Raw genomic sequence first — 72,089 nt, 5'->3', positions numbered from 1 at the left:
TGAGCCCTCCATCAGTGATCAATAACTCTTTGCATATGCATTTATAGGTGTCTCATCAGTGTCAGTTTTGCATCCCACTAGGCATGCCATAACACTGAATGGAGGAGCTAGTCTTTGTTCCCTTCTTGGCTTTGCTGGATCAGGTCATACAACAATGTAATTGAGTCATGCTTGTTCTTATTTTTTGTCTTGAGATCCCATGGTCTTAGGTCTAGGGTTTTGAGTCAAAATCATTTCAAGGTAATGAGTCATGGTCAGTAAGTGCCCAGCAAGCCGGAAGGAATTTTGTACATATGTTTCATTATCATTTTCTTCAGCTACAACTCACTTTATGCCTTGGATTTAAAAAACCCTGTTTTTAAGTCCAAGGCCATGAGGAATTTGTAAAAATAAAGAAATTTTCAAAAATTTGTAAAAGTGCCGGCAACAACCCTGGTTCCTTCACTACAGTCCATCAGGCGGTCAACCTGCAAAAAGAACGGAGTCAAACGCATCAAAAGAGCTCATTTCAGGACAAAAAGACTCTAAACAGTGTTAAAAAGAAAAGCAAGTTGAAAACATTAGAAAGTGGGTTCTAAAATTAATTTTTTTTTAAAATGACCCTATAAAGACTAATTCCCTCTCTAAAGAGCCTCATTGTGCATTTGATAGCAAGCAAACACAAGTGAGAGAGGCAGCAATACGAATTTGGTAAGTTCAGGCAATTTTCGGGCTTTTTCAAGCTGCGCGACCATTTCACAGGGTGCGCGACCATTCCAGCGCCATTTCCATTTATAATTTTGGTCAGGCGACCACCTGGGAGGTGCGCGACCATTTGAAGAAGGTGCGCGACCATTTGTCCAGCAAGCTCAGAAACTTGTTAAACTTCAAATTTCTCTCAAATTTGCTTCTGGTTTCTGCAAGGTATGCCTCCCAAACGACTTTTATGATGGTGCCATGGATTCAAGGGTTGTTTTGTGCTCATTTTATCATGAAAAGATTAATGAAAAATAGGTTAAGTGATTGATGTTTTTGCAAGCTTATGCTTTGATGGTTTGTTTGCTTTTCAAGGTAATTTTTCCTTAGTTCCTTCCATTTATTTTCCCAATATAAAATCACAGGTGTTAGGATGTCATTTTCATTAATCTCATTTGCAAAGAAAATACTCAAACCCTACCCCAAATTCCATGAAACCCTAACCCCTCCTAAACCCTATTTCAAACCCTAGTTTTCTACCATGCATCATGCTCAAACCCTACACTATTACACACAGCAAATTATATATGTAAATTGCACAGCAAAAGAATGAAAGCAAACATTGTAAAAAAACAAAAAGAAAGTGATGACAAGGCATGCACACAAGAATTGTAAAAACAGTGAAAATGCCATTTGCATAGCCTTATAAAAAATAAAGAAAAATGTCATCTTGCTGTGTATATGTCAAAGGTTGCAAGCTATGTTAAAGTCATGACAAAAATCCATTAAATGTACAGCTGCATAGCTATCAAAAAAGATCAGTTTTGCTGTGATTAGGGTTTTGCATTAACATGGTATTCTTCCCCATCCTTAAGACTCTGTTTTTCCCTATATATTCCCCATATGAAAACCTAATTCAAATTGCATTTCCCTTCATACAAAGCTCCTTATGCAATTGAATTTCCATCCCCAATGTCAAAGCATACAGTGAAACCCTAATTCCCAATGACAAATGCAAAAATGAAACTACCCCTGTTTAAATGAACTGCTGTTATGAAAATTGATTGGCAGTGATTATTAAAAAGGTTTCATTGTTTCCCTAACCCCAATTCCCTATATCCCCTCATCTCCCTAACTCACAAGACATCATACCCCATTTCCATTGCAAGTCTATCACAGCAAACCTTCCCTTCCTCTTGCAATCAAATACCCTAAATCCCTGTTTCCCAAAGCATCAAATGGCCATTCTAAAGTCATGAAAAAACAGAGTATTCTCTTAAATAACATTCAAAGCAAAATGAAATGAGCAGCCTGTTACTTGTACCTAGTTGATGCTACCCTATTCCCCTATACCCATGACATCATTCCCTCCATGATGAAGATTTTCATTGTCCTTTCCCTTGGTGCTTAAAAAACACAGTTTCCCTAAATAAAGTATTGATTTGCAAATGGTGAGAGATGGAATGACATGTTTAGCATTATGTGATGTTTTCCTTCAAAATTCCCTGCTTATATATATTTTTCCCTTTCCTATATGTAAATTCCCTCCCCTAACACGTCCCTCATGATGTTTCCCCTTGAAAATAGCATACTTCACAGCATTTTGCAGGCAGGGCAGCGGTCATTTTGACTTGTTTATTCCACCTTGCTCAATAACACCATGTCAACCACTGAGACTAATGAGCAAGGTGATGACCGATCTTCTTCCACGGAGGTTGAGACACAGCAGAGGCTTTTAGAGAAGGCAAACCATGACAAAGAGCTGCTCCGAAACATGAGGACACATTACTGGGCCAGATTACATGTTTGCAAAGCAAGAATGAAAATTCTCCAACGAAAGCTGTCAGAGGCCCGGAAGAAGAAGAAAAGGACAAATCCACTCCGCATCTTGGCTGAGGCATCCCTCACTCATCATGGTACTGATCAGCCTTGATCTAGCATCAAAATCTGAAAATTTTGAGAATTTTGGAGCATTTTGCAAATTTTTGGTAAAATTACAGGTTTTTCCCGTGGAATGGTCTCACCCCGGGTGAGACCATTTTGGAGGACTGCTCGGAATTTTGAAAACTTGGCATTTTTGGAAAGGGAATGCAAAGAGAAAAATTATCAATACTTGGGAGAAGCCTGATTTTGAGATTTGAGCCTCCAAAAGCTCAAAATACATCAAAAAAATGACTTTCTGCCCACTTTTTGAGTTGCAGAAAGTGACCTTGGGAGAAATGGTTTTTGAGGGGGAAAAACAACTCCAAATTCAGAAATTCCACTTGGGATGGAAAGTAGACAGACCAAGCTTTCCAATGAGCCATCTTGCACCTGATTTGGACCAGTGGAACCCACTCAAAAGTTGCTGTAAAGGGGCGCGACCATTTGAACAGGGGGCGCGACCATTCGAGCCAGCTTTGCCAGAATTGACCTTTTTTGTCAAAAAACACTGTTTTGACTATGGTTGACCATTTTTACTTGTAGATGATGGATAAATGTAATATTTTCATGGCACTTTGATAGATTTTATCTCTCTTTACCCTTCTAGAAGCTTCCTTGATGTAAAAAGTGAATAATTAATGCATGAATCAGTTAGCTAAGTAATAGAGGCAAGTTGTTGGACTGCCTATTATCTAGTGCTTAATTTAGAATTAGTTCAAACTGCCCCTAGGAAGCTGAGCTCGACCCCTAGAGGTGGGGAAAGGAGTTAGATGGTCTAGATGGTCTATATTATGCTCTCTCCTTCTCATTTTCATGGTTGGACTCTTGTGGAAGGAAGCTTCATTGTATATTGTGCATCTATTTCTGCAATTTAAAGCCAGGAAAGCCAGGGTTTTACAGACATCTTTGAGGATTCTTGTGGATTGATGTGCTGATGGTGTGTTCTTTACATGTTCTTGTAAGTTTGTTTATGTGTTTCACATCTTTCTTATGCTTCTAAATTGGACAGATGAAGTGGTAAAGTTTGAACTCATGTTTTAGCATGCTCAGATTTTTAGTTTGTTCAATTTTAATGTTTTCTACTGTCTAGAGAGGATTCGAATTGTGTGTTTGCCCTCTTTAGCTTCTCCTCTATCATCTCTTATCATCCATCATCAGATTAAGGCATCAGCACTCACTCCTACCTTGCCCCTTAGATCCCCCTGTGAAAACTGTGCTCAATCCCCGCACCCTGAATTGCACTTCCACCAATTGCCACCAAAACCCCTAAAAAATCATCAAATCAAACCCCCTCATCAGTTTAATAGCCTAATATCTTTATCCCTAATTGGTCAGCTTATCATATTGAAAGATCTACCGAATCTGACCCGAGAGAGCCTTCTCATACCTCGTAGGGCTAGCTACGAGGTGAAATGGTTTGATGTAGCCTTGAGAGTTTGTCTATCTCAGCCTAGGTGAATTCCAAGCGCTAACACAAAGCATGGTACCTTTTGAGTTGGTGACCTGTTCCATCCATCTGCAGTATGAATAACTTGCGACGATGGGAAAACAGCCTATTATCAACATGGCAATTGAATTCTTTCCACGAAGAACCATGAGTTAATGATTCACAATCTTTGAAAGCAGTCTCTACTGGATGTTGTTTAATACCATCAACATGTATAACAATCTATTTTGTGGAATGAGAGAGACAATCAAAGATACTTTTGACATCAAACCAGCTACTTGAATTAACATACTTTCCTGATTCTTGTTTACTAAGTGAACTTGTTGCACTGAACCTATCCAACTGTAAGGTGAAATTTGTTGCAACTTAGTTTGATTCTGAAAGTATTTATTTAGTTGTTGATTTGTTTGAATCGCTTTTCCTTCATTTATTACATGATGTTTCCATTGATTAGCACTTTCCCCTGATGCATAAGTTTCCCTTAGCTGTATTGGATACTTTGATAATGCTTTAGAAAAGGATTTGATATGAAAACAAATAGGTTTCCTCTCCACTTGAAAAGAGGTTTCCAAATTGTTCGAGACATGACATGGCGACACAATACAAGAGAAGTTGAACATTGACTTTCCCTAATACTGACCTATATCCCTGCAATTGTTAAGTTCCAAACTTAAACTGAATTGATTCATTCTGACATTAGGAAGAGGAGCTTTAGGCACAAACTATAATTCATGTTGTAATCCCTGCTTATGAATAAGATGTTTGGTTTTACATAGAACTAGAATTGTTTCTATCTCTTTAAAAAAGTCATCTTTAAGTTGAGTTGCATAACTTAAACAAGAATCATGTTGATTGTTATGTTGATCCTTTACACACATGATCACAAACCTCTTGTTTGAACTTATTAATCACTTCATATGATTAACATTAACTGAATTGAAGTGATTTTTGTTTTGATGTGCCCTGACAATAAATTCAACCCCATATTTGTTAAGGTGATATTTATGTTCTCTCCTGTAAAATATTGCTTCACGATCATAAAGATAAGGACTCCCTAAGACAACTCCACATATGTCTACTGGAACCACATCTAATTCCACTTCGTCAATGTAATTAGCTATTATGGCAAATCTTAATCGGCACTGTTTGGTGATTTTTATCTGAATTGATTTATTTAGCCATCCTAATGGGTAAGGTCTTGGATGATTCTGTGTTTCCAAACCCAAACTTTTAACTAAATATTCAGAGATTAAATTTTCCTGTGATCCACTATAAAACATTGTGTCTATCTTTGTATGCTTAGAAGTTATCCTTATGTTAAACAATTCAACTCTTTTATCCTCATGTGGAGGATTTATGTTTGAAGAAGATGCAATAGTTTTCGAACTTGAACCAATCACCTGAATTTGAACCTAGATCCTACTGGACTACTGCAATGGCCTTCTTTTCATCCTTCTCCTTAAGGAACATTTTGGGCTTAAGTTCTGGATGAATTTTCCAGCACTTCAATTCATCATGACTAATTCTCTGGCAATGAGAACAAGTAGGTCTTTCCTTCTGAACGATCGCTGATTTCTTTCTCTTCGGATTGTTCTTCCCCTTACTATCATCAGAGTCTTTCGTTTCCAACTGTTTGGATGACTATGATGAAAACTTGAATGGTTTTCCACCTGATTCAATATGTATGGCCTTGTTAGAGCCTAGATTTACCTCAGGCTAAAAAGCTAAGGTTCTAGGTCCACATCAAACCACGCTTAGCCTCATAGCTAGCCCTACGAGGACAGGAGAGAGCTCTCTCCAGGTCAAATTCAGTAAAAATTATCAATAGGTTTCGAGATGACTTGTAATGATGATTTTAGGTTAGTAAATAAATATGAAAGAGGTAATTTAATGAATGACTGCATTTTTTAGGGCTGTATGGGACAAAGGACAGCATGAGCTGGGAAATTAAGTCAAAGACACAGAGTATTTCGTGAGGCAAGATAGGTAGGAGGTTTAGCAATCAAATTGAAATAATATGGAGTGGAAGGACTGTTGAGAGGTTGAAAAGGGCATAATAAATGAATCCTTTTCAAACAGAAGAAGACACACAAAGCATGAATGCTTTTCCAAGGCAGAGCAATAAACTGGATTCTACCTTTCTTACTTAAAAACATTCAACTGGAAATGTTTATGAATGAACGGTAAAACATAACAAAATACATATGAAACAGAAAGAAGAGACATATGCTAAACTCATACCACATGAATCTCATGAATCAGAGCTGCATCATTTCATTAATTTCCTTGCCAAACTGTACAGTGAAGCGCTGAGTTTTTCTTCCACACCTTTCCCAGAACTCAGACCCTTTACAAATGATTCTCAATACAATAAATAGACTCAAATGTTGAAAACAGATCGACCAAAATAAGGAATTGTTTAATCATCATTAACAAACAAAAGCTGAAGAGCCAACCATTTGTTCTGAAAGGGAGCAGCATTCAATATGAAATCTGTTTGATGACCAATGAGTAGGCAGAACCTGTAGCGCAGACCTTCTGAATCGCAACTGAAAACAAAAATAGACCATCCAATCCTATTTCTCTGCTATGGTAGATGTCTTCGTTTTAAATTTAGGCGTTCGGTCTTTGACTGTTCGCTTTCCTTTTTGTCGTTTGAATAAAAACTAATTCTTAATAAAAATGGTTTTGAACTAAGATTTTGCCTTTAATAAAGGGGAAATCGTATTGTCAATGAATGATCCCAGCTGCAATTTCTCCCTTTAAACACACACAACATAAATATGAGGTGAAAAACTGATTCCATAGAGAGTTTTGGGTGCCATCATCTTTCACGAGATATTCTGATCATCAGATCGCCAAGAATTGCTTCAATGGGAGGTCTTGCAGGCTGTTTCCTTCCCAGAGGAAAATTCCAAAACGAATCTGAATGCTCAAAAACAAATATGTAGAACAAAATGACAGAAATTAAGACCATTGTGAGCAATAACAGATATATCTCCCAATCTTTCCAATCTCTTTCACAAGGAATTGGATTAACTCTTGCGGCCCATTTAGGTGATACTAACAATAAAGCTCTTCCATTAGAGGCAAATTCTATTGATGTGATAACCGCACCAGGGCGAGCTCTTTTAATAGAATGCTACACTTGCGTTTGTCGCACATCAACTATAGAGATATCTCCCTTGGTGCTTTCTATAGAAAGGAATTTTCCATTCCGACTGATGCCAAATGTAGTGATCGAATTTTCTAGAAATTTCTTCCCTCTTAACTTTCTCCATGTAGTAATGTCCCAGACTGCAATTCTTGATTTTCCACCTGAATTAGACTATAGTTAATTTCCTGTTGTTATAATGCAGAAAAGGAATGGCTTGGTTCCATCTCGAGAAAATCTACAAAAGTCAATACTCTCACCCTGATCACCTGTTAAAGTAGCTAATGGTGTAGCCTTTATGATGTCCCATACTCTTGTAGGGCTGTTATTTGATGTTGAAGCAAGAAAAACTGAGTCCAGGCTGAAATCTAAGTCTTTAAATGAACTGTGGGTTTTTGGTTGATCCAGTAAAGCTTGCAAGCTGGGTCATTCAAAGATGCGAAGGTGTTCATCCTCTCCTCCAGTAGCAAGCTTAGATCCATCAGCACTAAATGCAAGGCACTTTTGATGTCCTATCTCTTGCATAGGAGACAAAACCATATCCGATACGTTTAGTTTTGAAGTTCCATCGAATTCGAAAAGCCTGCTTGGAGCAGAAGAAATGAAATTGTTTTGATTTTATTGAAGTTGTGATGAATTTTTGTCTTTGAGGCTCTATGCGCCGCGTCTCCTTGATGTGTCGCGCCAAAGGAAAAATGTTGTGGCAAACCTCCCAATGCGTCGCGTAGCCTATGTGCATCGCGCGCTTACCCAATGCACCGCGTAGACTCATAAACACAGTCTTAGTTTTCGAAATAACAGCTTCGCCCTTTCACAGCTTGAGTCAGTTTTCAAATGATATCTTGAATGCAAATGACATTGATACATATAGGGATATCTTCATAAAGACATGGCTTTGATTTTTTCTTTGTAAAGACCCACTTTTGTAATGTTTTAAAATTGGCATCGGTTCTTTTCACATTTTAAAACAAACTTTGTTCCTTTGTTTCCTATGACTTTTGAACTTGAATGATGAAAATTTTGTCAAATTTTGCAGGGATGACTGATTTTGAATATGGCAAAGGATGACCAGGGTTGCGCCTAGAGATTTTGACAACTGGAAACTTGAAAAATGTACATGACATTTATTACAAAGAACAAAATGACGACTGTCTTCAAAACAGGGTTTTGAAGACAAGTCATGATCAAGCAATATAACAACGAAATTTTGCGATGAAAACTTATTCTGATCCTCCCTCTGGCCTGCTGGCATTAAACCCTAGACCTAATGACTAAAATAACTCTTTGCTGACCTAGACATCAAACAGGACTGTAAATGACCTTAAAATTGATTTGATGAACAATCCTGAGCCAGCAGGATAAGTCATGAGGGGTAATGATTGACAAGGCCCTTCCATCAGATTATGGCATGCCCCTAGCAGAATGCAACTGAGTGAATCGAGCGAGACACCTAAAAATGAAATGCAAAAATAAAAATGATCTCTGACGGAGGGATGTAAAGACTGATTGTAACATTGGCTCCAATGGGGATGGTAGCTCCTTGGAGGTGCCAAGAACTACAGATCTTTGGGAGGGCAAATAGTGCCTTCATCCATTGGGCTATGGAGTCCATTATTTTGAGAAATCCACACAAGACTTTTGACTTAATTTATCTAACTAAAACTTGACTCACAAATGACTCATGAGTGACTTAACTAAAACAAGAAATTACAAAGCTTATTGAAGGGTAGCAGTCCATCAATATTTCAAATAATGATGACAACCACCTACATACTAATGAAATATGTACAATCATGTGTAACGAGCTTTCCAATGTAACCAATCCAGTAGATGGCTACATACCAAATTTCTGCTCTCACTTTTCTCGAGCAGGCGGAACAATGAACCTGTAAGCAACTCAAAATAACCACTGAAACCAAAGCTTATGATAATGAACCAGGAAATATTTATCTTTTCTAATGCTTGTAGAAGAATGCTGAAGGGATCTTGAAAATCCTGAAGCACTGGCTTATCTTGAGATCCAGCTGCAAAAATACAAGTACTCCCTCCATTTTGATCTGAAAGAACAATTGATTTCCGAGGGATAGGAATGCACAAAGAGGTATGTGCTTTTGCCATCTGAGTGTTAGCTGTAGGCTCCTTGACCATGAGAAATCCTGGCATATTGTCTCTCTCAAGCTCATATTCCTCAACTTCATGGTCTAGGTCATTCTTGAACAAAAAACAATCTTCAAGATTATCAAACATGACAACCTTATCATCTTTGTGAAAGAAAATATTATCTGTTTGCTGATCTATAAAACTGATTACAAGACCGTCATCATTTTCAAAAGAGGAAGAAGTTTCACCAACACTTTCTTGACCATGTGTGCACTACAAATCTGCTTTAGCTTGGGTTGTAACATGACCTTTCAAGAGTTGATCTATCTCATCTTCAGACAAAGGAGATAATGCTTTTTGTTTTCTTTTGCTCAAACAGTAATTGTCTTCATATGACATGGCAACCAAATTATCGTTTATCACTGAATTATTGAAAGAAGATTTATCACTTACTCGAACAAAGATCTCATTCTGTTTTTCATGAACTCACTGGATTACCTCCTCATGAAGGTTGTGTTCTAATGAACTGAGAACGATCTCAACAGCAGAGCTCTCCTTCATGGGATTCAACACAAGGTATTCTTGATCGTCACTATCTGAATCTAGATCTGAAATAGCTGACTTGACTTTATCAACTTCTGAAATTGAAACTTGACTTTCCTGCATATCATCTTCTTCTATGGACAGATCTGAAACAAAACCTTCTCTTTCATCATTTTCCATTGTACCAAGATCTTGATCCTGCTGCAAATTTTCCTGAGCATCTTGATGGGAATCCTCTAGGTTCTGTTCATGTTGCTGAATTGGATTCTCGTACAAAGCCTCCATGATTTCTCCGTCCATCAATTCATTATCCCCATAAAAATTCTCAAGATTTTCAATAAAACTATGAACATGGCTACAACAGTTCTAAACTAAAATTAAGGATGGATAAGATTCTTTATACTTTTCAAAGAACATGGTATGAAAATCCTTTAAAAAGTAAATAGAAGCAGATGGAAAACTTTCATTGCAAGATCGGGCTTCATCTTCCAGAGTAGCCATAAATATTTTCATCAAATAGTCTTCAGGAAAAACGATCTTTAATTTATGCACATGGATGTGAAATTTCACCAGATGAAGAGCAGCGTCATTACCTTTGATATTTCTGAACATAGGAAAATTCTGAAGCCAATCCACCTTAGGAATTTTTTTCGGAAAACATGGAATGTGATCTCAGCTCATGGGAGCGTATCTTCTTGCAACCTGTTCCATGAAAATCTTAAAGCTACTGATCTTCCTGTAGTGGAGTCAACATGAAGCATTGATTTCTGGATTTTTCAGTGAATGGAGTCTCCCGATGAATGATTTCAGCCTTCTTATGTTTGATCGTTGTCCACCATCAACCATCAGATCTGAACTTGATACATGTATTGGGGCAAGACAATCTACAAGTCAAGTGTCACGTTCACAAGCTAGACCGGAGATTGATTGAAGCATCGTTTATCTACTTCTTTGATGCAGAGAAAAAGCGTTTCGAAGGCTACCTGGTGTGACTTCAGGCTCCTTCTGTAGCTTATAAATCAAATGACATCAACAAGCAAACCATTTTCTTCCCCAATATGGTCACCACTATGTTAGAGCCTAGATTTACCTCAGGCTGAAAAGGTAAGGTTCTAGGTCCACATCAAACCACGCTTAGCATCATAGCTAGCCCTACGAGGATAGGAGAGGGCTCTCTCTGGGTCAAACTCAGTAAAAATGCTCAATAGGTTTCGAGATGACTTGTAATGATGATTTTAGGCTAGTAAATAAATATGAAAGAGGTAATTTAATGAATGACTGAATTTTTCAGGGCTGTATGGGACAAAGGATAGCATGGGCTGGGAAATTATGTCAAAGACACAGAGTATTTCATGAGGCAAGATAGGTAGGAGGTTTAGAAATCAAATTGAAATAATATGGAGTGGAAGGACTATTGAGAGGTTGAAAAGGGCATAATAAATGAATCCTTTTCAAACAGAAGAGGACACACAAAGCATGAATGCTTTTCCAAGGCAGAGCAATAAACTGGATTCTACCTTTCTTACTTAAAAACATTCAACTGGAAATGTTTATGAATGAACGGTAAAACATAAAAAAATACATATGAAACAGAAAGAAGAGACATATGCTAAACTCATACCACATGAATCTCATGAATCAGAGCTGCATCATTTCATTAATTTCCTTACCAAATTGTATAGTGAATCACTGCGTTTTTCTTCCACACCTTTCCCAAAACTCAGACCCTTTACAAATGATTCTCAATACAATAAATAAAATCAAATGTTGAAATCAGATTGACCAAAATAAGGAATTGTTTAATCATCATTAACAAACAAAAGCTGAAGAGCCAACCATTTTCTCTGAAAGGGAGCAGCATTCAATATGAAATCTGTTTGATGACCAATGAGTAGGCAGAACTTGTAGTGCAGACCTTCTAAATCGCAACTGAAAACAAAAATAGACCATCCAATCTTATTTCCCTGCTAGGTAGATGTCTTCATTTTAAATTTAGGCATTTAGTCTTTGACTGTTCGCTTTCATTTTTGCCATTTGAATAAAAACTAATTCTTAATAAAAATGGTTTTGAACTAAGATTTTGCCTTTAATAAAGGGGAAATCGTATTGTCAATGAACGATCCCAGCTCCAATTTCTCGCTTTAAATATACACAACATAAATATGAGGTCAAAACTGATTCCATAGAGAGTTTTGGGTGCCATCATCTTTCACGAGATATTCTGATCATCAGATCGCCAAGAATTGCTTCAATGGGAGGTCTTGCAGGCTGTTTCCTTCCCAGAGGAAAATTCCAAAACGAATCCGAATGCTCAAAAACAAATATGTAGAAAAAAATGACAGAAATTAAGACCATTGTGAGCAGTAACAGATATATCTCCCAATCTTTCCAATCTCTTTCGCAAGGAATTGGATTAACTCTTGTGGCCCATTCAGGTGATACTGAAAATAAAGCTCTTCCATTAGAGGCAAATTCTATTGATGTGATAACTACACCAAGGTGAGATTTTTTAATAGAATACTGCACTTGCATTTGTCGCACATCAACTATAGAGATATCTCCCTTGGTTCTTTCTATAGAAAGGAATTTTCCATTCCGACTGATGCCAAATGCAGTGATCGGATTGTCCAGAAACTTCTTCCCTCCTAACTTTCTCCATGTAGTAATGTCCCAGACTGCAATTCTTGATTTTCCACCTGAATTAGACTGTAGTTAATTGCCTTTTGTTACAGTGCAGAAAAGGAATGGCTTGGTTCCATCTCGAGAAAATCTACAAAATTCAATACTCTCACCCTGATCACGTGTTAAAGTAGCTAATGGTGCAGCCTTTATGATGTCCCATACTCTTGCAGGGCCGTCATTTGATGTTGAAGCAAGAAAAGCCGAGTCCAGGCTGAAATCTAAGTCTTTAAATGAACTGTGGGTTTTTGGTTGATCCAGTAAAACTTGCAAGATGGGCCATTCAAAGATGCGAAGGTGTCCATCCTCTCCTCCAGTAGCAAGCTTAGATCCATCAGCACTAAATGCAAGGCACTTTTGAGGTCCTATCTCTTGCATAGGAGACAAAACCATATCCGATACGTTCAGTTTTGAATTTCCATCCAATTCGAAAAACCTGCTTGGAGCAGAAGAAATGAAATTGTTTTGATTTTTATTGAAGTTGTGATGAATTTTTGTCTTTGAGGCTATGTGCACCGTGCACAAGCCCAGTGTGCTGCGTCTCTTGGATGCGCCGCGCTAGAGGGAAAATGCACTGTGGCAAACTGCCCAATGCATCATGTAGCCTATGTGCGTCGCGCGCTTACCCAATGCGCCGCACAGACTCATAAACATAGTCTTGACAGCTTCACCCTTTCACAACTTGAGTCGGTTTTTGAATGATCTCTTGAATGCAAATGACATTGATACATATAGAAATATCTTCATAAAGACATGGCTTTGATTTTGTCTTTTTAAAGACCCACTTTTGTAATGTTTTAAAATTGGCATCTACTCTTTTCACATTTTAAAACAAACTTTGTTCCTTATTTTCCTTTGACTTTTGAACTTGAATGATGAAACTTTTGTCAAATTTTGTAGAGATGACTGATTTTGAATATGGCAAAGGATGACTAGGGTTGCGCCTAGAGATTTTGACAACTGGTAACTTGAAAAATGTACATGACATTTATTACAAAGAACAAAATGACGACTGTCTTCAAAACAGGGTTTTGAAGACAAGTCACGATCAAGCAATATAACAACTAAATTTTGCGATGAAAACTTATTCTAATCCTCTCTCTAGCCTGCTGGCATTAAACCCTAGACCTAGTGACTAAAATAACTCTTTGCTGACCTAGACATCAAACAGGACTATAAATGACCTTAAAATTGATTTTATGAACAGACCTGAGCCAGCAGCATAAGGCATGAGGGGTAATGAGTGACAAGGCCCTTCCATCAGATTATGGCATGCCCCTAGCCGAATGAAACTGAGTGAATCGAGTGAGACACCTAAAAATGAAATGCAAAAAGAGAAATGATCTCTGACGGAGGGATGTAAAGACCATCTCTAACATGCCTAAACACACACCTCATCAAAATCATCAGGATTAAACATCAATAATGTATGCTGCAAATATGAATGTAAACTGTCGATGTATTTTAACAAAGTTTCACATGTATCCAATGAAATACCAAGTACCAATGCTTTCTTTTTGAATTCCTGAGTAAACTCCTGAACACTATGCCCTTTACCTTGCCTCATATGCTGCCAATCAATAACATCTTATTGCATGTATCCTAAAGGATAGAATTGTTTCCTAAGAGCTTTTGAAAACTTAGACCATGAAGAGATGAATTTTCCTTTACGCTTTACATCTATCTGAGTTTTACTTTCCCTCCAGATTAAACTTGTTTCCCCCATTCTAAGTGTAGCTAACTGAATTTTAGTTTTATCACTAGAAATGTTCTAAATGTGACAATACACTTCTAACTGCTTTATCCAGTTATCTAACTTTTCAGGATTCATTTCACCATCATAAACAGGTAAGTCAAATTGAACATCAAGTTTTAAAAGAGATGTTTTCTTAGGTTTCTTTTTCGTTTCAGATTCTACACTGGAAGAAGAAGAATAAGATGATGATGATGGAGATGATGGAGGTGAAGGTGATTTATCAGTCTTCCCTTTACCTTTGTCCTTCTTCAATGTCTTTGAAGAAGAAGCTGCATCTCTCATCTTCTTATCTTCATACAATTCTCCCAACATCTGCTGCATAGTTAAGAATGCCTGCTGAAACTGTTCTTCACTCATCTTAGTTTCAGTGTTTTCACCTGCATCAAGTCCTGACATGGTCGATTTATGAATGACTCGTCGCTTTCCAATCTCTGGATCAATCTACTCAAGGATTCCTTCTCCTCGTTGTGACTTTGACTTGGTTAACATTCAATGGAAAATTCTACAAATGCAACCTGCTTTGATACCAGATTATAAGATCTGAGATTATCATAAACTAAAAACTGATGTAGAAGTGATTAGCCATTTATGATTTGAATGTTAACTGAAAGCATGAAAATTGAAGAAAACTACTTGATAAGAAGACTTTACGATAGCTGATTAATCATAAAAACGATGCATAATAGAAGTGCAAACAGTAAAAACAAAGAGATACCAGGCAGCGAGATTGATGACAGAGTTCGTCCCTAATGGACTACGTCTCCGAGTTTGCTTTCAAGATGGGAAACAATTTTTATTAGGAATCAAGAAAAGGTGTTGATTACACAGATAATTTATCAGTCTGAATGTGCACGCAGAAACTTATGATCATTGTCATCAGATAGCCCTCTAAACTAGATTTCCAACACTTCTTATGGTTTCCAAAACTGACTCTGGATGCTCCCGTAACACTGAAACCAAAACTGCCTATGACCTCCAGAATTTGCAAGAAAAAAGTCAAAAACCACTCGTCCTCATCAATGAAGGAAAACTACCTTTTATAGGCCAGCATATACATTAAAACCTCCTTGGATGATTTACAGATGAATTTGGTTTGCAAACTGATTAGGTTTAGATCTCAGTCATGTTGTGAAAGGACACATAGGGTAAGATGGCATTGTCATCAAATTAGTTGTTTAACAAAACTTAACAACAAAACCCAAAAATACCATATTATAACCCTGGAACTGCTGGCGGTCAGGTTTAACCGGGTGGAGGTGCGGAACCGCTACATGTGACTGGTGGACTAACCATAACCTGCCACCTTGCAGGAGTTTTTTGCAGTTGTGGCTATCGTTCTATGTTGTGTCCATTTGAAAACGATTATTCGCGATGGTTTTGGCTATGGTTACTGCTAATTCAATGGTTAACTCCTGATTGCGCGGTGAATGTTGTTCACATGCCAACAACTTATGTTGTGGTCATAGTAAACCTTCCCCATTCAGTAAACTCCAATGATCTATCCAAGACCCATTCACGTGTTCTCTGCTACGGTTTAAGGGCTAGCAGTCTATACTAAACCCGATGGTTTTTCCCGCTCTGGTCACATGAATTCTGACATGGTTAACCTACCCGCGTAGTTAAGCTGACTGTGTATAATTTTGTAATGTTTTTTGTTTGCAATTAACATTGGTCGAGAGTTAGGACTTTAGGTTTTTTAGCATTAGGTTTGAATGTGATAGGTTTATAACATAACTTTAGGACTTGAATGTAATAGGTAAGGGATTTAGGTAGGTTTATCATAGGGTTTTTTAATGTATTTTTATTACAATACATGTTTGCATGATGTCTTTAGGTTCTAGGTTTAGTTTTAGGATTAGGTGTTTTTATAATACATTTGTTACAATGTGACAAACCAAAAGCATATCGTCGATCGATCTTACAGTTATGAGGACAACCCTGACAATGAACCTTTGCAATAGACAACCCCCCATGTCGATACCAAATCCTGCGAGTCATATGACAAGACACATGTCATCGATCAATCCTGGCGAAACTATTGATGGACACAAGTTGACAACCAAGTACAAACCCATATCCATTGAACGCCATGAAAACCATAAACATTACTTGAACAACTTGATCCATAACCAACACTGTCGAACTGTCAAAGTTGAACTGAATTGATGATGACACTGAATACTGATGATGAAACTTGAACACATGTGAATTGAATCGACGGAATCCTCCTGGATCACTAATAATATACCTTGTGCCTATATTTCCTTGAGGTTTAATAGGTCCTACAAAATCTTTTCCCACTTTTCGAAAGGTTTCAACATCATTTGTGGATTCAAAGGCATTTCATCCCTCCACGATGGCCTTCTTGTCCACTGAGATACATCACATGCCCTGCAATATGCTTTTGAATCTTGATGAAGGGTTGGCCACCACAACCTAGTGCATAGAATCTTCTGTGTGGTTGCTCATCCTGCATAGTGTCCTCCCACAGCACCCCCATGAGCTTCCTCGAGGATTTTTCTTTGTTCAAACTCAGGTACATACCTTCACAATATTTCATCATTCCCCATCTTGTATAGATGCTCAATAATGAGAGAGAAGTTGTCGCGCATACCACTAATTCCTTTTTTTGCTAGACAGAGTATCCTTTCGATGCAGTTCTAGTTTTTATAAAGTGTATTATATCTTCAAAATGTCCATCCGCTACATGCACAACAAAGAGCTTGGCGTCAAGTAATCTTTCCTCCAAACTAGTAGGTTCCATCCCTATCTTGATGTGTGACAGGTGATCTGGTCTCGCATTCAATCGTCTAGGCTTCACAATAACTTCAAAATCATATTCTTGGAACAATAAAACCCATACGCAAATACGCCCCCCTAACACAGGCTTATTGACCAGGTACTTTAGCGCAGAGTGATTTGTATACATCTTAAATTGGCCTCCTAGCAAGTAGTGTCAGTACTTCTGGAGCGCATACACCATAACTATCCCCTTGTGCTCAGTGGTGGAAAAGTTCTTCTCTGCTTAGATAATCTGTAGCTTACGAACACGATAGGGTGATCCAAGTCTTCTCTACCATCCTGCATCAGTACTGCCCCCAGCACTATACACGACGTGTCGACATGTACATGGAACTCTTTCTTCCAGTTCGAGAAGACTAGAATCGGCGCAGTAATCATCTTTTCTTTCAATATATCTAGGATTTTCTTACAGTCATCATTCCAGCAGAATGTGACATCCTTCTTCAACAAATTTTCCATCAGTGCGGTGATCTGGGCATAGCCCTTGATAAACTTTTTGTAATATCCTGTATGTCCCAAAGTAGCGTGTAGCTATTTCACACTTCTCGGCACTTCCAAGTTCAGAATCACCACAATCTTCGTAGTGTCTACCATCAGCCCTTGTCTGCAAACCACATGCCCCAATAGGCTCCCAAAAGGAACGAGGAACAGACACTTCTTAAGGTTGAGCATGATTTGATATCTTCGACAGGTATCCAGAATCAAGTGCAAGCTTGCTACATGGCACTTAACCAACCCAAATATAGTCTAGTCATCAAAATAAATGTCCAAGAATTTATGAATATATTTCTTGAATGCCGCAACAACCACGCGTGAGAAGATAGCAGGCCCACTTTTCTATCCAAACGGCATGACAGTATCTTGAAAGCAACCCCATTCAATAGAGAAGGTTTTTTTGCTCTTATCCTCCGGTGCAATTTCGATCTAGTGGTACCCCAAGAACCCATCAGTGAAAGAATATGCTTCCTAACCTCCTACATTATCTAACACTTCATCTGTGAAGAGAGTTGGGAATGGATCATGCACACAAGCGTCATTCAATTTTCTGAGATCCATGCATATCCTTATCTCATCCTTCTACTTCTTCTCTTGCACCACCATTGGGCTTACCTAATAAGATTCTTCCACAAGCTCAATGAAGTCTGCTGTGATCATTTTGTCTAGTTCGATGCAGACCTTCTCCTTGTATTTTGAGTTTAAGCAGTAAGGCCTCTACTTAACTGGATTCGTGTCGAGCTTTAACGTGATCATCATCGCTCCTAGATATCTGATTATTCCTTTCAATCCATAAACTTGGTCGGGAATAAGTCTTGGTATTCACAAAGTAATTTAGTGACCTTATACACTGTCACGTCATCCCAGTAGTCCCTGATCTTCACGAATTTGGGTTTTGCCTTCGTACTAATGTTCACATGCTTAGTTTTCACTGACGCGACTATATCAGAATTCTCAATCTGTGGTGGTCCTTGAACCTCAGAGTGTCCTTCTGTTTCTGGAAAGTTAATATTCCACAGATCCTCATCCTCCTCTTCAGCAGTTACATTTTAACATTCTAGCGTACCACTCAGTTGAGTAACCCATTCACGCTGAATTAGGTCTACAAGTTCCTGTGGTATCCTAAAGATGGTTGCTTTTACCTCTTGTAGCGCTTCATCAATACTGTCTGACCCATCCTCACAATTGAAGGTCATCATGAACCCTTCGCGCAGGATATCCCATTCACCTATCCCATGGCAGAGCTCTGTTTATATATACAAGTTCATTGATATAACATCTAGGGTATGACAGAACAGGTGCACGCACTGAGGTTGTGGTTTTTCTCCATAGGCTTGCGTCCACTTGGCCAGATTCCCATGTTGATTGTCATGCCCATCATACTTGTCTGTTAGTCACACCTTAGGCTTCCCAAATCGTACTCGCATCACTCTCCTACATTCGCGCCAATCATTAGAGCTTCCTTTGTGCATACCCCACCATCTTGCAAGCATAGCACACAGTAACGAGTCCAAGGCCTGGAAGCATTGATTTTCCAGCACCTCCCTTTCAAATGCATCCAAGAAGGTATCTACATCATTTAGATCGTAATAAGTAGGTAGATCTCTTACTTCTGTTGACACAGTGCAAAAATTGAGTAATCATGTTAAAATTCAACGTAGTTACTTCGTGTAACCGATTATGCCATCATTCTACTTCTTCGTCAGAATGTAAAGTGCAGGAAATCTCGCGCTTTCATGTAATCCGTCTATCCATGGTGGGATTCACCCAGTCTTGGTTTCACTCTATTATCTTGTAGATGTATTCCAGATCATCATCACTCTCATAGTCACGGACTGGTTTCGTATAGCGCAATCCTTCAACAAGATCCAGGGGTATGATTACGCACAGTGACTTCTTCTCAAAGATCATATTCCACTTCTTCAGATTAACTACCCCATTCATATCAGTGGCCCAGTCAATTCCCAAGAGTGCGGGGTAGGGATTGTTGTCATCAACAATCTCTATTACTTCAAAGTCTGCCAGTGCGATCGCTCCCTCAATATCCATAGTTACTCCCTACAATCACCCCATGGGTATGATTTTCTACTGGTTCACCATTCTTAGTTGAATCAGAGACCATTGCAACGTGGGTCTTCCCCTTTGCTCCCATGTCTTCTTCGGTAGAACATTCGCATTTGATCCCAAATCTAGAATGACTTCATCCATCTCGTATTCCTTGATCTGCACGGTGAATCTCATTTCACGCCCCATCCTTGTTTTATGTTTTCGAATCTTCCAGACGACGTGCAATTCTCCTGGCGCAGTCCTAGCACATCTGTTGATAAGTTCCTGTAACCCTTTCATAGCCTTACTGTTATCGGGAAAAGTGTCTATCTAGATCTGCTCTATCCCACTAAGGTGTGAAAACAACCTTAGAAACAAAAAGAGAAAACTACTTTTGTATTCTTCTTTATGAACTATAAACGAAGAGGAATATGATGAACCAACCTGTGTCTTGCGCTAGTTCTTTGATCCAATCTCTCTCCTCTTTGACAGCTTCCAGCTACCTGCTCCCTTGCTTGCCCAGCTTCACCAAGTACCTGCAAGATCACAGAAGGAAGAAACTATACAAAGACATGGGCTTATATTCATAAATAACTTAGGATCAGATTTAAGTTAACCATACAAATGTAACAAACATCAATGAAACACAAGCATGGAGAAGAAACTCAAATAGTTTTATTGATATACAAGAAGATCCAGGAGGAGTTACAACCGATGATTCCTGACCCAGCATCGACCTCCCAGCAAAGAAGTCCCTTCTTCAACCACAACAAAGCATAGATCACCCAATTCTCTGATATGTATCTCAAAACCAACAGCAATTCCTTACAATGTGCAAAATTCCAGCCTCTGGATCTCTGGGATGAGGGATCCATATATAGATGTATGAAAGGAGGATGAGTCAGCTCATGAATTGATTAGTGGCTTCTCTCTGTCAGTTCTTGCTTCCACTTGGAGACTGAGAGCCTCTTACTCATCCTTGGTCGAATTCAGTGAGGCAAGTGTCATTGGAGAAGATTCTGGAAGCTTCCATTGTCTCTCCACCTCGTGGAATGACTCTGCCACTTGTCATTTCCCGCTCAACGCACCCTGGTAGTGCATTTAGGTGCGTTGCAACGCACCTAGCTAGTGGACTTAGGTGCTATGCAACGCACTTGGCTAGTGGAGCAGCTGAAATGATCCTGATTTGACTAGTTCTAGGCAGTTTCTGGTGGAGAACTTCTGGGAGAAGCTGTATTTTGTTGACCTTGTTCCTTTAGGAGTTAGAACAACACTTTTAGGGACTTAGGAGCACTTGGTTTATGGACATTTCATGCTTAGAGCTGTAAGGCACAAAAATTCTATAACAGTTGCCCCCTAAAGTATGAGGCCGTTTATCGGGTGAAATGCTTTATTAGGAGGATCCGAAGTTCTTTCAATGCTAGGAGGAGACCTGTAATAAGATACAATACAATACATTATCTTCATACTGTTTTCATGATCTAGCTGAGGCGGGCATTCCCATGCTCAGCTTTATAAATTCATTTTGATGTACATAGGACAGACAACCGTCTGATGGTAGACTGATGATTCTGATAGAGCCATCATCCTTTTGGTAGGATGATTATCTGTGCTGCAATGCTGTACATTTCAATGTCTTTATTTTCCTAAATATATATCGCAGCCCGGATGGATGAAACTAGATCTGGGGTCTTCAATCTCGTCCGATCTTCACTCGAAGTACAAGTCGATCCATGTGAGAAATGTTTTGAAGTCGAACATGGAAAGACATCGCTTGATTACCAATCAATGATGTAAACTGTTAACAAGCGCGAGAGGAATCAACGATAATGATAATGACCCTCAAGGTACTGCAGTACAATTCACATGGTGTGAATAAAGTACTTGGCATCGAGCACCACGTAAAATCTTTCGGTCGAAGGTCATTGATGTATACCTGTCGCCGGAAGTGAGAAACTTGCCATTGAGGCATGCAAGCTTCAAAGTACTAAATGGGGTGTTCCTAGATCAACTTCTTGGATAATGAGCTGATGTCGACAAGAAGTGATCCGTCATAGGAGGGCATTAATGAATCCCACATCAATGACACGGAACGGAGCAAATGATTTTGATGGAGGTGAAAACGATCTGGTGATATATGGTTCAGGGTGGCGGTCATGAAAGAATGGAGTATAATGTATGGTAGTGGGCGGGACACAGGTGGCCTTTCTGGATGACTTCTCTTGAACATGTCGGCGACACTTATGTGATGGATTGGTAGCATTAACCCCAAATGTGGATGGTATGGCGAGACCATGGCAATGTGACTGGTGAATGGAACAACCCAACCCGACTCGGGCACGGAGTGGAAGTGTCATGTTCAAGAGCGACTTGCTACCAATAAAGTTTCTTTGAGTTTTCTTCCCAATTTTTCCCCAGTCATTGCTGACCAGTACCTCTTTATTTTTGTCAAGCTTGAGGAGGATAACATATTCTTGTTCTATAATTTACCCTTCGGGCAAACCCATCGCTATGTTTTAACGAGCCTAGCGATAGTGAAACTCGTTCTCGTCAAAAGACAAGTTTTTCGCTATTAATATTTTTAACGAGTCTAACGACAAAGATAACTCGGTCCTTTTCATTTTTAGAGAGTCTGAAAAGGTACATAAAGGTAACTCCAAAATTCCTTTTTCGTCATCTAATCCCTTAAGTCCGAAAAAGTATAAAACAATACAGAAGAGATGAATTTTCGATTAGCTTTAACGAGCCGAACAAAACAAGCGCTCGATCTTTTTGTGCAATAATCCCTCAGGTCCAAAAAGATTAAAATCTAGAGGAGGGATAGCACTTCCTGTCGCTTTAACGAGCTGGAAGGCCAAAACTCGGCAATCTTTTCATATTTTACGAGTCAGTTGAAAAGAGCTTAAAGAAGACTCGTCTTTTGAGGAACGAGTGATAAAATGGGTAGCAGCTGATTCCAGGTAAGGTTTGGAATTTTCCAATCATGGCAGTGTTACAAGGATGGCTAGTGAAATCACTCTTCGCAGCTGTTCCTCAAAATGGGTAAACAATCAAATGGAGGTGAATGATCGGCCAATGGAAAAGTGGAGGTGACGGTGCAAACACGACCAAGGCTTTAATGGCTGAAATGCTTCATTCACGGTGGTTATTTACCGAGGAATAGTTCATTTTTTAACGAGCTTAAACGCGGGTGGAAACATTTGCTCATATCTTATGTTTATTTTTTAACGAGCTTGAACTATGCGCTAAAACTGCTCGATTAGATGGTCTTGTTTTGATTTTTACCATAGATAGCTTTGTCCTTCCAAAGATTGTACTGTATTTTCAACTGCTTCATCAAACTAGTTAGAAATGAACAATATTTGCTTGAAAACGAGATTAAAACGCTAATATTTTACTTTGAACTACGTAAAAGTAAATAAAAAGTGTTTTTTACCTCTCATTTTACCATTTCGTTTGAACTTGGTTTGTTGGAGCTTTGGAGGTGCTTTCCCCCTCGATTTTCATCAGTTGATTTCGGGAGATTCTGTGGACGATTCTCGGCGCCGTCTAGACCAGGTAGGAGCTAAACCTGAGCTCTTTTATTTCATGGTTTCCTTTTTGCATTTTGTGCCTTATTCCCTACTTTTCTGAGCCCCTGGGGTTTGAGGGACTCATTCTGCCATCAACGCACCCCCAGAGTATCGAAACCTGCGTTGAATCCTGGCCTGTATGAAGGAAGTTTGACATTCAACGCACCTGGAACACTACTGCAGGTGCGTTGGGCGCAGAAAGGGAATTTGTTGCACAATTTTTGATGGAATTTTTGCCTGTTTCTCATCAAAATCAGGATCTAACTTCTCTCTTGTTTTTTTTTTCAGAGATCTTGGAGCAAGATGACCCTTACATGGCGAGAACAAGAGCATGAATAAGAGGACATGATTGCCCTACATGATCCAGTTACAGTGAACGCGCTGCGGAATTGTGGCTTGCTGAAGTTCTTCTGCATTTCTAGCATGAGATAGCAGATCAACTTACTGTAGTATTTGCTCGATGCTTGGGATCCTATCAATCAGGCTTTCCAGATTAGGGACAAATCTATCCCCTTGACTACAGTAGACATCTATTTCTTGACTGGCTTGTCGAGGCGGGGTGCCCCCATCTCTTTGTCAGGTTCGGCCCGAGGAGGCGATTCTGTGAGAGATTATGTCTGCCGGTATTACAGAGAAGGATCTCAACGAGTAAAGACGGCAAGATCATCATCCGTGATGTCACTGACAGGTCTCTTAGGACTATCCTGTTTACTTTTGGTAGGATGGCCGGTAGTGCATCTCTTCATGTGGCCAACAGATCCTATATGCAGCATGCCTTGGAATGCCTCCAACCGAAGGTGTTCAACTGGTGCGACGTAGTACTTCTTGTGATGAAGGAACATTTGACCAAGATAAAGAATGGGAGGTTGAAGAACTTTGGGTACGGTTCTATTTTGACCGCCTTTGCCTTGGAGAAGATACCACTGATGCAGCCGCAGTACATTGCACTCGACTTACCTTCTCCTACTGAACCACGTATGCAGAGATGGGTTGACCATATGTCCAAGCATGCTGGCCAATCTCAAATTTCATTTTCTGATACCTTCTTCAGGTGGTTTGATCGTCAGGAGATGGTTTATGCTGAGTATCCATATGCTGGCATGGACTTCTGGGGAGATCCAGATTTAGTACTGCCAGATGGCGAGCAGTGGGGTGCTATTGGTAAAATCTCTGACCATATTGTTGTTTAATTTTTTTGTTTATAATGTCCCTGTGCTTTGTTCTATCAAGACTCTAATCAAACTCATGTGTTCATGCAGATGTTGGTCCTGTTCGTCTAGTATTTCGCCTGAGAGTACCAGCTGTTGCCCCAGCAGGAGAGGCTGCCGGAAGGGCTATTCTTTGCGACCTCGATGTGGCCGAGACTCTCATAGCTTTGCAGGAGCACGTTGAGGGCCTCACTCTTGGTATACCAGATGTGAGGACTGACGAGCTACCTTTGCGGTTACAATAGCATACTACTGGTGTGCCCAGACGATGGACTCGTCTCCTACGCATGATCGCACAGGCTGTGACTTGCTATCACGAGCATCATTAGACTAGGGTGCCCCCTAGCATTTTGAGTTTTTGGGTCGCGTGACCGATTTTGTCTTGGTTACAGAACATTATATGTAAACCATAAACAACTATATATATTTTTGATTTTCGGAGTTTTATTCTGGTTGAGTTATATGATCCACATGTAAAACATTGATGATGTGTTTCTTTTTATAAATGTTGCAAATGTCTATCTAACACATAGTTTGCTAATGAGTCGGTTAATGTGTTTAAGTTTCTGGAAATAGGTTGGTATTGAATAAGATCAAATTGTCTTTCCAAAATCTTAACCCTTAGGGACATGCGATAAATAGCTGGGTTTCAGCCGGAATATATACCATTGAGTTGTAGTATTACGAGCTGTGAGTCTAGCCTGATAATTAGTCAGCGTATACCATGAGTGATGGCATCAGAGAGAAGTTCTATCAACGCGCTATACTCAGCGATATTGTTCGTTGATCGACCAATCATACACCTCTGAAACTTACTAACTCACTGCTTGGATCAAAAATGGCCCAGGCTGCAGAGGACAGGTTCTGCGAACTATGACTCGCTCCGTCGGCATATCCAACACATGGCTCCAATGGGTTTGACATCTGCAATAAATGTAAAAAGGTGGATTGCTCGACCAAAACAAACACTTTAGCGAAAACAAAAATATAACAAAAGCATACTGGTTACTACTACGCGTAGTAATGCTCGAGGTACAACCCATAACGAGGTTGCGACAGTGGAATTCCGTCGTAATCCATCAACTCGTAGGCTCCCTTTGCTGACACCCGCTTAACAATATAGGGGCCCATCCATAAATACTTAAATTTACCTGCTCCCAATTTATCGGATTCTTGGTCATAAAGCAAGACCAAGTCACCTTCTGAGAAGACACGGGGTTTGACATTTTTGTCGAACTGCGCCTTGACTCGTTTCTTATGGGTTTAGCCAACGCGGCGTCACGACGGGTTTCATCCAATTGGATTAATTCCAAGAAACGAGCCTCTTCTTCTGAAGTTCCGGGGAGGAGATCAATTGTGAGTTTGAGAGACGAGATTTCACACTGGACTGGTAAGACTGCTTCCAGGCCATATACTAGTTGGAAAGGTGTGAACCCGGTTGCATTCCTTACCGATGTTCGGTAAGCCCACAAAGCTGAGTATAGGATTAGGTGCCATCTTCTTTTGTGAATTCTGATCATCCTTTGCAGCATGCGTTTCAGGACCTTGTTGATCGCTTCAAATTGTCCGTTGGCCTACGGATAATATGGAGTAGAGCTGTCGTGAGACAACCCTAGTTTGGTAGCTAATTCAACCATCATGTGATTGCGAAAATGTGATCCATGATCTATGACTATAGCCTGTGGTACGCCGAATCTGGCGACTACATGATTGAAAAAGAAAAGGGTAGCTGTTTCACCAGTATTATCTAATGTAGGCATCGCCTCGGCCCATTTGGTAAAATAGTCAACTGCGACTATGATATACCCATGCCCCCCAGTCGAGGTGGGGTTACATGTCATGAAATCGATGCCCCATTTGGCGAATGGCCCAACAACAACTATTGGCTGTAGAGGTGCGGGTGGCCTTCTGGTTTTGCTATCAAAAATTTGACAAGCATGGCAACTTCTCACTGCGGTTATGCAATCTTTGAACATTGTTGGCCAGAAGTATCCTGCTCGTAAGATTTTTTGTGCTGTAGCATATCCAGATTGATGCCCCCCACACGTGCCTGAATGACACTCATTCAGGACTTTTTCAGCCTCCTCATGGGTGAGGCACCTTCTCAGAACCGTATCAATACCATGACGGTAAAGTGTATCACCGACGATCATGTAGTCTTTTGCTTTGTATTGAATACGTTTTTGTTTAGAGTGGGAGGTGTTTGGCCTGAATTTTTGGGTTTGGAGATAAATGTTTATATCCCCATACCACTCATTGCTTGTAGATATCAGAAACAAACTTTCATCCACAATTGATTCTTCGAATGTTTCATCGTTGGACGACGATGGGAGATCGCATAATAATTCTGCGAAAACTAGAGCTTTCTTTGACTTGGATTTCAAAAATTCCAGATCAAACTCTTGAAGGATTGCTATCCATTTTGAATATTTTCCCCCGAGCAACTGTCGCGACAATATATGAGTCATGGGGTTGCAATCTGACAGAATGGTAGTCTTCCGAAAGAGGACATAGTGTCAAAATCTTTGTATCGCTTGAACAGCTGCAAGCGCTAGTTTTTCAACATAAGAATATTTTCTTTCTGTATCATTTAAGTTCTTACTTAAATAATATATAGGATGTTCAATTCCATCGACTTCTTGGACTAAAACCATTGCGATGGTTGTATCTATTGCAGCCAGATACAGGTTAAAATCTCTTTGATAATCGAGGGCGTACATTAATGATGCTTTCATTAGGGAATCTTTCAAAGCATCAAAGGAAGCTTGCGCGACCTGATCCCAGACAAATGGTACCTCCTTTTTCAAGAGACGAGTATAACCTTTAGCAAGTTCAGCGTAATTTGGAATGAACCTCCTCAGAAAGTTTGCTTTCCCTTGGAGTGTTTGAATCTGAAGCAAGTTCGAAGGTGGAGGCAAATTTATGATTGCTTGGACCTTACACGGGTCGAGACGAATCCCATCCTTGGAGACTACAAAGCCAAGTAAACGACCAGAACTGATGCAAAATACACATTTGTGCGGATTGAGTCGTATCTTGTAGTGTCGGCAATGTAGAAATATCGCTCTTAAATGCTGCGGATGATCAGTCCGCTTTCGCGAATGAGCCGGAAGGTCGTCGAGGTATGGTTGAACGATGTTTTTGATGTCATGGAAGGCATAATTCATTGCCCTCTGAAACATCGCCCCTGCATTCTTTAAACCAAAGGGTAATTTTCAATATGCGAATGTGCCCCACGGACAAATGAATGCAGTCTTTGACTGGTCGTGTGGGCGGATGTTTATTTGATTGTACCCGGAGAATCCATCCATGAATGAAAAGATTTCTCATCCGGCGCATTCATCAATTATCTGGTCAATGAAGGGTGTAGGGTAGTTTTCTTTTGGACAAGCTTGATTTACATCCCTATAATCGACGCACACTCTAATTGTCCCTTGTTTTTTCATAACAGGGACAATGTTCGATACCCAATCGGTTAGCAGAACCGGGTAGATGAAACCAGCATGGAGAAGTTTTTCAACTTCTGCCTTAATGGCAGCGACTTTCTTGGGGTGCACCTGCCTTAGCCGTTGTTGTACTGGTTTGACATCTGGATACATCTTAATTTCGTGTTCAACGAAACTCGAGTCGATGCCTAGCATTCCACTGTATGACCAAGCAAAGACATCTCTGAATTCGCGAAAAAGAGCGTTGTATATTTCCAACTCTGAAGGAGAACAACATTTGCCGACATAAATATTCTCTACAATATCTGTTTTGGTCGAGATATTTATGGCTATAGTCTCTTCAATGTTGGACAAGTTTCACTCGGAATCCACCGTATTTACAGTATTTGATAGAAAATCAACTACTGAAGGATGGTAAAGGTCATTTTGAGTATCTTCTTCATAATCCGGAAGAAGAGAACGATGGTGGGAATCATTCCATGGTGCTCCTTCAATTACCATAGCTTGGAGAATTCCTTCGTCGGTGCCATGCACTTGCGACCAAGGATCTGAAGGAGTACCATATTCTCTAGACCTATCTATCCAAACGCTTGATGAGCGTTGATTTGGGTTTGCCTCCCATGCCAGAAACATTGATTGCTATAATATTTCCATTGGGCTCGGGGGAAAACCATTGCATGATCCATGTTGATATCGTTTTCTGAGATCTTTGTGGAAGATATCATGTTGCAGGTTCCTATTGATGCTACTTCCGCCAGATTGATTGGAGGTGGAAGAGCGAAATTTCCCATTAGTATAGGATCTTTTAGTAGGCCTACTCCGATATTCTGAAGCGAATGCGGGCTTCCATGGATCATGGGAATGCTTCCTATAACTTGAGAACCATTGGGGAGGAAGTTTTGCTGATCGACGATTGTAATCCCTACCTGAAACGAAAATGCAATCTTTCTAAAATAGGTCGACACAACAGCTGCCATGGCATATATCCATGGTCGTCCCAGTAGGATGTTATAATTAAGGTTCTCATCGATGACTTCAACATCTATTTCTACTGTTTTCCCTCCTAGTTCAACTTTCAAGTTATTTAGGATACCGTATGGGGTATATGTCCTTTCGTCGAATGCTTTTAATGTCGTCGTAGACCACGACAAGGTTGGAGATCCTAAAGTTTTCCAGCAACTCATCGACATAATACATGTAGATGCCCCCTCATCAATAATTGTTCGATGAACAGTTTTGTTGAGGGCTTTCACTTGTACAAGGAAAGCTAGTTGAGCCAGTAACTGAGGATCGTATCCTTTGTGGTCGAAGGATACAAGATTGGAATCCTTTGGATCAATCCCACCAATGCCCAATAATAAAGCCTGCCTTTGGGATGGGCAATTTTGTAGTACTTCAAGAGTCGACATAGCGGATGGCGATTGGGCCAAATCTTCCACTATGTTATAATGCTGCGCCGCTCTAGCGCGGGGATTAAATGTTGACTTGTGTACTACTCCCTTCGGCGGTTTTATTGTCAATTCAGGGATGGTGGGTGGTACAACTTCTGTAGAAGTTGTTGTCAAACTACTTGGTTGATCTTTATCCTTGTTGTTCGACAGCTGCGGATTCCCATAATCTTTGTTCCTTGTCGAAATCAAAGCATCATTCTGCTGTTTTGAAATCGACAACATTAGCACTTGAGACGGGGAAGCATTTCCACTTTCAACCAGATTCGTTCCTGGGTTTGGAAACGGATCAGTTAACACTGCTGAGGTTTTCGAACTTTTAAAGAATTTCTTAAGCTCAGCTTTGTATGGACATTCTCTCGTCCAATGATCCTCATCGCATATATGACACCCTGCAGGGGGTTTCCTATTTCCAGGAGGGTTTGAAGAAGATTTTTCAGGTGATGATTCATCCTGTTTCTTCTTCTTCCCTTTGCCTTTCTTCTTGCTTCCTGGTTGTTTGGTTTCTTTGCCTTTATCTGTCGATACGGCATTTACTTCCGAAGAAAGAAGTTAGTCTTTTTCATTTTGACCTGAAATCTTACGAGCCTTCTTGGATGTAGCCTTTGTCGATTTCGTGTCTGTCGTGCCAATCACGCCATCGCCGGCATGAGAGTCATTATTCGATTTAGGAGGAGGAGGAATTGAGAATTCTAGTCTAGGGGCGTCAGGTATTTTGTCGTAGAGCGTGCCGGATTGAGTGTAAATCAAGTCCAGATATTGTGCATGAGCAATAACTTTCTCTTCCGTTACGACTCCCCCCTTTGCCACATCTTCCGTGATGGAAGGCAATAATGACTTGATAAACCATTCAGCTAATAGTTGAACGGGAATGTACGTTTTTACCATCCTACGACGACGTCGCCATTCATGTATATGATCAGATATGTGAGTGGCCGTTGTCTGTTTGAAGTTGGTAAGTAGTTTTGTTCCCGTTTCATACCTTATTGGTAATTGAAAATGGGTTAAAAAGGTTGTGGCTAAGGTACTGAAGTTGTCGAACGAAGCTCTAGGCAATTCAATGTACCATTTTGCCACAGGACCCATTAACATCCTCTGAAAGAGGCGAAATCTTATCGAATCATCGTTTAGGGTGTTTGATGAACACCATAGATGAAAGGTCATCACGTGATTTCAATGGATCTTCACCCAGATTTCCATTAAATTTAGGAATATCTAATGGAAGTTTATGCGAAATCACTGGCCACCAAGGGGCGTAAGCAATTGGATCGTTTGTTAACCAGTTTAAATCAGGTAACTCTAATGTTGCCACGAATGGTAACTGTTGATTCAGGTTAGGTGGAGCATACCCAGGATACGATGGAATCGCCTGATCAGTTGGTCTTTGCATACCGGCATAATGCATTTGATGCTGGTATGCTTGGTAAGGTTGGTGGACTTGACCATTATAGAATGGTTGATTTTGACCGTTTTGAATGTACGAATGTCCACTGTTCGCAAAGATCTGCTGCTCAGCACCTTGGTATACTTGTTGGAATTGTGGTTGTTGGTATTGCACCAGCCACGGTTGTGAAGCCATGTGCTGTTGGCCGATACTAACCGTTTGACCAAGGTGAGGGGTAATTGTACCCGTCTGGACCTGTGTCGCCCCACTAGTCGGTGATTGTGGTTGAGTCGCAGGGTCAAGGGGCTGTTGCATTACAACCTGAGAAACCTGAGGTTGGCATACAACAGGCAGCGCTTGAACTTGCGACATTGTCACAATAGCTGGCGTAGTCGGGATGTTCGACATAGGTACGCATTGTTGCATCGAATACACAACTCTTGGTTATTGAGGTAGTATAGGTACCCAACCACTTGAGGTAATTCCAGTATAACCTGAATGCTATTGTGAACTCCCGTATGGATATCCTCCCAGAGGGGATAGTGAAAGGGCATACTGCCCCCCATACGGTGGTAATCCAGAACTCAAGGGGATTGTTTGCCCTTGGGGACCAGACTGCCCAAATTGACCTCCAAATGGATCAATTTGTTGAGACTCAACATAAGAGTTTCCGGATATTATTCCGGACGAACAAACAGGAATGGACCAGACTGTCGAAATAGCCCCTGGGTGGGCTCCTTCTAGCGGTTGTGAGCTAGTCGGGACAGATGGTATGTCGGCGAACATTGTTGGAGTGACAGCAGGGAGTTTTGTCGTCGCTGTGTCAGAAGACACAGTCCTAGATGTTGACGGTTGTTCAGACATTTGTAGTCTATCCAAAATATTACCTAGCGATTCTACAGGAACTTTCGCTGGTGGTGGATTAACTTCTGATGTCGAAGGATATAGAGTGATCCCGACTCCAAAGTGTGTTGGAGTACTTGTTTGAGGATCTTCTACAATTTCTTCTATCACAATTAGACCAGGTGGAAGGGGAAGACTGTCAAGTCCGTAAAAAATTTCTGGTGCCGAAGAAGCAGCGACAGATGTTTGAAGAGTAAGATTCTCTGAACCGGTTATAGATGGAACTGGTTCAGTAACACAAGTGTTTATTCTCAAACTAGGATCAGTACCACTGTCCTTCTGTGGCTGTTGAAATTCTTCTGTTGAGGCAGGGATTCCAGAAATGTTTGGAGTAACCGGAGTCTCTGATTTCGTTGGAACACTTGTTCTAACTTTGATAGGAGACTTGGAACCGGTTAAACGAGTTCGCTTTGTCCGTATTGGTTTTGCTTCTGGAGACAAAGACGATTGACTCGTAAGCCTCCGCGAACGACGGGGTTTCAATTGACTTTCTTCCACGATTGCGGATTACTTGATCAACTAAAATAAAGGGAAGGTATGTTTCCGAATTAAAGGAATTTTAGACGCTTTTGACACAACTTGTATTTTCAGTTTTTAAGAGTCGAGAAAAAACAAAAGATGACTCTAGTCTCCTTCGATTTTTAATGAGCCTGAAGTGACAAGTGCTCAGATGGACCTTTTCCGTTAAGGAGTTTGAAAAGGAACGAAAGGGACTGCTCTGGAGATCTAGGTAGAGGGAGTACCAAACCAATCGCAAAACTGCAGAATACTTTTTACGGTACGGCAGTCAATCTTCCCGAATGCTGTGTTCGGTGCATTGCGATTAGTAGAGCGGCCGACACGGCTTCCTATGGATAAAGGTTTTAAGCCTATAGGGGTCTCCCAATATATACTCGATGGTACGTGGGAGCACAAGTCCGTACTGGCACTTATCGTCTCAAAGTGGAGGAATCACCCAACCATCAGTGAGGACAACAATTAGCAGGCTTTATGACGCCGGAATACGTCTCTAGCCTAGACCTCTAAATGTTGTGCGTTAAGTTACAAAGCGTTGTTAAGTTCATTGAATTTATTTTAAGTTGATCTTTATTATGAAGTTTACCTTTTGGGATCACCACGAGATGTATATGTAATTCCTAAAATGAAATCTAAAGATGATAAACAAACTTTTTATCTCTTTTCAGCAATGAAAATCCTAGCTACTAAGGGAAAAGAAAGACACAATCTTTTCGCAAAAAGCAAAGAGCACACTGTAAATGCACTTTTCCTAAATCAAGCCAAACAGACTGCCAATATGCAAATGTGCATGCATGTGTTTTGTTTTTCACTTTCTTAATATTGATGCCTAAAAAGAAAGTTGTTGTACAAATTTGAATTTGCTTTCAAGTGACAAACACAAACAAGCTTCTTTTCGAAATCAAAAGGTAGAGATGATTACGACACTTTATGATTTTGAAATAAATACTCGTTTCGACACTAGAAAGTCACAAATTCAAGCCAAAGGCAAAAGTAAAAGCATAATAAACTATCAACAGCAAATAAACTTTCTCCTATGATCAAAATCGACACTTGCGACAGATCTAGATCAAAGGACGACAATACGACTATTCTACTTTTGCAATGGAAAACTGTAAATGACGTAACAAACACATTAAAAACATCTATAGTTTCTTTTTTACAACTGAGGCGGAATATCAGTAAGGAAAATGGGTTTGAAACAGTGAAATACTGATCACAGGCTACAAAAAACAGAGACAAAACTGGAAAAATGAAGCAAAGAACCTCAGCTGCACAAGGCTAGGCTGATCAGCGCACTTGTTGCACAGAGAAACTGCATTTCAGCGCAGGTAGCCCTCTCAGGAAGTGCGTTGAAATGCAGAACCTCTTCACAGAGCCTGTGATGGGGCAGAAACGAGAGTCCTATCCGGGTTCTGGGTCACAGTTTGCAGTTTAATCTATGGTTTTTGGCCGAGTAAAAGCAATCAGTAATACACAATCAAAGGTAGATCTAAGAGGGGTTCTAAGAGCTATCACAAGGGTGATTAGTTAGTTTATGAATCAGCTGTTCAAATCATAAACAGATCCAGTGAGTGGATTGAAGCAGCAGATGTCTACTTTGCATTTGTCAATGGCAAATGCAGTTCGATGGCTACTTCTAAGTTTATGAAACAAACAACAAGAGAAACACAAACAAACTAACTAGACACGATCCCCAGTGGAGTCACCATTTTGTTATCGGGAAAAGTGTCTATCTAGATCTGCTCTATCCCACTAAGGTGTGACAGCAACCTTAGAAACAAACAGAGAAAACTACTTTTGTATTCTTCTTTATGAACTATAAACGAAGAGGAATAGGATGAACCAACCTGTGTCTTGCGCTAGTTCTTTGATCCAATCTCTCTCCTCTTTGACAGCTTCCAGCTACTTGCTCCCTTGCTTGCCCAGCTTCACCAAGTACCTGCAAGATCACAGAAGGAAGAAACTATACAAAGACATGGGCTTATATTCATAAATAACTTAGGATCAGATTTAAGTTAACCATACAAATGTAACAAACATCAATGAAACACAAGCATGGAGAAGAAACTCAAATAGTTTTATTGATATACAAGAAGATCTAGGAGGAGTTACAACCGATGATTCCTGACCTAGCATCAACCTCCCAGCAAAGAAGTCCCTTCTTCAACCCCAACAAAGCATAGATCACCCAATTCTCTGATATGTATCTCAAAACCAACAGCAATTCCTTACAATGTGCAAAATTCCAGCCTCTGGATCTCTGGGATGAGGGATCCATATATAGATGTATGCAAGGAGGATGAGTCAGCTCATGAATTGATTAGTGGCTTCTCTCTGTCAGTTCTTGCTTCCACTTGGAGACTGGGAGCCTCTTACTCATCCTTGGTCGAATTCAGTGAGGCAAGTGTCATTGGAGAAGATTCTGGAAGCTTCCATTGTCTCTCCACCTCGTGGAATGACTCTGCCACTTGTCATTTCCCGCTCAACGCACCCTGGTAGTGCATTTAGGTGCATTGCAACGCACCTAGCTAGTGGAATTAGGTGCTATGCAACGCACTTGGCTAGTGGAGTAGCTGAAATGATCTTGATTTGACTAGTTATGAGCAGTTTCTGGTGGAGAACTTTTGGAGAAGCTGTATTTTGTTGACCTTGTTCCTTTAGGAGTTAGAACAACACTTTTAGGGACTTAGGAACCCTTGGTTTATGGACATTTCATGCTTAGAGATGTAAGGCACAAAAATGTCTATAACACTTACTATCGCGCAGTAACTTCATATAGGTTTCCTAAAGTGGAGGCCTCAGAGAAGCTCTTCTTAGCTTCCATGAAGGTTTCCCGAGCACACTCCAAAAAAACTCAGCTTCTTTCGCCAAGGCTTTACAAACCCAGGTACTGTCTTCTAGTTGTTTCCCCTTGTCATCTCCCATCACGATTCCACTTCGGAGCACAATATTTACGTTCAGATCTTCCTCGCGCAGCTCAAACCTCATCATCTTCAGGTTCCAAGTCAGGGGAGGGGGTAGCGTTCCTTTGTCATAGATCCTAGCTATCAGTGTAGGACAATCTTCTGTCTCATGATCAAACATTGTGTAATACTTGCATGATGATCACGTTGGATTAGTGCAATCATGGGCATAGTGTCCTGGCCCTCTGTAATTATAGCAAATCAACTATCTGTGACCTCTACCAGGTCCTCCTCTGCCTCGGCCTCTTCTGCACCCCTGAAATCTTTTCCGCACCATTCCTGCATTCTGGTCAAGGGGCTGCGTTTCATCTTGAACTCTATAGGTGGGAGTTCTATGCATCATCAATTCATAGCTCCTACAAGTACGCTCATCATGTCCCACTAAATTACAAAAGTTACAAAACAATTGTTGTGGAGTTTGTGTATACTTCTATAACAAGTGGTAGTTATCCATGGCATGCTTTCCGGCTACTTAACAGATAGTGCACCACAAAGTAGGTGCCACGCTAGGTCCTACTGCAGCTTTTGACCTTAGAGGCATTGGTCCTCCTCCTGCAAGGTAATTTGTGGAGACTAGGCAGTGGTCTTTGTCATGACCCTGACTTTTGCATTTCACGCACCATACTTCTTCGCGCACTTCTGGTTGAACCATCATATCCTGCTTCAAGCTTTGCATCTCAAGGCATAGATTCTTCAGTTGCACGTGAATCTGCTAAACTCCCAGATTAGTATCTTGCACCAGGGTCTCATGTAGTCTCATGGAAACCTCTAGGGCCTTTGCCTGAGTTGTTATCTTCTCCTACGACAATGAACTCCTTAGGTGTGGTAGTAGTGAAGCTACAAACCACTCACGATGTTGTCCATCTGTCAGATTCATATTTGATTCAAAAATCATACGTTTCAGCCTCTGATATACTTCCCAGGGCATCTCGCCTGGTAGCATTGTGATTTCTTTGAATCCAATAATTGATTACGCTTCAGATTTAGGCTAGCTAAATTCCCTATTTAGTACTGCTTCGATGTCTACTGCTCTCGTATTCGGGTTGTCATTGGAGTACTTAATATACCAGGTCAGCGCATGATCCTACAGGGCACTAACCAGTTTTTCTTTCTTTATGTGGTCATCTGTGACACCTTGAGCTCCCCATACAACCTTCACTACGAACCAAAATTGGTCCAGATCCTCATTTCCCAAGCCTTTGAACAAAGGAAACTTCACTGTGCTCGCCATACTGAATCACGGTGTTGGTGGAGGTGGTACGGGTGAAGATGAAGGCGAAGCCAGTGGTTGTGTGGGTGGAGGTGGGATTCGCATAATTCTTTGTCTTATTAGATGAATAGCACTTCACAAAGAAACCTTCGCGAGCCCTTCCTCATCCCCTTGCGGAGGTGAAATAAAGGGGCTATTTTATGGAATCTTATTTCATTCATTCCTGTAAACCTTTTCGCTTTGCATCACCCCGAACATCAAGGTAACTGCATAACCCGCTTTTCCCACAACAGAATTTTAATCCAAGTATTTAAAGACTTTATGTGCTAACCTTGCAGTCCTTTGAGAAAGCATCAGTCTACCTCGTTATAGCTGACTAACGTGCAACCGTGAACTCAATAACAAATCCTCCTATAATTCGATCGAGCCAATGATCAATGGGGCACGTGATCTTATGCTTCGATGCTTCCAACCTTCACACTAGCTCTAGGGTCCACAGAATAGGATCGTCAAGTTTCCAGCTTCCTTGGCTATCTGCTAGCTTCGCGATCCACTCGTATAGCTCAGTATGGAAGGACGAGAAAAATATATCGTGGATCTCCATATACAGATAAGTGTCTAATCACTGTTCTTTTGACAGTCACAGGTTTCTATTTTCTTGTGCCGCGAACTTGTGAATTCTTTTGTCCAACCAGCCTTCGATTTATTTCTTAGTTGGATTCTAGTGATACGTCATCACACATCTCTTATGCAGATTCCAGTCCCGGCAACGGAATCATTTGTTGGCTTGAGGCGGCCTGACCCAGGTTTAGTGTTAGTTAGCCAAACAAATCCCTACACTATTGGCCCTTTTGGCATCAGCCCGTGGAGCGTGGACTAAAGTCTCACCTGATGCAGTATGGAGGGATGCTGGAACCAAGTTTCTGCACCCTTGAGATGGTATGATGTTGGTTATTTCCAACTATTCCTGCATTCGTGCAGGTTTCTTTACACTTTATTCTATCCTTCAGTACCTTCACGAAGTGTTACAGTCAGCTTTCACGTAGCCCTAACCAGGGGCTAAAGTCCTTTCGCACTGCTAGAGCAGCAATCTGCACTATCTCTCAAACTAGGCTAAGTATCTTACTTATCTTATTATCAGATCTTAGTTAGATTCATGTAAACATATGTTATTACTCGCATTCACTTAACCAATACAATTATGCACATTTGCGCATCATATAAGCATTAGAAGTGAAATTCATACCTAATATAACAGATGCATAAATAGGAAATAAGGTGCAAAATTTATAGGAAACTTCTCTTTATTAATACTTCCAAATGATTATAGACTTGAATCACCCCACACACTCAGCTACAAGGATTCGTGCACTCAGTTGCGGACTACTAGGCCTCTACACACTCAGTTGTAGAGCCTCTACCTACACTACAACCCAAAACTTGGACTTACACTTCAGAGCTATCTCGCATACATCTTCATTGGTTTTCCATATTTTATTAGATTAGATGCCTTTGACTACTTAGAGCTTCACTCTATTTATACAATCTCGTGGTCTGCGGACCATGGGTAGATATTCTACAGCCAACATTACATTATCAAAATAATGGTGAACAAGGCTATGACTCGTTAACAACTACTCACTTCACGCCCACAAAATGTGGAGTCTTTACATTGGAATTACAAAATTGGACCAAAATCTGGGCTCTAAGCCCCAAACTACCCTTCGGGGATCCGGCACCCAACAAGGATGGATTCGAATGTATTGATGAAGTGTTACAAGAGATCAAGGCTACAATATTCAAAATGTGTTAAATTTAGGTATGTTCTATGCTAAAGCAATTTATTTAAATTTTCACAGTTAGCAATCACATCAGCATTACGATAAACTGCAGATAGAACATAAATATAAAACGCAGAAGACAAGCCAAGACATGAGGACACAAGATGTGGCGCAAACCAAGGACAAACCCCACAATGTGTGGGGAAACCCTTTGATCAAATCTTCTTTTATCTTCAAAGTTCAGTAGAGAAAGAGAGAGAGTATTTACAATAGAAGTCAACACTTTGACTTATCTAGATCTAGCATAGATCATTTTGAATAATGATGAGATCAGTTGAAGACGTTCTGCTTCAACTGATTCTCAAGGTGACTCCTTCACCTATCATCATTCTGCATCTCATTCATTTGTTGTACCTTATAGTGTGCTGCACCACGCTGCACTAATCATGATAATCATCCTGCTTCATGCTGCCCATTCTTATGATTGCACTCATCAAGATGCTGCCCATGGTCCATGTATCATTGTGCTATCCATGCACATTAAATCATAGCTACGTCCTTATGATAATACTCCCTTCTGCTTGCATGGATATTTATTGCCATAATCTGCATATATATACCTTGCCATGTATATATGTTGTACTGCAGATTTGCCTGCGTATATGAGCATAGGTCAGAATTTATGATTCTTCATATACCGTATATCACTGTCCATATATATATATATACATCATGTAACTTGAATCACCCCAACGTATATATATTGTTGCTCATCATCCAACGTTTATATTACAACTCAATGACCAGCATTTTCATTTATCATAAATATGACTATGTTCATAATGATTATGACCCGTATCTCTCTGCGTTCCATTCATCATAAATATAATTGCATGAATATGATCCATATACGTAGGTTTTCTTTGCTGCGTATTGCTATCTGCATATGACTGTAGCTAGGTTTATCTATGCGGCTTCATATACCTGCTCCCGAGTTCTGTTCCTCATTCCTTCCAGTATATACCTGTAGCGAGTATAATCACTGTGGTGATAACCATGTTGAGATTGTGCAGTCTTGATAAGTTGCAGATCATTGATTGTGTATTTAGGGTGTATTTGATGCCATTGACTTCTATTGATGATGGTATTGGTACATATATGCTCCAAAGTCTTTTCCTGCTTTATCGGACCCCATGGATCTTGCTCTTGACATGTGTCGAGCTTCTATTTTAAATGGCGCTGCAGCATGTATCAGTTTGTGTAAGGAAAATACAAACTTTCCTGTATCCCGATGTGTTTGTGGGTGGACGTCGTTTCTGTATAAAACAACAAAACCTAATATATGGAATGGTGCTTGAGATTTGATTATGTTTGGAATTTTGTATAACATCCATGGCAGACCGAATGAAGAACCTTTCCTTTAGAGCAAGCATATCAGACTTGTGGATAGCGTAGATCATCTGCGTATTTGTGACTGCTCGTTGTCATACCTTAACCATGTAATACGAAGACTGTGATTCGAGCGTATATGTAAGATTGTCCAACGTTTACAAGCACGTTTATAAAATTGTCCAACATATATGCAAGACTGTCCAGCGTTTTCCCAACGTACAACATTTTCCCAGCGTCCAACGTTTATATTATTGCCCAACGTATATGTAAGATTGTCTAGCTTACATAAAACTATCTAGCGCATATGTAAGATTGTCCAGCGTTTGCCCAACGTATACATGTTTCCATTGCCTGTGTATATCAGTCTCTATGAACAGCGTATGTATGTCTCCATGACCGGCGTAGATAAGGGCATCATCTGCGGCTCATCTTTCACCTTTGACTGCGGCTGAGGTTAGCAGATTAGGGCATCATCAAATTAGGCCAGCGTATTCCTTTTGTGACTCTCCTTTTCCAAAAATCCAAGACATGGAGAGGAATGAGTGTGTAAATGATATCAAATCCTCATCTATTTATACCACAACGCGGATGATGAATAGACACGTCGGTTGGGCTTCTAGAGCCTACATAAGAGCTGGTCGGCTTGATAATAATTAAATAAACAAAATAAATCCATATCTCCATAAGTACTTATCGGAATCAGATGATCTTTGGATCAATCCTACACCTCTCGACGATAGGGATCCAACAAAAATATCAGCTGCCATAAATAAGCTAACCCACATGGAGTTTGGCCCTAGTTGCCAATTTAACACTTCCTCTCAACTAGGGAAAACTCCATCCATTGATCCAAAAGTCCGACTGTACTATCTCAGCCATCGGTGCCCTGCATTGTTCTGCCCAACTTTGCTCAACTCTATTGGCTCTGCTCTACTGGCTTTGCTCTGTTCTGCTCAGCTCTGCTGGCTCTGCTAGCTCTGCTCTACTTAGCTCTGCTCAACGCCGCTGGCTCTGCTAGCTCTGCTCTGCTCTGCTGGCTCTGCTAGCTCTGCTGAACTATGAAGAAGAAGAATTGATCGAGAATGTCTCATACCATGCTCCACTGACCCGAAGTCAGACTCAGAGTGCGTACCACTAGTCCCAGACTAGTCTCAACCAACCCGAAGTCAGCGTCATAGTATGTATGACTCTCACTGGTCCCAGACCAGTACTGTACTGACACGAAGTCAGTCTCGGAGTATGTACCACTGGTCCCAGACCAGTCTCAGCCGACCCGAAGTTAGCGTCATAGTATGTACAACTCCTACCACTGGTCCCAGACCAGTATCATTGATCCCAGATCAATGGAGGTCATCCTAGCGTAGGGAGTACGGTAGATACAATGATGTGTCCATCGGTACTACTATGGTCCCTAACTTCATTTCCCTGCTCATTGATCAGATGAGATGTACTTCCCATGAGTCCCAGATTGCATGGGTAGGATGCCTCGACAGGAGAACTTAATCAATCCTGTCCTCACAGGATAACACATCAATCCTGCTACAATCGCCATGGAGAACACATCAATCCAAGCTGCCATGGAGAACACATCAATCCAGGCCTCACAGGAGAACTAATCATCCTGCTACACAGGAGAACAAGTCATCCTGTTCCACAAGAGAGCGAATCATCTTGTCCCACAAGAGAGCGAATCATCTTGTTCCAGTGCGCACCACCAGGGGAGGGTGAGTCACCCTGTGGTCGTATGTTGCTCCAGTAGAACTGCAAGCCTCCCAGAGCTCCCAGAGCTCAATGTATGCAACATTCAAGACCCTTCTTCAAAGGTCTCTCGATGACTCCAACTCGTTCAGGAAAATCACAAATTTGATCTTTCCTCGGGGCTCTGTCCTGTACATCATCTCAGTTCGATGGAGCCTCCTTGATCATCGACTTACCATATCCCAGATAAGACAGTATTTGATGTCTATCTGTTGGAGCATTGTCAAATACAGGATTCCTCAATAATCGAATCCCATCTCTGGTTGTCACAGAGAATCACAGTGGTATTCATCATGTGTACAAACAGCTCACTGAAGAGCTTCAGCAACCAGACTGCCTCACAGAAGGCCATACTATCAGCAATGTATTATGCCTTGGTGGTGCTCAGAGTCACTGACTTCTGCTTCCTGCTCATCCAGGATATCAAGGCAGATTCCAAAGAGAAACAACACTGAGAAGTGCTCTAGTGATCCTCCATACTGCCTGCCCACTCATCATTCGAATAATCATGTGGTTTCATATTTCCGCCAGTGTATCTCCATCCATGAGCGATTGTGCCCTGAAGACATCTTAGAAGATTCTTGGCACCAATCTAGTGAGGCTCAACCAAATATGAGCTCACCATGCTAACTGCAACACAGATGTCCGGACGGAGGTTCTCCAAGAACATCAACGCGAATGAGTTTATGAAACTCAAAGGCATTTCCCAAATCTGGTCCAACATCATTACCATATAACTTCTGAAAGTTAGGATCCTTGAGGCAGTCACAAGCTTGCAGCTTATCTTCTCACATTCAGAATCCAACTCCCTCTATCTCCTATAAATGAGAGGGTCTGCACTTGTCAAACATAGGTGTTCCTCAAGCTATTATTACTGATCATGGAAGTCACTTTCAAAATATCTTGATGACAGAATTGACAGATCAACTTGTCCTGTGCCACGATAGTTCTACTCCATATTACCCGCAGGCTAATGGTTTGGTTGAAGCTATCAATAAAGTTTTAGTCGCTATGATCAAACAAATCATTGGTATTCATAATTAAAATTGGCATACCATGCTATTTTCAGCACTTTGGGCATATTGGACCTCAGTAAAAACATTGACTGGTTTCACTCCTTTTCAACTGGTCTACGGTTTAGAAGCAGTGTTACCTATTGAATGCAAAATTCCATCATTACAATTAGGCATAGAATTACTCCCAGCTAATTCTGAAGAAGAGAAACATTTTGAGTACTTAGCTCAGCTAGATGAGAATTGACGCACTGCTACAATATCAAATGAGACTCATGCGAAACGAATGAAAGCTCAGTATGACATAAGCATTACACCTCATAATTTTTCAGAAGGAGACCTAGTTTTAGTATATGATCAAGCGAACGATAAGCTAGGGGATGGAAAATTTGTACCTATGTGGCATGGTCCTTACATTGTTAAGCGAAAGCTGGCAAAAGGGGCTTATGAATTGATAGATTTTGACGGTGTCTCTTTGGGTAAATCCAGAAATGGACTTTATCTAAAAAGACATTATGCTTAAATTTTGTGTGGAGATTTTTTGTTGGATTAGTTTCTTTACAGCTGGTGTGTTTTAGATTAGAAAAGTGTGCCTAGTTTAGAGAGTGCTCTTATCATTATTCCTGCTTATCTTGATTTTACTCTTGATATTGTAGATGTCGACGTCTCTTCAAACATACATTGGTTTTGCTGATGTTGCTTTTCGTAGTACACGGAACATTTCTTCCGCAACTTGTGTTATCTATTCACCCTCTGATGAGTTAGTGTCTATGCATGGGGTAAGCCTCAGTCAAACAATGAATAACATTGCAAAGTATAGTGTAGTGATTGAGTTATTATCTAAATCCATCTCATTTGGGATCCGGAGTTTGATTGTTAGGTTGGATTCTGAACTCGTTGTATTACAGCTTAACAGGGTTTATGCCATTAGAAATCCAGTGTTATTAAGGTTATTTTTGAGAGTTCATCTCTTGGAACGTGAATTTGATTACATTTAATATCAGCATATTCCAAGACATTTAAATACATTAACAGATGCAGTTGCTTCTAGTATGATAAATAGACATTTTAAATAATCAAAATAGTAAATTTAATAACATTCGATAACATGTTACACAAGATAGACGGTACTAATGATATATCATAGCATAGAAGTGTGTTTCAAAATATACATTGTCTTCAATCATAGGTTGAAAAACACCTTATGATTGGAAAAAATGATAATACAAAAAGACAAAATTGTCACGAGTCTACAAAATCGATCATCCTATCCCTAGCGATGATCACGATAGGAAACTACTGCTCAGGCCACCCTACATAGGAACCTCCTAAAAGGTCCTGGGACCCCAATCACATATCTCTGTAACCTAAGTGGAATATCATATATATTAGTCTCTGGAATATCTAGTGTCAAGAGCTCTAGATGATGCTCCAAGTCGGTCAGGATCTCTGCTGATTGGTCTTGTGGTGCTGGTGCTGCTGCAGCTGGGTGTCTCCTCTCGTAAGGCTAGAGAGCGACTGGTCGTCATGGACCCACATCTACATTTAAACTTTTGATTATCAGTTTTTGATGATTTAAAATATAAAAAAAATAAAACTTAGAAAGTGTTGAAAATGGTTTTTACCTGAATCATCCCATTTCTCTCCTGGTGGAAGAATCATGTCTGGGTCGCCGTGGTAATCCATCCCAACATATGGAAAGTCCTGAAACACAAAGATTTGGTTGTTCAACCAACGAAAATATTCAGGTGGAAATCAAACAACCTCTGTGCCCTTCTCAGGGTGAGGGGCCATCAAAGCAACCCAACGAACCATTCTAGGCTCTCGAGGAAGACCAACATCAACAGGAATATGTTGTGGGGCTAACATGGGGATCCTCTCTAGAGCAAAGCTTACTATGATAAATCCATATCCAAAGTTTTTCAGCTGTCCATTCTTTGCTCTGGTTAGTTGGCCTTTCACATTTGCTAACACAGCCACGCACCAATTGAATATGGTGCCTCGAAAACAGTCTATAGCCATCTGCATCTGGGATCTAGTAGCCACATGCAATGCTACACTCCTGCATGGTCTGGTAACAGTGAATGCAATAACTTTAAACTCAATATGGATGATAGTTTTAATATCAATCCATTTATCCTTGGGGTCTACTTGATCATCGCAAAACTCCAATCAGAGACTAGTGACAGACTGGCCACCTTGCCTAGTCCCGAAGAGAGATAATTGTTTTCCCCTCTTGGACAAACCAGTCAAAAAATATATGTCCTCCAGCTCGATTTCGAGCTGGTGGCCACCAATCACAAAGAACTGGTCCTTTGTGTTCCATCTATCTACCAACCATGTCAAGAGGTCTACTTGGGCCCTCATGCCCTGTATGGTCTAGAACTTATACAATCCACATGCTCTCAATGCCTGCAATGTGGGAATATCATTCATTGCGGCATAATCTACATCCTCATGCTCGCGTTCTCACCAAATAAGCATTCTGAATGTCCTACAATGCATAAAAAGACATATTAGAAGAAGCTTGTTCGAAAAATTTTGGGCAAAAAATGGAGAAATTTAAATTTTAAAATTCGTTGCGCGGGGTCCAGACCCACTACTTACAAACAGTGCATAGGTCCACATGAGTTGTGAGCAATAGGTGTGGATCCATGACTTTTTTCTTTATAGAAAAAATTCGGGGTCCGTAGGGCCCACGTGTTGCACTTGCGGACCCCCGCGAGCGACTTTTTAAACCTAGTTTTCCTTTAAAAATCAAATTTAAAGCCTAAAAACAAAATGTAAATGAATGAAATACAAGTTAAGAAGGACGTGGATTACCTAGAGCTGGCGGTTTTCGATTCCGACGGACGGATTTTCCAGAATCTTCACAGGAACTTTTTTACCCAAAAGCTCTCACTTCTCACTCTTAACTCAAATGGTAAAAAAGAAGTTAGAAAATCCCTTTTTATAAGTTTTTTTGAATAAATGAATTTTAAATTTATTTATTTTTCACTTTAAAAAGGTAATTTTTTAAAACATTTTTATTTATCTTAAACAGGTATGTGTAAGGTTTTGATTTTTTGTGCAGAATATTGGATTTATTGGGAAAATTGATCATTTTTCAACAAAGAGCATACTTTTATCACTTTTTCAGACTCTTTCAAAAATTTATGAAAAAGCAAAACATTGGAGTCCTCTTTAAGCTCTTTTCAGATTCTCGAAAATTGAAAAGATTGTTGAGCACTTGATTGTTTGAACTCATTAAAATAAATGAATAATCGTCCCTTCAGTATAATATTACCCCTTTTAGAGACTGAAATGGACTATTTATGAAAAATGTATACGTTGACTAATTATGGTCAATAGAGTCCTCTTTAAACCCTTTTCAGACTCACTAAACATGAAAAGATTATCGAGCGCTTATCTTTTACAACTCGTTAAAGTATTGGAAATGTCATCCCTCCTGTAATATTTTATCATTTTTCAGACCTGAGGGATTATTTTATGAAAAAGTACCCCCATGGAGTTTTCTTAAGTTTTTCTTCTGACTCCCTAAAATTGAAAAACACTAAATTTTTCCTATACTGGACTCGTTAAAATTTAACAGTGAAGGACTTGTTCAATTTTAAACAGGAATGAACCACTCCTTCTTAGGGTTAGAATTTTAAACTAAGTTGGACTCATCCGAAGGATGAGCTTATAAAAAAGCAGATGTTATCCTCATCAAGCTTGTCAAAAACAAAGAGGTACTTGCCAGAAATGGTGGGGGAAAGAGAGAAAAACAAACCTGTTTGTTACACTTTGTTTAAAAAAAGAAGTCATCAACCACTCTTGAACATGATATTTTTGTTCACCTGGGTTGGGAAAATCCTTTGCCTAATAGTTAATCAAACCACATTGAAAGTCTTCAGTCAGTTTCTAGGTATTAGCTTTGGGTCAATTGTCACCAAGCCATCTGCAGTGTCATTGTGTTCAAGAGAACAGTTCAAACAAACCATTCATCTGCGAGATATTTTTCATCCATTTTGACCATCCCTGAGTCAGTCCTTGCCAATATATTTCTTCAAAACTTGATCTATGATTTCGTGTTGTGGGCTTGCCTACGACAGATCATTTTTTATCGACTTCAGCTCATTATCTAGGAAATTGATCTAGAAATCGTCAGTACCTTGAAAACCGCATGCCCTAATGGCAGCTTTCTCGCTTTCGACGATAGGTTGCATCATTTACCTTCGATCAAATGATTCTATGACATGTTCGACTTCAGCTCATTTATTCACATTTCATGGATTGTATTGGGTACTTTAAGAGCCATTGACATTACTGGTGGTTTCTCTCACACTTGTTAACAGTCCACATCATTGACTGGTAATCAAGTGGTTTCTACCATGTTCAACTTCGACACATTCAATCACATGGATAGAATTGTACTAGTTCGGGAAGCAGAAATCAAGACCCTGGATCTAGTTTCTACCATCCAGGCTGCGAGGAATTTTGTTATCCATTATACAGTGGACTATTCATAAATAGATGGCTGCATCCATACTGTGTCTACACATGTCTATACTCTTGATGTATTACAAAATCATTCCTGTATCAGAACAATTTAGTCAGTTTTCTAGTCAGTTTTGATCTGAGTATGGGAATGCCTACCTCAGCAATGATATGTCTACATATAGATATATATATATATATATATATATATATATATATATATATATATATATATATATATATATATATAGATATTTCATTGAATGTTTTTACAAGTGCCGACTAGGGTGTCCACAAGATGATCCTTGAAATGATAAAGTACTTCACTCTTCATAAATGACAGACTCTATCTTCATCTATTACAGACTTCGCACTTTAGGGGGCAATCTGTTGCACTAAAAATTGTCACCTTGACGTTATGCTATCTGTGTGAGTTCATTACCACTCATACTTTCCTCCTCTGCAAGTCTAAAACATTAGTTCCTCATATCAAGTCCGGAAAATAAGAGAAAAGCTCTCAAAAGTCTTTAAAACTATATTTTTGCACTTTCTCTTTGTCTTACCTATGGTCCCGCACCTAATGGTCATATCTCCTGCGCACTTGACCACGCTATTTCTGTGTGAAAGGTGCGGACCCCTATAAAAGTTAAAAAGGTGCGAGTATACTTTGAAAAACTCACTTTTAGTTATTTCGAGAGGCTTCTGGAAGTAATCTTGAGGTGGCAAGTTCACTCTTTTTTCATCTAAACCATACCTTAAGGATCTAATCCCTTGATGTGAGGAGCTTATTCATTTGAAGGAGGATTCTATCCCTTTATAGGTGGACCATTAACCTCCTCCTCTGCACTATAAAAAAAAGCATTGAGCTAGTTACCTGGGAGTTAGAAGCTTAGTATTTTTTGAGGTAAGATGCTTCTGGAACTTAGTCTTCTTTAGTTGAGTTTTTATGAGGAGAGATTACATGCCTCTATGTATCTCATTTGGAAGAGTGCAAGACTTGTCAAAGTAAAGGAAATTCCTGTTTCGGACCCCAGGAAGAGCTTGTTCAACATCAAGGCTGAAAAGGTTGTAAGGTTCTTCTACTATTCAAAGTTAATACAAATATATTTGTTTTTCTCAATAAGCTGTTAATTCATGGTTTATTTTATGGATTCCTTGATCACCATAATAGACATGATTTATAATATTTTCTATACAGGTGTTATTTAATGTTTGATTGTTTGTGATTGCAGGTCTTCAAAGGTAACTCTTTCGAACAATTGGAGGATGACTACTACGAACAAGCATTGGATCTATGGTAGGATCTTGACACCTTGGTAGTATTTACTTATAAATCACATATGTCTAGAGAAAGATAGGTTTGTTTGTCTGTTTGTTGCTAGACTATCATCTGATACTAGGGAGATCAGTCTTGTCCGCAAGATCGATTTATCCAGCCAACACTAACATCTCACATCCATTGAAAACTAATCAAGTGAAAATTGGGTCAGACGCACAACCAAAGTTCGCAAATATAGGTGATTACTGAGATAAGGACAGAGTTGAAAAAATCGTGGAGTTACTATGGGCCTATCAGGACTTGTTCCTAACAAATTTCTCTGATCTAAAGGGGATAGTAGGTGATCTAGGTGTTATGAAGAACAATCTGAAGCTAGATGCGAAGATGGTGAAGTAGCGCCCATACCAGTTGAATCCTAAATACAAAGAAAATGTGCCTGAAGAACTGGATAGCATGCTTGTAGCAGGGATTATTGAACTTGTGGAGGAATCAAATTGGGTTTGTCCTATGGTGGTTCAAGAGAAGAAGATGAAGGGAGAAATCTGGATCTGCGTAGATTTAAGGAATTTCAACGATGCTTGTGTATGTGATCCATTCCCTACGTCGTTCACATATGAAGTCTTGGAAAACTTTGGAGGTCAAGAATCCTACACATTTATAGATGGGTTCTCAGGGTATCACCGGATCTTCATCACACTAGAAGATTGAAGTAAGACTACCTTCACTATAAATGGGGCTCTTTTCAGTATACTGTTATTCCCTTTGTACTTAAGAATGCCCCTGTGATCTTTTCTAAGGTGGTAGTCGCAGATTTTAAAGAATTTATTCATAAGCTTTTGGAGGTTTACTTTGATGATTGGACAGTGTTTGGGTTAGTAAAAAAATAATGTTGCAAGTCTTCACCTAATGTTGGATACTTGTCGAAAATATCAGATATCCCTTAATCTGAAGAAGTGCATGTTTTGCATACCCTATGGGATAATTTTGGACCACGTTATTTGTAAGAAGGGGTTGATGGTTGACCCTACATAAATTGCAATAATTATCAATCTAGAGCCCCCAGAGGAATGTAAAGCAGTTGCACACTACATTAGGCCATACAAGATATTATAGGAATTTCATCAAGGCATATGCACAGATCACTGCGCCCATGAAAAAATTATTGAAGAAGGATGCGACATTTTGTTGGGATGATGATTGCTAGAAAATATTAGATGTGATGAAGGAAAAGATGTTTACAAAACCTATTTTGGTGTTCCCTAATTGGAAGAAATAATTCCACATACATGTATATGCATCCTTTATAGCGTTAGGAGCAGTGTTAACCCAACCAGGCATAGGTGATATTGACCATCCGATTGCATTTGTGAGTAGTAAGTTGTCTAAGGTAGAGAAGAATTATTTGACTATGGAGTGTGAAGGATTGGCGATGGTATATGCGCTCTAGAATTTCAGGCATTATTTGTTGGGTGCACACTTCAAAATGTACACAGACCATTCCTCTTTGAAGTACCTAGTCAACAACCCTGTGTAGGGGGAGGGGGTTTGAAGGTGGTTACTGTTATTTCCAGAGTATGACTTTGAGGTAGTTGTGAAGCTAGGAAGATTAAATGTTGAACCAGATCACCTTTTGCAAATTGAGAATGGAGACAAGCCTACAAGTATTGATGAAGGATTTCCTCATGCATAGCTCCATGTTGTCCATGTCTTAAATGAACATTTTACAGGCATAATCCAATTTGTGTCTACGGTCTCAACTCCTAAAGGGTATACGACACATCAAAAGAAATAATTGGTGGTCAGGGCTGTGGATTTTTCCATCATTGCAAGGAACTTGTATAAAATGGGATCAAATGAAGTTCTACGCATATATGTACTAGATTATGAATGACAAAGTATCCTCGCTGAAGCACATGGAGGAGTTGCTGGAGGAGATTATGTGGGAAAAGCGACTGCATAGAAGATCCTACAAGCTAGGTTATGGTGGCCAACTATGCACAAGGATTCTAAGGAATATTGTAGAGCATACGATGTCTTTCAGAGGACTAGGAAGCCATCGCTAAGGGATGAATTTCCTATGAACCCACAAGTTTCATTACATAATTCAATAAATGGGCGATAGATTTTGTAGGGCCTATTCAATGACCAGGAAGAAAGACAACAACCTGATACATCATCATGGCGACAAAATACTTGGCCAGGTGGGCTGAGATGCAACCTGTGAAGGATTTCAGCATGGCTACAGCTGCAAAGTTCAAACTTGAATACATTTTATTTAGGTTTGGCTATCTTAAGATTTTCATGAGTGATAGGGGTTTGCATTTCCTAAACGAAATAATTGCTGCATTTCTTGAAGAATTCCAAATGTATCATTATAAAAGCATGTTGTATCATCCTCAAGAAAATGGCATTGTTGAAGCCTTTAATAAGATCCTAGAGACTGCTTTGATGAATATTTGTAATGCAAATAGGAATGATTGGTATGTGCACATACCAATCGTTCTTTGGGTGTATATAACTACCTCTAAGAAGTTGACTGGATAGACACCGTTCAAACTAGTTTATGGACAAGAGGCTATGATGCCAGTGGAGTACATCATTCCTAGTTTGTGAATTTTTACAATCATAGAGACTGCCAATTGGGGTATCATGGAGGAACGCCTCACGTAGATATTTGAGTTGGAAGAAGATCACTTCTTGGCAAGTTTTCATCAGCAGGTGTAGAAGGCTCATGAAAAATCATGGCGTGATTGCCACATTAAGCAATGCACCTTTAAAATTGGAGATTTAGTGCTATTGTATGAGAGAAAGTTTATGAAGTTCCCAAGAAAATTTCAGATGCATTGGAGGCCATACATCATCAAGGAAATTATGGATGGAGGTACAGTTTAGCTCGCGAAGCTGAACGGGGAGTTGTTTCCAGGAAAAGTCAATGGGAGACAATTAAAGTTGTACAGGGGCAATCCCACCCTTGTGCAATGACTATATGGATGTAGGACAGTCTTAGTACTTTAGGTAGTTGCAAGGAAGTGAGGGACTATAAACTATGTTGTCAAAGGATAGTTTGGCGAAATGAATGGGCTATGTGACGAATAGAGGAAAGGTGCAAAGGGGAGTTACAACGAAGGAGTTATGCTAGCATTGTGGGTCCCACGCAGTATGGCCAAAAGGTGACCATTAGAAGAACTGTAGATGATTGGATGGCTATTTTTCCGTTAAAGGGAGTGGGGGGAGAGAATTGAAGGAGCATATCTTTGGAAATCTACCACTAAAAGCACATTAATGATGGGGATCTAGAGGGAACGAATGAATGTGAATTCAAAATGGGTTATATATAGCATCCCAATACACATTCGAACACTTTTCTTCTAGATAATTTTCCTTGAGATTTTTAGCTTGTGCCAAGATGATTATTGCATATCTGGAGGGGATTGGAAAGAGATTCGAGAAAAGTTTTTGCAGCAAGGATTTGGGTAGGAGGCATATTTACGTGAGTGGTAGAAGGAAATATTTTGGGAGATAATGACTGAAACACAACCCATACCTACCACAATGCCTAGGTTAGTGAGGGCTAAACCCATTGCCTTCACGGTAGGAGAGAAGAAGGAAAAGAAGCCACAAAAAACATCGGTGCAGCAATCGCCACACAAAAATCAAATGGAGGTTAGAAAGCAGGGTCAGATGGATAAAATCAATCAACCAACGAAACCCTTGGACTTGGATGAGGAAGAGTTGAATTTGGGGCTGAAGATATTGATGTAGAGGAAGCAATTTCGATCACTCGGCTACCACTTTATGTAACCCCTAGAAAACCCACTACCAAAGTGACTAAGGAACCAGACTCGGGGAAATTCCAGGTATGTACACCATCATTGTCGGAGGACATACCTTTTGAGGGAAATTTGTTGTCTCGAATTCCAGTTTTGAAGATAGAGGATTGGGACCTGGGTGATCACGTGAAGATCCCATAGTTGGAACCTAGAAAATACTTGAAGTCATTCTACTAGGAGGAGTCGGGTGTGACACGGCTTGAGCCAATGAAGTGGGCAGCTGGAACTGAATGCGCGAGATTTCTCAACATACTGTGGGTAACACATTTTAGCTATAGTATCATTAATATTGTCTGTGTGCATCAAATATTGATGCTGGTTTACGATGCCTGCCTCTTGATGGGAGAACCCATTCTAATTACCGACATGTTGGTCCACTGAATAACCATGCTGCCTTATCAGGGCGTGAACCCCACAGATGATTTTATGGGGAAATCACAGGAGAAAACGCTAGCATACCATATGAAGAGAGACTTTGGGTTGGTGAAGAAGTCGTGTGGCAATGCAATTAGCTCCATATCAGATGGCACTGTGTAATTTGTTGAACAAATATTGGCCAGAAAGATAACGAGGAAGTGTCATGCTAATGAAGTGTCATCACCAGTAATATTTTTGACTACACAGTGCAGAAAAGGAGTCCAATATAATTGGGCCAAGTATCTCTGTCATGAGTTCATGGAGGATTGTTGTGAAGCCCAAGAGGATGGCAAGGAATTTCACTACGCATAATTGTTATTGTTGATCGCATCGGTCACATGGAGGATTCCTTAGGAGAGCCAATTCCCAACATATGATCTAGACTTGTGCGAGGTTGCGAAATTCGCCTTGCTGTGGCCTGTTGTCATTCTATAATTTTGAGGTTGAGGGAGTAAACACATAGGACAACATCAAAACCACTTTGGAAGCTGGGATCTAGCCCTGCCAGCTTCAGAGAGGGATCTCTCTATAAAATTTAGCTATGTTTGATGTAAATTTTAGGCTAGTTATTATTGTACTGATTGTTTTTTATTGGATTGCTTGGTTGATTAAATTGTTATAATTCCATTGGGCTATGGAGTCTAAAGATTAACTGGATCTGCATCAAATTTTAAAGGAGTTTCATAGGGCAAGTTAGGTTGCACTAGTTGGATCTTTCAAAATTTTAAATGGATTATGAAACAGAAGAAATGTAAGATTTAGTAGAAACTAAGGAGCAATGAAGGATTCCTTAATTTGACTTCAGCAGAAAACATATAAATTACTAACAGCCAGAATAGGGTGCTTTGTATAACATATCCTATTCATCACAATTTCTGTTATGTAATTAAGCTTTTCAGAAATGACAGAGAAAGGAGACAATGATTAAACACATGAACAGAAGAAAAACATCACCAATTCATACACCACATGAATCTTGTGAAGAATGTGCTTGTATTATTGATTCTTCCAGCAACTTAGAAAAAATACAATTCGCAGAGGAAATTATATTCAACATTCAACACATAATACTTCAAACAATGAAGTATTTATAAAATAATTACAAAATGATTACAAAATTTTTGTCTCAGCTAATAGTGTATTATTAGCATTATCTAAACCATAAAATCGACCTTCTACAGAATCATAGGCAATGTGGACAGCATTGGGTTGTGTTATATTCTTTCCACAACTATCCTACGTAGTTAACCGGGGGTTTAGAGGGGGATCAGAGCCCCCCCTTCGTTGCACTGATTGCGCAGTGGGGGGGTCGCATGGAGTTTGAGAGGTGTGGGTAGCCACCTGGGGAAAATTCTTTTGGACCCTATATTAGGTTGGGCAGACGTACCTATGGTTTTGTGCATGGTTTTCACACATGGTTTTGAATGTGATGGTTTTCGGTCCATGGTATTAGATGCTTTGACATGTATAAATATGTATTGTAACATTGAAAGGAACATAATGAGAAATAAATCTGGTAGTCTCGGTTTTGGGATCCAGGGGAAAATCTCTATGTATATGTGTTTTATGTGTTATGCTCTCACATTGTTTATTTTCTGTGTTTTAGAATTCATATGCAAGTAATTTCTATATGGGGTTAAAACCTACATTTGGTATCAGAGCTGTTTTGGCTTCAAGGGGACACCTTTGTTACTGAGGGGTTTTGCTCGAGCCTATGGTAGACCGTTTTTAGTGGGAGATCTGCGGGATCGATTCTGGTGGTGAAAGAAGATGGCGAGCAGTGGAAAGATAGAGATCGATAAATTCAATGGTCAGAGTTTTGAGTTCTGGAAAATCAAGATGGAGGATCTATTGGTGGATAAAGATAAGTGGATCACGGTAGATACAGATACTAAACCAATGGGAGTGTCTAATGAAGAATGGAAGAAGTTGGATTGGAAGGCAAAGAGCACAATATGATTGTCTATCTTAGATTTAGTATTGTTGAATGTATCAGGGGAAGCTACGGCTAAGGCTTTGTGGGACAAGTTAGGGACTTTGTACCAATCTAAGTCTTTGGTGAATAAACTGTTCCTATGAAAAAAGTTGTATAACCTAAGAATGAAAGATGGAGACTTGATGACAGATCATCTGAACACATTCAATATTGTGGTAAGTCAATTATTATCTGTTGATATTAAAATTTCAGATGAAGATAAGTGCATCAGTTTGTTGTGTTCTCTACCAGATTCATGGGATAGTCTAGTTATTGCAATAGGTAGCAATGCAACTGCCTTGCAGTTTTATGAAATAGTCTCATCCTTGCTGATGAAGGAGATGAGACGGAAAAATATGGAGAGCCAGAATGATGATGCCTTGTCTGTACAAGGATACTCCCAGAAAAGAAACAAAAATAAGTCATTGAGTGGGAGACCTAAATCTCCAAGAAAACCTGTAAAGGTGGTTTGTTGGAAATGTGAAAAGGAAGGGCACTACAAAAGGGACTGTAAATCTAAAGCTCCTGACAAGGGAAAGGGATCTGATGATGCTCCTTCTGTAAAGGCAAAAACCACCTCAGATGAAGGTGTGGATGTGTACTTAGATTCTTCAAGTACACATGTAGATCATGAGGCATGGTTGATTGACTCAGGTGCATCATTTCACTTCACTCCCCATAGAGAGTGGTTCTGCGAGTATGAGAAATACGATGGTGGTGATGTCTTCTTAGGGGATGATAAGAACGCTAGAATTGTTGGTTGTGGAAAAGTAAAGTTGAAGTTGCAAGGTGGAAGGGTTAGAACACTTTCGGTTGTTCTACATATTCCTACATTGGCCAGAAATCTAATTTCTGTAAGCAAGCTGGATGATGCAGGTGTAAAAACAATGTTCGAGAAGGATACCTGTAAGATGGTTCAGGGAGCACTGGTATTGATGCAGAGAATTCGGATTGGAACTCTGTACAAGCTACAAGGTAGCACTGTTGTTGATGGGTGCAACAATTCAATGGTTCCTGAAAGCGGAGTAGAAAATCTAGTGGTCTCTCAAGAGAAGACCATGTTGTGGCATCAAAGGCTTGGACATATTGGAGAGAAGGACCTTCGAATACTTTATTGTAAATGTATGGTATAAGGTATGAGTAATGGCTCTCTGGATTTTGATTTCTATGAAAATTGTGTATATGGGAAGCAGAAACGGGTGAGTTTCCCCTCAGGTGGTAAGAGGGAGAAACATATATTAGAGCTTGAGCACAGTGACATGTTTGGACCTGTGAAGGTTCCGTCACTGGGTAAGTGTGTGTACTATGTCTCATTTATAGATGAATTCTCAAGGAATACATGCATATATTTCCTTAAGAAGAAATCTGAAGTCTTTGAAAGGTTTAAAGAATTTAAGGCTCTGGTGGAAAACGAGACAGAGAAGAAGATAAAGGTGTTGAGGTTAGATAACAATGGAGACTTTTGCAGCAAGGAATTTGAATAATTCTATGGTATAGCATGGTAGAAGACTACTCCATACATACCTGAGAAAAATGGAGTTGCAGAAAGAATGAACAAGACATTGATGGAAAGGGAAAGAAGCATGCTCAATGGTGCCAGGTTAGGATAGGAATTTTGGGCAAAGGCTGTGGAGACAGCATGTTACCTGGTCAATAGATCACCTTCATCAACGTTGGAGGATAAGACTCCACATGAGGTATGGACTGGTAAGAACCCTCTCTTTCACAACTGAGGGTATTTGGGTGTGATGCATATGTACATGTTCCAAAGGAGAAAAGAACCAAGTTGGATAGTAAATCTAAAAAGTTCATCTTTATTGGGTATAAGGATGGTTTAAAGGGTTATAAGCTTTGGAACCCAGTAACAAGGAAGGTTGTGTACAATCGAGATGTGGTGTTCAGAGAGGTGAAATATGTTAAATTGAGACTTCTGTGATCCATAATAGTTGTAAGAAGGGCTTTGGCGTAAATCACATATAGAAAGAGATCTTTCTCGACGCGTTTCGAGCCAGCAAGTGTGGCTCATCGTCAGGACAAGTTGAAGAAATAGATCCAGCTTTGCAAGTTAAATAGTCTGAGCAGGGCCTCCAACAGCGATCTAGATCAACGGCTAGATTTGACCAAGGGACAGTCAAAAAGTCAAATGGATTATTTAGAGGGGGTTACATTATTATTTTAATAATTAAAAATTAATATTAAAGGGAAATAGTTATGATGGAGACCTAACATTTTATACCTAAGGTAAATGTAAGTTGATAGTTAAATAAATAAAAATAAAAATAAGCAATTAAATAAATAATAATAATAAATATTCATTAGTAGATAAATAAATAGATTAAAGGAATAATAAAAAAAAACATAAATAAAAATGAAAATAGTATATATTCGCTAAAATATAAATTGTAAAATAACACTATATAAAAGTTAGTTACGAAAAATTAGATAGAAATAACAATTATAATATAATTAAGATATAAAATAATATAAATTAGTTATGAAAGAAATAGTAAAATATATATTCGTTAATAACTATATAAAATAATAACAATATATAAAGACTAGTTACGGAAAAAAAAATTTAAAAATAAATTAAAAATAAATAAAATAAATAAATAAATAAAATAAATAAATAAATAAATAAAAATAATAATAATAATATTATGTATACGTTAATGGATAAATAAAATAAATAAATTATATATATATATATATATATATATATATATATATATATATATATATATATATATATATATATATAGATATATATATATATATATAATAAAACTAAGTAAATATATATTTGTTAATAATATAAGTACCAATATCAAACATAAAAAAAGGGGGGACGAATAAATAATACTGATATTATTAATATATTTTCGTTAATAGATAAATACATAAAAATATACATAAAGATCATATAAAATAGATAAAAAATAAAAATAATAATGAGTAAATAAAAAACTATTAAGAATATGAAAACCAATATCAACTCGGCAAAGGCGGGAAAGGAATGATACAACTTAGAAGGAGAAGGACCGGAAAGAGTCCAGAGCAAGAAGGATAAACGAAAGGAGACAGGAGGGCTTCAGGGGAACGACGAAAGCGAAAAAGATGAAAGGGGGGGGGGGAACTAAGATGAAAGGGCAGGGAACCAACACCTACTGATCTTCCAGCCGTCATCTCTATTGATATTGTTAGGTCTTCTTTCAATCTCAATAGATTCCTGAGTTTACGATGATGGAACTGGGCAACCTTGGCAACCACCTTAGCCTCCTCAATACAAACATGATGCTTGGTCTTCACCATATGCTCTGCTAACGCTGAAGACTTGGTTTTCCCATTTCTTAGGTCAGCTGCATGTTCACTGATCCTCTGATGGATGGAGCGCCCCGTTTCCCCGATGTAGGGGGTCCCACAAGAGCAAGGGATCAAGTAGACACCCTTCATGTCCTTGCGGTTAACGGAATCTTTCACAGAACGGAGGGAATTACGAATCGTGTTGAGGGGTCTAAAAGAAGAGGGAATATCATACCTCTTAAGGATTCGAGCAATCTTGTCCGTGGTTCCTTGGACATAGGGAAGGTGGACCCCTATTTGGCGTTCCTTAGGTTCTTTTTTAATAGCTGCATTCCTAGATGCTTTAAGGAAAGCCTTCTGACCTAGGCGTCTACTATATCCATTCTCCACAAAGACATCAAGGAGGTGAAATATGTTATTAAACATGAAGTCCCATCAAAGGAACTTGAGAAGATAGAGTTTGAGCTAAAGGAGGAAGAATTAGACTCTACAGCAGAGGATAAATCAAAAGATGAAGAGCCACAAACTTCGAGTGTGAGAAGATTAGTTCGAGAAAGAAGGCAACCAGAAAGGTATAGTCTATCTACTTTTTGTTCAAATTTTGTTTTATCTATTACTAATGATGATCCCAGAACTATGAAGGAAGCAATAAATTCAGAGGATGTAAAACTCTGGAAAGAGGCCATGGTTGATGAAATGGCATCTTTGCACAAAAATGAGGCTTGGGATCTGGTGGAGTTGTCAGCTGGAAGGAAACCCATTCGTAGCAAATGGGTGTTCAAGAAGAAGACAATTACAGAAGTAAAGGTGGAGAAATACAAAGCTCAGTTGGTAGCAAAAGGTTAATCCCAGGTGCCGAGAATTGATTTTGGTGATATTTTTTTCTCCTGTTGCCAAAGTAGCTTCTATTAGATTACTTTGATCTATTGTTGCTACTTTTGATTATGAGGTAGAACAGATGGATGTGAAGATAACATTTCTTCACGTGGATCTAGAACAAGAGATCTACATGAAGCAACCTGAAGGTTTTGCAGCAAAGGGTAAGAAAGAACTAGTATGCAAGTTAAAGAAGTCTCTGTATGGGTTAAAGCAGTCACCAAGGATGTGGTATCAGAAATTTGATACATTTATACGGGACTTGGCTTAACTATAAGCAAAGCAGATCACTGTTTGTATTTTAAATTAATTGGTGACCGTGTTATGTATCTAGTCTTGTATGTGGATGATATGTTGCTAGTTGGAAATGACAAAGAAATTATCTAAGATTTGAAGACCCAATTGTCCTCCAAATTCGACATGAAATATCTTGGTGATGCAAACTATATTTTGGGCATGGAAATTAAAAGAGATTGGGCAAAGAGGAATCTCTGGTTAAACCAGAGGAAGTATGTCGAGACAATATTGCAAAGGTTTAATATGCAGGATAGTAAACCGGTGAAGGTTCCTATTCCTGTAGGTGTAAAGTTATCTTCTAAACAATGTCCCAAGACACAAGAGGAGGAACAGGACATGTCCCATGTTCCATATGCAAGTGCAGTCGATAGCCTGATGTATGCAATGGTCTATACTAGACCAGACATTGCACATGCAGTGGGAGTATTGAGAAGGTTTATGTTAAAACTAGGAAACGAGCACTGGAAAACAGTGAAGCAGGTTTTCAGGTATTTGCGTGGCACTAGTGATTATGGCTTGTGCTACCAAGGAAGACTAGGATTGGACAGAGTGTTGGATATTCGTGTCTTTGTGGATGCAGACTGGGCAAAAGATATGTATCAAAGAAGATCAATAAGTGGGTATGTGTTTAACCTATTTGGAGGTGCAGTTAGTTGGATGAGTAAGAAATAATCTGTAGTGGCACTATCAACTACAGAGGCAGAATACATGGCAGCCACTCATCCAAGCAAGGAATCAGTTTGGTTGCATAGATTGTGTTCAAGTATGGGGTTAGTATAGGGAGTTATAAGGATAGACTGAGACAATGAAAGTGCAATTTTCTTGGCAAAGAACCCTGCTTATCATTCAAAGAAAAAGAACATTGATGTTCAATATCACTTTGTGAGGGATATTATAGAAGACAAAAAGGTGTTTTTGGTAAAGGTGGACACTTTGAATAATACTGCAGATGCATTGACAAAATCTATGAGCTCTGATAAGTTCTCTTGGTGTAGAGTAATAATGGTCATTGCAAGGATGGATAAATGACTAATCTCTCTTGTGGCCCCCTGTGGAAAGAAAACAAAAAGTGGGAGAATGTTGGGTTGTGTTATATTCTTTCCACGACTAGCCTATATTTTTTTGGACCCTATATTAGGTTGGGCAGACCTACCTATGGTTTTGTGCATGGTTTTCGCACATGGTTTTGGACGCAATAGTTTTCTGTCGATGGTTTTGGACACGATGGTTTTTGGTCCATGGTATTGGATGCTTCGACATGTATAAATATGTATTGCAACATTGAAAGGAACATAATGAAAAATCAATCTGGTAGTCCCGATTTTGGGATCCAGGGGAAAATCTCTATGTATTTGTGTTTTATGAGTTATGCTCTCGCATTGTTTATTTTTTGTGTTTTAGAACTCGTAAGCAAGTGATTTCTGTACGGGGTTAAAACCTACAGATAGATGCATGAAGAGGTGGCTCTGTTTTGAATGATTCAGTTGCTGAATCAAACTATAGCTATGTTACATTGGCTTATGTGTTGGCTGATGTTCTTGTTGATGTGTTGGCTGATGTTCTTTGTGCATTCCAGTTTCCTTTTAATCCAATATATCACATAGTTTCTCCTACCTTTTTCATCTATAATGGTTAACTTGATTACCCTTCGGTAAATCTCATTAACCTCAGTATACTTTGAAAATGTTGGCTTTACTATGAAGATATGTTTTACCTTATGCTGGATAAAGAAGTAATTTCCCATTATCTCTAAGAATGTTCTAGCTATCATGTTGCCTTTTATACCACTAAAGTTAATACTGCTTCTGGCCACTTCCTTCATCTTCATAACATAATCTTCTTGAGTAATTAGTTTGTTATTAATCACATATATGCTGGGAAATCCTTTCTGAATTAATGATTCAATCTTGTTGAAGAATCTTTTCACTCCCAAATCTAGCCTTTCACATTTCTCCTCCAGTTGAGTACTGAGATTTATTTTAGTTAAAACCTTCTTGACTTCCAAGATGGTGGCAGTCTTGTCATCAACTCCTAACTCTCCAAGTTCATACTTATTCTTTGAATTCAAGAATTTGATGATGTTGGAATCTTCTGTAGGCATGTCTCCCAGCTTCTCCCTTACTTCAATAATGGTTTCAACGGCCTTTTGTATCAGTTCCTTCTGTGCAAAAATGATTTGGATGCATCAAAAAATATCATTCATGGAGTCCAAAATATCCATCTAAATGGTTTCCTTGGCTTGGGCCAAGGTTTGACAAATTGTTGTATCCTTCTCCATATTTTGTAACCTCTCTAGTAGCCTTTGTGACTTCTGTACTTCAGCCAAATGAGAAGCTTCAGTTCTAGCTTTCTATTCTTGCAGAGCTTTGAGCTACCCATGCAAGTTCTTAATTTAGTCTAACTGGATTGACATATTTTCTAGTGTCTTTGTCACCTACCTAGCACTTGTAGCTTGAGTTCAAGAGGTTGTTGCAGTTGTTGCAGCTGGGATTTGAGTGATGGGTATAGAATCTAGGGGGACTATGGCTACCCTTTGACTCTGTTCTTTCTCTTTGATCATTTTCTCCATTTCTACCTCCATCTGTCTGATATGAACATTCTGCTCCATGATTAACCTCATCATGTCACTCTTTTATGTCTCATTTTCTTCAATATATTTAGTCAAGGGATCCTCTATGGCTGGAAGTTTCAGCTTCTTTCGCAATGCTGCAATGTCAAGGTTTTTCTTCTTGATGATCTCCTCTACAACATTTATATCTTTAGGATCATATCCTATTTTGACTACAAAATCTTCCAAAGATTTGATGCTATTTTCCTTTGCTTAAGAAGATATATTTTCCATTTTTAACTGGGACTGAATGTTTTCATATGAAACCTGTAGCTTTGATAATGACATAGCAGTCTTAGTTAAGGTAGAGGAAATCATTTCACCATTTTTTTATGCATCTCCATTGATCAATGGGATGGATATCTTTGATGCTGAATTTGAACGTTGTGCTCTTGTAATCTACTCATGTCTTAGGATGTGAAACTTGGGCCTCAAGGAAATCCATCTGCATCTTTCCTTGTTCTATATCAAAAAATGACAATAATATGCTCTGTGAACTAGAAGTATGCTTCCAAAACTGAGTGTAGGTGTTGTTCTTGAGAATTTCATTCTTAAGTTTGATCTACCAGTACCTGTCAAAAACACTTTTTTCCTTTTCTTCTTGGACATTCTGTGAAGCTAGCTTTGTATCATTTTGACCTTTTGATAGTGAAGGTCTAGTAGGAGATGTAGCAATATTGTTGCTTGTAGATGTTGTTTCTCCAATTAAGATAGCATGTTGATCTTCTACCTCCTTTTCTACATCTGTCCTGGGAGTCATCTTAGTTCTTTGCCTGTAACTAATTCTAAACTCCCTGGGCTCACTACCTATTGTTGATGATGATCCCTCCTCTCTCTACCTTTTAATTGTTTTCTCTTGAGGAGTGGGAGTCCGTAAACTTGAAGTAGAAAACAATTTCTCTTCAGCTTCCTGTAATGTATTCTCTGCCCATAATGACGCGTTTACATATTTCTCTATCTCAGGCCTTGGGGTATGGATATATGGAGTAGTTTTGTTTTCTACTCCCACCTTAGAAATGATACCCCAAGGGCCATAAGACCATGTAAAACTCGGGATGAATTTCATCTCCTTAAGGATTTTATTCGTCTCTTCCCCGTTGACGTGGTGTTGCATATGAAAGGGCCCACCTGTGTCTTTATCCAAAGTTGGGACTTCTTCTTTGCCACCACAAAGTGAATATCATCTGTATTTAGCATTTGCCTGATATATTCAAGGGAAAAAATCCTCATGTGGAGGTATTTTGGGAGATTTTATGGTGTGAACTCGTATCCATAAACTATGATTTCTATGTAATTTTGGTATAAATACCAGTCTCCTGTCTTGGCCTGATTTCTCAAATGTAGAATCCTCTCGATGCCTTCACTGATTCTGGGTTCTGTTGAACTAGTTAGGATACTCGTAGTTGGATGAAAAAGCTCTTCTATGAATTGTTTATAGGAGAATTCTTGTTGTTCTTTCATCATTAAAGATGTCCAAAATATTACAGACTACTGGTTTCCTTCTTCATCTAACTTCCGCATGGCAAAGCTAAACCTGTCTGCTTGATAATAAAAAAACATATAAACTAAAATTGAAGTCTACTTAAACACGTGTTCTATTGGAAAATTAAGAAATTGTTCATGTATCTTATCATCTAGGAATTGGATGAAATTAAACAAACTAGATGGTTTGCTATATGTGGAAAAAATGGAAAGGAAGCGTAGATTGGGTTCATCTACCCACTGATCAGAGTAATAACCTAGAATGTATGAAATTATGGTTATAATTTGTTTAGCTTGATTAGGGAAGATTGAGGAAGGGTGTGGAGGATTTTTTTTTGGCAATTGGGCATTTTCTGGTAAGAAGATATCGAAAATCTTGGCTCTTTTAGCAAAATCAAGCTTTTGATAGAGTTCGGTGAGGGATTCTAAGGAAAATGGTGCATTTTTTACCATAGGGGGAGCTAGCATCATCTGGTTTATAGATTGGGAAGTGATTGAAAAAAGGATTTCACCAGATGGGGTTATAATTGCTCTTTGGCTGGGAACATAGCAAATTTGGCACTTCCTAGTGAATTCAGGGGCATGGAAGGTCAGAGGGGAAATATAGTGAGGAAGATTCGACTCCCACAATCCAATTTCATCTGTTTTATCAACATGTTTATCCTCTAGCCAGCAATAAAGTTCCAAAAATTCACAATCGCATTGTGTCTCACTGATCTTTTAATCCCTATCAGCTAATGTAATATGGTCTATGTCTATAGATGGAGGGATTAATGGATTGGCAGATTCCTCCTGGTACTTGCTCTTTGGAGTCATAGTTAGATCAGTGAATAATGAATAGTGATGGAAGGAAAATCTTACTGGGAACAAATTTCAGGTTGTGGGTAATCAGGGGAGAGGAAAAATATGCTGACAGTTGGCCTAGCTCAGCAAATCTTTTGAAGTTGGGTTTCTTTACAGAAAAACCTATGAATTGCAGAGAATAAGCAGGTGAAAGGGATAATGATGATCGGTTTAGGGTTCTTAAAAGGAAGGATTGGAAGGTTCCATTGGAGGTTGACGCGGGACCATTGAATTCAAATGGTTATCTGGGAGGGAAAACATTAAATGACTAATGGTAATTTTGTTGGGAAGGAATTTAATTCGGCAATGGTTATGGAGACATGGCGAGACATGAGTGGCAGAGGTGTTGGGTAGAGACAACAGTAAATGGATGACGAGGAGGTGGTTTTCACAGGGGGTAGGGATCAGTAGGTTGTACAAGCTGGGGGGTGCGAACCCAGAGAGGAGGCCATGTGGTGATGGGGCCCGATGTAGAATACTACCTTTTTGGACCCCCCCAGTGGTAAAGATAGGATGGATAGGGGGGCCCGAAAATGAATTTGCACCATTGATTAGAAAAGCTAGAGAACCCTCACTATTTTCAATTATGACCTTTTTAAACCATATACGACAAAACATTTTTTCTCCATCCACCTTTTTATAATACCCTTGAAACTTAGGATAAAGGGTAAATAAGCACATTTATAAAACTAAACTATTTCTGCCTACCCTTTTAACTTTATTTCTTTTCTAAAGTAACATTTTTTATTTTTCTAAAGGGGTGCATTTAGACTAGCAAACCCATAATTCTTTCTTTTATGGAAAATCAAAAACTACTTAAATCCTATCACTTATTTCTCCTATTGATTCAAATTAAACAATTGAACCAATGTCATTTTATACCTAACTACTAATTTACAAAGATTAAACTATTTGGAAAATCTTTATTCTCAAATCTAATTTACAGAAATTCAAACATGTTTAACCACGATTATTTTGTTGTTGCGTATGAGACCACCCTGGGGCTTTGGGTTGAGAACCTCAATAGAGTGGAGGGCAAAACACAACAATAAATTCTCAGGAAATCAACCTAAATGCTTATTCTACTAAACTGTGCAGGAGTGTCCTTACCCGGATGTCCTAGATTTGGATAGATCCTGCAGGGTGCAAACCCTCAACTTCTCCTAATGTTCTTGAAACCTAAAAATTATTCAAATGGAACATATACAATAGTAGAAACATAAAGCATGTTCATGATATTAACCTTAAGTCATATAAATGAATGACAAATTATACATCAATATAAAATTCATAAACGAAATACAACATAACTTGATGCATAAACACATTTAATATTAGAAACAAAGCAAAATTCCTTTTATTGAAGTTAGCTACAAGTAAAGTGGAGAAATACAACCTGATTCCTTCTCCGACTCCAAGTGGAACTATCCTATGGATCTGTCCTTTCCCAGCCTTCAGAAATCTTCCTCCATCACCATACATGGATATCTCAAGCTAGATGAAGGATATCTATAACAAGGAAACAAGGGTTTCCTGAAGATTTGGGGAGTGCATGAGGCACAAGGATTCGTCAAACTTGATCAGGGATAATCTCACTATAGTATCAATATCTCATATCTTCTCCCTTAAGGCCTTCCCATGGAGGTTTATTTATACTTCTCCAAATTATTATTTTTTCAGTTGGGAAATAGTTGGGCCACGGGCAAAAGGAGGTGAGTAATAGGTAAAACCCGTGAACTCCACCCGAAAGTAAGGAAATTTAATTTTTTAAAGTGTTTTGACACATGTACGTAGGTTGGGTATCTACTGACCCGTGTGTAGACACTTTTATCATAGCGAAAAGTAGCGTATAGGGAATAAAACATTATTTTTTAAATTTTGGACCAAGTCTGGAAGGAGGGGTTGCCCTAGGCCATAATCAAAGCATCAGATCTACCAAGAATGGTAAATGGTGCTATAAAAGATGCCCCCTAATATATGAGGTGAGAAGAGGTACATGATGGCTGAAATGTATTAAGTGTGTGGAAGGAATCATGCTGAGACCGAGGAGGAGTTCACCATAATTCAGCTTGCAAAGCCAACGAAAGAGATCAGAAAGAAATTGTTGTCTGACGCAGGCATACCCATGCTCAGAAATAGTAAAGCATGTCCACGTGTCAAGTGAAAAATAAGATCCAATATGCATACAAGTATAAAGGAATTGCAAATACATAATGGATCATCTGATCACAATCAAGAAAGTACATGTCTGAATATCACATATAAAGAGCTAATCAATGATGTTGAAGTATGAAATTGATCACTGAAGTCAAGAACCTAATCCAAATAGTAGCAAGTGAACATGATGGAATAAATGGTACTACACTACAACTCGGGTGCCAACATATAATATGTCATTGTAAGGAACTACAACATATAAGGTGAATGGTGTCAACTAGCAAAAACAGGAGCAACTGACAAGTGAACCAAGAAATGCTGATGCGAACCCGAGGTATTCACCAACCACCATGGTACATTTCTACACAATGGGAATGAATGATCTGAAGTCGACCATGTGAGAAATCATTTGATTACCGGTCATTTATGTATATCGTTAACAAACGCGAGGCTACTCCCCGATAATGATGATGAGAGTCAAGGTACCTAGTATAATCTAACGAGTGTGAATAAATGCATTGTAGTCAAACACTTGAAAGAATCTATCAATTAGAGACAATGATGTTTTCCCACTATCGATAGTGAAGGAATTTGCCACTTATGACTGCAAACCCTAAGGTACTGCCAAATTGACTCTAAATCTCTTTCCCAGAGCAATGAGCCAAAGTCGATGGGAAAAGATCCGCTAGAAGGAAGGCATTAAGGCATCCTTCATCAATCTAGTGTGAGTGTAACCCATAGGTCAATAATGTGGAAGGAATCGGATGAACAAAGATGTAGTAACCCAACCGAAGCACATTTCCGGTGTACACAAGATGTCGCTAACACACGATAGAAACCCTCTGAACCAACCAATAATGAAAGTTAACATAGAGGTGAGGAATCCACCAATAGGGTCAAATGGAAACCAAGGCATTGCACAAATCCCAATGTGTGATAATGAAAGCTGATGTCGAACACAAGGGAAACCACTCAGTCAAATACCCATGATACTAATCAATGTTAAGCACAAGGTGACCTATCAATAATGAAAATAGGGCCAAGGTGCAGCTCTAGATCTTCCCTCAGAGCAATTTGTCATAGTTGATAAGAGCAAGACCCGTGAGAAAGAAGTCAATAAAGACCTTCTCAAACTAGCATGAGAAAAGGACTCAATAAAACTGATGTGATAACGAACATGACGCTGACAACTAGGGATGGTCGATTGAAAAATAGGTCAAGGGACACCGCAGAGAGGCCAACTCAGGTTTACTTCCTTTAAAGAAAATCATGACTCAATTGTGACTATATGGTAGCATATGATAACTTTGTATAAGTTCATCATGCAGAAGGCATAAGCAAACTCTCCATATGATTGGAAGAGGTAACCCATCAGATGAGTACTTACTCAATAACAAGGTTAAGGCTCTCCTAAGTCAAACTAAAGCCCATCCTGATGGAGGAAAGACTTACTTTTGAGTGCTTTATTAAGGGCGACAAAACTTACTCTAGCTGCCATCAAATTTGAAAATAATGTCTCTTTTCGCTCTTTTTGGAATATATAATTTTTTTGTCTTTTTCTTTTATAGGAAGCTTGAAAAAGAATAAAAGAATGCTATAGTACAGTGGAAAGAATGAGGATAAAAAAACAGATGCTCTATTTCCTGGGAGGGGAACATTCCTATGCTCAATGCAAGGTGACAAAACTAGTCAAGGACACTCAAAGGAATGCTTTTTCCACAGGTAAAAGGGTGCATCGAGTTGCAGAGGCTAAATGATTGCAAGGTTGATTTTGTAGAAGACATGGTCGAAAAGTGGCTTAAACACGAGCCTAAGTGAAGCTGGCTCAAGGCCAAAAGGTGAAAATATTCAATATGCAATGCAGCAGTACAACTCAACACCAAGGAGTCTCTAGGGTATAGGGCTAGAAAATAGCGCAAAGGAATGAAATGAGTCTTCAATGCATAAGTAATGGTGGGACTAAAGAGGACTCCCGAGCCTACTCAATATAACATCATGGGCAACAAATGTCAACAAGGATCTAACTAAGATGCCCATATAAAGGTTGGCTCTACCATCATGTCATGATTTTAAAGTTGGCGAGTGAAAATGGTTTGTGAACCAAGACACTATGGGGTCAACCCTATGGCAAACATATCGCAGTATGGAGGCTAGTATGCAAAATGAAGCGGAAAGTGGTATTCCCTAACCTATATGCCAGTAAGAAAATGATACTTGCCATGATGGGTCTGTAGTCATGGGACCAAAATGCTTTCTCGAAGAAGTCTCCAAAATTTCTTGCAAAGACAAACCATTCCCAACACTCCAAGCCAAAAGGTCAAAAATTCCATAAGATAAAAATAAAATTTTGAAAAAATAATTTTTATTTTTCAACTTATATAAGGACTTTTGGACTCACAATTTTGTCATTTGCATTTTGAGCAAGGAGCTGTGGAGACAAACTCAAGCTTTCCTCTGTCCAATTCAACCGTTCAAATTGCTCCAAAACTTCCAGGTAACCCTGATATCATGCTATTCAATCATTTGGTAGATAATGGGTGATGCTGCTCATGCTAGGGTTCTTGCGCAAACTCTGATGCCCTAATCCTCTGTGCACATTGTATCAAATCTCGACGCCTCGGGCTTCTCTGCTGACTCTTTCTCCATGAAACTACCCTTCGGAGGGGTGGGCACGCCCCCCCCCCAACGGTTCCTCTTCTGACAACTCTGCAAGCATAGACACAAATTCTAGTCCCGGCTCCACCCCACTGGCTGCCCATGTTATCGATCCCTCTATCAACAATGCTGGCAACACTGCTGCAGGCTCTGCAACCGCTAAAGACAAAGGCGTAGAACAGAATGCCTCGACGTCACTGCCAAAGGCGTCCTCTGCTACATGCATCCCCAAGACTTTAGAAAGAACCAAAATAGATCTCCCCAGTCACCGAATCAACGGCCAAATCTAATATATGAGGGATCATGCCCTCATAAGCAAGTTCTTAGGACTCTGGCCTACTAAAAAGGACTTGCAAGGATGGATTGCTTCCAAATGGAAGCCTAAAGGATAAGTTACCCTGCAACTTGGTCCCAAAGGCTTCTTCACTGCTATTTTCAACTGTCTGAAGGACAGAACTCGTATCTTTGAGGGAGGATCATACTTCTTCAACTCTACAGGCCTGTACCTTTATGACTGGATAGAGAGATTCAATCCAAACAAAGAAGATTTCAACTAGGATTTCAACTAGACTCCAGTATGGATTCATATGTACTCTATTCCCTTGGAATACTGGGACGAGGAGGCCTTAAAGGACATAGGCAATGGTCTGGGGGTTTTTATCAGAGTCGCTGAGGAAACTAAACACTGAAGATACACCTCCTATGCCAGGATCTGTGTACACATGCATCTAGCCAAAGCACTCATGGACTCGGTAAGTCTATTTCATGACGATTTTGAATGGGTTCAAAAAATAGACTATGAGCATGTTCTATTTCATTGCAGGAAATGCCATGAACATGGCCACATATTCAGGGATTTCCCACTGAATCTTCAGTCTAAAGCCCCTGTCATTGAGACTAGCAAAGATGCTGAGGGATTCACAAAAGTCACCAGTCAAAGAAAGCATGCCAAGAAATCTCCAGTCACCCCAGATAATCTCAAGAAACCTGAAATACGAAACAGCTTCGAAATCCTAACCTCTCAAAATAACTTGGAGGATCACCTTTCTATCCCTTCTTCTTTAGATCCACCTCCTACTTCTTCCCCCCCCCTCTTCCAAAATCTTTAGCTCCGCTCTCAGCCTCCGATCTCACCATCATCCCTACCTCTACCTCCTCTGATAATAAAGATCAAAATAAAGCCCTTCAAACATGCAACATGGAGATAGATGCAGCTCTAGCTCTCAGTATCCATCAAAATTCAAACAAGGAAGAACATAACATACTGATACACATGGATGAGGAACCAAAGAGTATAGATCTAGACATTCTCAGCCTACAAACAACGTGTCGACAAAAAGAATTCAGTGCTATACCCCACCCGACAAATCGAAAGTCTTGAAGTAGTTTTAGCCAGAGCACAGCATAACAAATGTCTTGGTATTCAGGCAGGCAGTCCTTGAGATGGAAAAAAATACTGAAAGAATCGAAGAAACGAGGGCATAAAACGGATCTGCAGAGGACCATTATTATTGGAGAAATGTTGGTGGAATCTGGTAGATTCCCCAAGCTGACCAAGTTTTTCAAATCTCTTCCCCACTGTTCCTCATGAAGCTCATCTCATGGAACGTGAGAGGGCTCAACAGCCCTACAAAACATAGAAGTTAAAAACATGATCCAACAAGATAAGCCTTCATTAGTCTATCTACAAGAAAAAAAAATGCAATAGCAGTGCACTGGAAAAGAGCCTAAATAAAGCTTGGCCTGGATGCCATTCAGTCTCAGCGGATGCTTCAGGGGCTTCAGGAGGGCTAGCAATCATTTGGAACCCTAAAGTTCTCTCCCTTCATGATTTTCACACCTCACACTACTTTATTCAGACAAATTTCCACCTAATCGGGACCAATATCCATGGTCATCTCTCTAATGTATATTTCCCACAAGATTTACAAAAGAAGTTGGATCTGCTGGACACTCTCACAGCTCTCAACTCTGTCAGGATCTTTCCCCTTTGGATTTGTGGTGGTGACTTCAATATCATCACAGCTTTAGAGGAAAAATCAGGAGGAAGAACGAGGTTGGAAGGAGACAGCATCGACTTCACAGAATTCATCCACAGAAATCATTTAATGGACCTACAGACTTCTAATCATATGTATACATGGACCAATAAAAGAAGGGGACCACAACATATAGCCTCCAGGCTAGATCAATTCCTTATGTCGGATAATGTCATTCACCTAGGTGGGGACTTTCATGCCTCAAGTGGGCTCTGATCACTGGCCCATAATGCTACAGTGGTCGCGTCTGGGCTCTAGGTGTAATAGAACTTCTCGCTTCGGATCATTTTGGTTTTCACATCCTAACTTCAAATAAGTAGTTAACAATTCCTGGAAATCCTTCACTCCCCCTGAAGGAGCCAAGATGTTCTAGTTTCAATAAAACTTAAAACACCTCAAACAAGCTCTCAAATCATGGAATCGCACTCAATTTGGTAACATTCTTGACCATCAGAAAGCGCTGGAGCAGCAAATGAATACATTGCAACAGTGTATTATCTTTGAGGGAAGAACGGAAGACTATGCGCAATAGGAGAAGGCCCTCTTGACCAAGATTGAAGCACGAAGGCAACAAGAAGAGACCTTGTGGCGTCAAAAATCCAAGGTTATATGGCTTAAAGATGGGGATAAAAATACAAAATTTTTTCACAGGTCTACTATTCAAAGGAGAATGCACAATAACATCGCCTTCATTAATAATCAGTAAGGGGAGCGACTAGAGGTGCATGAAGAAGTGGAACAGGAATTCAAAGAGTACTTTCAGGACATTCTTTAGGAGCCTTCGGGCTGCAAAGATCAGGCCATTTGATCTATTACGTAGCATATTCAAAAAATCATTACGGTGGACCACAACAATATGCTTCTCCAGCCTATCTCTATGTAGGAAGTGGAGGACGCTATGGCCCACCCTAAGGATGGCAAAGTGCCTAGCCCCGGTGGCTTCACAGCCAATTTCTTTCATGATTTCTGGGAGCATATCAAAACAGAAGTCTGGGAGCTCATGGAAGAATCGTGATCGATGCATTGGATCCTTCCTTCCCTTAACACGACCTTCATAGCGCTAGTACCTAAAGTAGAAGAATCCAATACACCTGATAAATATAAGCCCATCGGACTTTGCAATGTAATATACAAACTCATATCTAAAGTCCTGGCGAACAGGCTCAAACCTCTTCTCCCTCTCCTCATTTCGCCAGAGTAGACAGGCTATGTAGAAGGGCACCAGATTCTGGACGATATCATTCTCTCACATGAAGTGATCCATTCACTCAAGATTCTAAGAAATCCAGGTATGATTCTCAACTTAGATCTTTCTAAAGCTTTCGATAAACTCAGCTGGACCTGTATTAATCAAATGTTATTAGCATTTGGCTTCTGTGCTACTTGGACACGTTGGTTTATGAATCTTATCTCCTCCCCCTGTTTCTCCATCCTTCTTAATGGTTCTCCTTCCTCGCCCTTTCATCCCTCCTGGGGTATTTGTCAAGGCGACCCTCTCTCCCCATTCCTTTTTGTTCTCATGGTCGAAGGCCTTAGTCGCCTTCTTCATTCTGCTATCTCTTCACACTCCTTAAAGGGAATTTCTCTTCATGGTCAACCCCCCATCTCTCACCAACAGTTTTTCATTAACAA

The 72,089-nt window shown here is 39.5% G+C and overlaps 2 pseudogenes; both read right to left on the bottom strand.

Annotated features, from left to right (window-relative positions):
* Positions 1–6,869: 6,869 nt before the first annotated feature.
* Positions 6,870–8,794, bottom strand: LOC149171305 (SEC12-like protein 1 pseudogene; annotated as a pseudogene).
* Positions 8,795–12,044: 3,250 nt separating this feature from the next.
* Positions 12,045–68,644, bottom strand: LOC149171304 (SEC12-like protein 1 pseudogene; annotated as a pseudogene).
* Between the last annotated feature and the right edge of the window lie 3,445 nt (positions 68,645–72,089).

Source organism: Pinus tabuliformis, chromosome 4_2, assembly GCF_031772625.1.
Source record: "Pinus tabuliformis cultivar Carrire ecotype Pingquan chromosome 4_2, CPIR1, whole genome shotgun sequence".
In the NCBI taxonomy this organism is placed as follows: Eukaryota; Viridiplantae; Streptophyta; class Pinopsida; order Pinales; family Pinaceae; genus Pinus; species Pinus tabuliformis.
This window is presented reverse-complemented; position numbering and strand designations above follow the sequence as displayed.